The sequence below is a fragment of the Salmo salar genome, chromosome 19 (genome assembly GCF_965601325.2).
Source record: "Salmo salar chromosome 19, fSalSal1, whole genome shotgun sequence".
Taxonomy (NCBI): domain Eukaryota; kingdom Metazoa; phylum Chordata; class Actinopteri; order Salmoniformes; family Salmonidae; genus Salmo; species Salmo salar.
The window spans coordinates 59,397,535-59,460,005 of record NC_138309.1 but is presented as its reverse complement, the minus strand read 5'-3'; the positions used below and the strand labels follow the sequence as shown (position 1 = coordinate 59,460,005).

Genomic DNA, 62,471 nt, shown 5'->3' with positions numbered 1-62,471 from the left:
AAACCACAGGGCATGACTCGAAACTCCCCCGAGCAGCACATAAGAAAAAGAGGCTAGCAGCATAGAATTTTAAATGTGACTTAATTACCGCTTTCAGACATATAGGCCTAATTTATATTGATTGGTTTGTTACTTTTAGAGCTTTATAGCTAGGCTCCTTTGCAATTTTGTGAAAGATTAAATAGTATCTCTGAAACGCAGACTCACAAAGTTATGTAAAACACAGTTGTCACATTCCTCTTCGTCAGAAGATATGTTGAAATCGCTGTCGGAAAAAGTGGACCAATATGCAGCGGCTTGCGTGCTCATCATCATTTATTGTAAATGTAAACACGAGGAAAAAACAATAAACAAAACTCATGACAGGAACAGTGTAGCAGGCTAAACAAAAGCAGTGCTAACATACAACTACCCACAAGTGACAAACAAAAACACACCTACTTATAGGACTCCCAATCAGAGGCAACTAGAAACACCTGCCTCCAATTGAGAGTCCAGCAACCAAAATCTGCACATAGAAAACTTAACCTAGAACCTACTCATACTAAAACATACACCACAAAACCCCGGAACACATAAATAACACACCCCTCCCTCTAAGCTATACACAAAAAAAACACACCATACAAAACAAACATACCTCTGCCACGCCCTGACCAAATAATACAAATAATCCTCTATACTGGTCAGGACGTGACATTTGTATTCAGTGCATGTTGTGCTGCAAACAAAACGAGAATGAACGCTGTGTGCTGCTATTTGACCAATCACAGCACTATTCCGCATAAAACATTAAAATCATCGCAATATTATTGCATAAAACTGATCCATCACCGCAGTATAAAAACAATCAAACAATCACTGCCCAGTAAGCAAAATTATGTTGAAAATATATACACATTTATTTTTTTCCGGACATTTAAATCAGGTGTATTTTACCTGAATTAAAGGTGAAAATACGTTTTTTCCCAGAAAAAAGATTTGGTCCGGTCCACCCCGGACCAAATCTGAGCCAATTATAGATGTCTATGTTTGAGCCAAATTAAGGCCAGTCTGGACTGGACCAAATCCAAACCAATTATAGATGTCTATGTTTGAGCCAAATCAAGGCCAGTCTGGACTGGACCAAATCCAAACCAATTATAGATGTCTATGTTTGAGCCAAATCAAGGCCAGTCTGGACTGGACCAAATCCAAACCAATTATAGACGTCTATGTTCGGGCCAAATATAGCCATTTACCTCACCGGTGCATTTTCTGACAAATTGGACAAAATCATTGCGATGCAAAATGTCAGAATTTGTAAGGGGTGTTTAACCGGCAGCAGAGAAGTCAGACGCAGTTTATTACAAAAAACCCACCGGAAAACATAATAATAAAAATCAATGGGTAAACATAACCCGACGCACACCAGTACAGACGTACACAAACACTTACAATAAACAATCTCCGACAAGGACATGAGGGGAAACAGGTGTGAAGGAAGACAAGACAAAACCAATGGAAAATGAAAAATGGATCAGTGATGGCTAGAAAGTCGGTGACGTCGACCGCCAAACACCGCCAGAACAAGGAAAGGGACCGACTTTGGTGGAAGTCGTGACAGTCCCCCCCCCCCCCACCCCCCCCCCCCCCCCGACGTGCGGCTCCAGCAGTGCGTCGGCACCTACCTCGAGGGCAAGGCGCAGGGCGATCCGGATGGAGACGGTGAAAATCTCGCAGCATAGAAGGATCCAACACGTCCTCCACCGGAACCCAGCATCTCTCCTCCGGACCATACCCCTCCGGACCATACCCCTCCCAGTCCACGAGGTACTGAAGGCCCCTCGCCCAACGTCTCGAATCCAGTATGGAACGAACAGAGTACGCCGGGGCCCCCACGATGTCCAGAGGGGGCGGAGGTACCTCCCGCACCTCAGTCTCCTGGAGTGGGCCAGCCACCACCGGCCTGAGGAGAGACACATGGAACGAGGGGTTAATGCAGTAATCGGGGGGAAGCTGTAACCTGTAACATACCTCGTTCACTCTCCTCAGGACTTTAAATGGCCCCAAAAACCGCGGACCCAGCTTCCGACAGGGCAGGCGGAGGGGCAGGTTTTGGGTCGAGAGCCAGACCCGGTCCTCACTGCGGTGACGGTCTGCGTCAACTTTCTGGCGCAGTACGGTGCGCTGAAGATGAACATGGGCGGCGTCCCATGTCTCCTCCGCTCGCCGGAACCAGTCGTCCACCGCAGGAGCCTCGGTCTGACTCTGATGCCAAGGAGCCAGAACCGGCTGATACCCCAATACACACTGGAAGGGAGAAAGGTTAGTGGAGGAGTGGCGGAGCGAGTTCTGGACCATCTCTGACCAGGGCACGAACTCTGCCCACTCCCCCGGCCGGTCCTGGCAATAAGACCTCAGAAACCTACCCACATCCTGGTTAACTCTCTCCACCTCCCCGTTACTCTCGGGGTGAAAACCTGAGGTAAGGCTGACCGAGACCCCCAGACGTTCCATGAATGCCCTCCAGACCCTCGATGTGAACTGGGGACCCCGATCAGACACTATATCCTCAGGCACCCCGTAATGCCGGAAGACGTGTGTAAATAGAGCCTCCACAGTCTGTAGGGCCGTAGGGAGACCGGGCAAAGGGAGGAGACGACAGGACTTAGAAAAACAATCCACAACGACCAGGATCGTGGTGTTACCCTGTGAAGGAGGAAGATCAGTCAGGAAATCCACCGACAGGTGCGACCATGGCCGTTGTGGAATGGGTAAGGGTTGTAACTTACCTCTGGGCAGGTGTCTAGGAGCCTTGCACTGGGCACACATCGAACAGGAGGTAACATAAACCCTCACGTCCTTAGCTAAAGTGGGCCACGAGTACTTTCCAATAAGAAAGCGCACCGTCCGACCAATACCAGGATGACCAGAGGAGGGTGACGTATGGGCCTAATAGATTAGCCGATCGCGGACAGCAGACGGTACGTACAGACGCTGTGGTGGCTAATTTCTGTATTACCAAATGAGGAGAGACAAACTTCATACACCAGTCAGAGTTATACTTAAACTACATCTTTAATAATAAGAGCTTTGCATTAGCACTTGACTTTCAACCATTCGCCATTTGTAATGAACCGTTGAGAGTGTTAACATAATGGCTACTGAGATCTTTTATTGCAAAGATCCACCCCCCTTTGACATGACAAACCACAGATGTTTAGGAACTGTTCACAAAGAAAGACTTTTACTTTAGAGAGGAGTATCCCATAGCCAGATAGCATTCGCTATAAATTATCATTCAGTTTGGTCCCTATGACGAGGTTCTAATCTCGTTCCTGGTACTTCATAGTACAAAAACACCAACTCATCCAATGGCATATATCAATTGTCAACTCTAGATACTCCCATCTCAAGTAAACCCCCTCTTGAACCCACTCCTGGACAAGCTCACTGAGGGGAGTGAGCCTCTAGGTCATACACTATCCCAGGATAAGTGCAAGATCTGAGAGAGGACATACAATGGTTCCAGACACTGCCATACACCTCCCCCCAATAGAAAAGGAGGGAGTGACTTGCGCACAGACATTGTGGAGACAAGTAATTGGTTCCCCATTAATCACGCCATCCCTTCACATGGTTTAAGAATAGGTAAAGACACATTCACATATGAAGACAATGTTCCATTTTGTCCTCTTCCCTTTCTGATATTCTGCATAGCACCGGGGACATGTGAAAGACAAGCCTGACCTCTCTGGGCCCCAAGTGACTGAGCCCTAGCTAAGGGAAAAGTGCAACTGCCAACACTATAGTCCAAAGGGATACATTCTAATGACAAGTATCTCACGTAAGCATATTATGCAAATAAAACATCTTAATTATCTATGTTACCCAACTAATTCTGATTCATCCGCCACAACACCCAGCCGGACACTGAAGGGGAGCGGGCTCTGTACGCAACGCCTGCTCAATGCCCACGTCCAGCTCCCACATCACCGGTGCCACCAGGCAAGAGGCTGGGAGTATGGGAGTGGGATCCATGGGCTGCTCCTCTGTGTCATACAGCCGGTACAATGCGTCTGCCTTAACGTTCTGAGAGCCTGGTCTGTAGGAAAGGGTAAATATAAAACGGGTGAAAAACATGGCCCACCTTGCCTGGCGAGGGTTCAGTCTCCTCGCCGCCCGGATGGACTCCAGATTGTGGTGGTAAATCCAGATGAGAAAAGGTTGTTTAGCCCCCTCAAGCCAATGTCTCCACGCCTTCAAGGCCTTGATGACAGCCAACAGCTCCCGGTTCCCCACATCATAGTTTCGCTCCGCCGGGCTGAGCTTCTTCGAGAAGAAGGCACAGGGGCGGAGCTTCGGTGGCGTACCTGAGCGCTGAGAGAGCTCCGCTCCTATCCCAGCCTCGGACGCGTCCACCTCCACTATGAACGCCAAAGAGGGATCCGGATGGGCCAACACGGGAGCCGAGGTAAAAAGAGCCCTCAGGTGACTAAAAGCCCTGTCCACCTCAGCTGACCACTGCAAGCGCACTGGGCCCCCCTTCAGCAGTGAGGTAATGGGAGCCACCACCTGACCAAAACCCTGGATAAACCTCCGGTAGTAGTTGGCAAACCCTAAGAACTGCTGCACCTCCTTTACCGTGGTGGGAGTCGGCCAATTACGCACGGCTGCAATGCGGTCACTCTCCATTTCCACGCCTGAAGTGGAAATGCGATACCCTAGGGAGGAGACGGACTGTTGGAAGAACAGGCATTTCTCAGCCTTGACGTACAGGTCATGCTCCAACAGGCGACCAAGCACTCTGCGCACCAGGGACACATGCTCAGCGCGTGTAGCTGAGTATATCAATATGTCATCAATATACACCACTACACCCTGCCCATGCAGGTCCCTGAAAATCTCGTCTACAAAGGCTTGGAAGACTGATGGCACACTCATCAACCCGTACGGCATGACGAGGTACTCATAGTGCCCAGAGGTGGTACTGAAAGCCGTCTTCCACTCGTCTCCCTCTCGGATACGCACCAGGTTGTAAGAGCTCCTGAGATCTAGTTTAGTGAAGAAGCGCGCCCCGTGCATTGACTCTATCGCTGTGGCTATGAGCGGTAGCAGGTAACTATACCTCACGGTGATCTGATTCAGACCCCGATAGTCAACACACGGGCGCAGACCCCCCCTCCTTCTTCTTCACAAAAAAGAAACTCGAGGAGGCGGGTGACGTGGATGACCGAATGTACCCCTGACGCAGGGATTCGGAGACATATGTTTCCATAGCCTCCGTCTCCGCCTGTGAGAGGGGATACACGTGACTCCTGGGAAGTGCAGTGTCTACCAGGTGGTCTATCGCACAATCGCCCCGTCGATGAGGTGATAATTGAGTCGCCTTCTTTTTGGAGAAGGCGAGAGCCAAATCGGCATATTCAGGGGGAATGCGCACGGTGGAGACCTGGTCTGGACTCACCACCGTTGTAGCACCAACGGAAACCCCTAAACACCTACCTGAGCACTCTCGCGACCACTCCATGAGAGCCCTCTGTGGCCAAAAAACAGTGGGGTTAAGACAAGCTAACCAGGGTAGGCCCAGCACCACGGGAAACGCAGGAAAGTCAATGAGGAAGAGACTAATTCTCTCCGTATGACCCCCCTGCGTCACCATGACCATGGTCGACTATGGTCGACTATCTAAGGTGTGAACGGGGAAGGGCACATCCACGGGAACAATGGGGGTCCCTAAACTATGAGCTAACACTCTATCGATGAAATTCCCAGCCGCGCCTGAATCTACGAGTGCCTTATGCTGGGAATGTGGGGAAAACTCAGGAAAAGTCACAGACACAAACATATGTGCAACAGAGGGCTCTGGGTGAGAATGGTGCCGGCTCACCTGGGGTGACGCCAGAGCGCCCTGCCTGCGGCCTCGATTCGCAGAGGAACCAACCCGGCACCGACTGGCAGTGTGACCTCTGCGGCCACAGATGGTGCACGAGCGAGGACCCCCTCCGGTCTCCCTGCGCACCGCCCCTCCCAGCTCTATGGGTATCGGAGAGGGGGTGCGGGAGGATGGAACCACCAGACCCTGATCTGGACGTCCGCGAGTAGCCAGCAGGTTGTCCAGCCGGATGGACAGGTCCACCAGCTGGTTGAACGTGAGGGGGGTGTCTCTGCAGGCCAGCTCCTGACGGACGTCCTCGCGCAGACTGCAACGGTAATGGTCGATCAGGGCCCTGTTGTTCCATCCCACGACAGCAGCCAGGGTCCTAAACTCCAGGGTGAACTCCTGGACGCTCCTCGTCTCCTGCCTCAGATGGTAGAGGCGTTCACCCACCGCTCTACCCTCGGGTGGGTGGTCGAAGACAGCCCGGAAATGGCGGGTGAACTCCTCAAACTGGTCCAACGCCGCAACTCCCTCTCTCCACACGGCGTTGGCCCACTCCAGGGCTTTCCCGGTGAGGCACGAGACGAGGGCGGACACCCTCTCACGACCCGATGGAGCTGGGTGGATGGTGGCCAGGTAGAGGTCTAATTGTAACAGGAACCCCTGGCAGTTCGCAGCCCTCCCGTCGTACTCCTGGGGCAAGGAGAGACGAATCCCACTGGGTTCAGGCGGGAAAGGGGCGCTCAGGGGAGACCCCGGCTGTGCTGGTGGAGGCGCTGGAAGAACTCCCTGTCTCTCCCAGCGGTCCATTGTCTGGACAACGCGGTCCATGGTGGTGCCAAGATGGTGTAATATTGCTGCATGCTCCTGGACGCGCTCCTCCACTCCTATGGCCGGGGTACCGTCTCCTGCTGACTCCATAGTAAGGTTGGAGATTCTGTAAGGGGTGTTTAACTGGCGGCAGAGAAGTCAGACGCAGGAGAGAAATAGCTGTATTTCCAACGGCGCAGTTTATTACAAAAAACACACCGGAAAACATAATAATAAAAATCAATGGGTTAACATAACCCGACGCACACCAGTACAGATGTACTCAAACACTTACAATAAACAATCTCCGACAAGGATATGAGGGGAAACAGAGGGTTAAATACACAACATGTAATTGATGGGATTGGAACCAGGTGTAAAGGAAGACAAGACAAAACCAATGGAAAATGAAAAATGGATCAGTGATGGCTAGAAGGTCGGTGACGTCGACCGCCGAACACCGCCGGAACAAGGAGAGGGACCGACTTCGGAGGAAGTCGTGACAGAATTGCCGCAGCAAAATCAAGCATTTTTACCCTCAAATGTCACAAAAAATGTCCTAGAAATCTTGTTAATTCTCTTAAATTATGACTGTTTTCTCATTAGCTGGGAATGTTGTTTGAAATGTCTGATACAACATTCTTTGGTGAAATCATTATCAACCTACTGCAGTGGTTCCCAACTATGGGTACTAGGACCCCTGGGGGTACTTGGCCTATCCACAGGGGGTACTTGGGAAGACTCATGAGACCATAAGCCTACAGCTACTTCAGGGGTACTCCGGGCAGAGCAACATTCCGTTGGTTGTTCAGTAACCAAAAAAGGTTGGGCACCATTGACCTACTCTCTTAGAAGTAAAGGTGCCTGGAATAACCTTTTGGGTTGCCACACCAGCTGTACATTTCCAGTTCAAAAAAGTTATTTGAGGTTCAAAAAAGTTATTTTTAATAATATATTGTAGAGGTGGCAGCCTTTGAGAAGATTGGAGGCGTGCCTTTAAGAAAGAACCCCTCAACTAACCGAAGGTGCAAATATGAACCATTGACTAGCAATGATTGCTTGTGGAACTCCAGGGGTTCCTTGAGGATCTCCAGGGTTCCTCAAGTCACCACTAATTCTAAGAGTGTACTGCATAGGCCTACCCCTTCAAAAAATACAAATAATTGTGTGCACGGTGTGCTATTAGCGTACTAGCAATCATTAAGACAGACTGGTAAAATAACTAGCATAGCTAGCAATCGCTAGCATTTACGTGTTGAAGTAACTTTTGAGTGTAATGGAGTTGATTGTAGACTCTTCACTCTGGGAGATCATTAGAAATTGGTCTTATTCCGTACCCCGATAACATATTTACCAGCGCTCTGGTTTACCTATTTCTAATACACTTTTACAGTCACCGATGGCAACTCTATACTGCCTTACCAGTCGATACGGGCTATACTATGGTAAAAATAAATGTTTAAATCTAAATTTTTCCAAGTTCACTGATCCCAGATGGCAGTGCACCTTTAGGGAGATATGGTGTGAATTCTGTAAACTCTATAAAAGTTAATATAAACTTTTCTTTTCACACATTGATTAAGTCAATTTAGACTACCGGAAAGCTAGTCCTTGTTTACAATGATCAGAAGTGCAATTCTCACAGGGAGGTTCAAACACATCATTGGACAGGTTTCACAACAACAAAAAACATATTAAATAACTGTACCGACTGGTAAGGCATTCTGGATTAGTTTATAGATTTGCCATCGGTGACGGGAAAAGCTTCTCAGAAATAGGTAAACCAGAGTGCTGATAAATATGTTTTTGGCGTACGGGATGTCGCCTTCAGCGACGGGAGACCATATGTACAGGTCTCCAGCAAAGAGGCTAAGTAACCAGTCAACTATGACATTGATATACACTACATGCAGTGGCGACCCGTCATTCAGGGCACGTGGGGCAGAGCAAAAAGAAAAAGTGTTCTCTAGTTGAGCCGTGAAGGCTCAGTGTTCTGTCACTCATGGGGACACTACGTAACCGCAAAATCTACATGGAGAGCTCGAGAATTTAAGCCCCTTGGGTGCTGCCATAGAGTTACATTAGAAGTGCTCATCCAAGAACGCTCAAGGTCATTGGCCACAGATAAAATTACGTCAAAGCACGTTATATCTACAGTAGCTTTGATTGGACTGATCATGTCAACGTCATACTTTCAAAATCTTAGCTAGCAAGCTAGCAGTCATGTCAATCATCATGAATCAAGTCGACAATCTACTGGAAAATCCTTTTCAATCCTTGTCATATGAAGTGAAATGATAGATAAAACGTATCGGTGCTCATTGGCCATTGGATATAAACATTAGACAACAAGTTGGAAATCGCAAATTCAACAATGAATAGTTTGGAAGGAATCAGTGGATAACTGCAAGCATTGCAAAGCAATCACTAGCCTGCTATTCAGTGGAGTGGGTGTGTGGTCAAAAGTCTGGATTTAAGGGTCTCTTTTCCAAGCTTAAAAGGATAAAGATTCACATGCCATGGGCCAGAAAAGGTTGAATACATTGGCCATGCTGTCAATCCAGCATGACTTCTGCCTCATTTAAAGCAATTGGAAACTCGGAACTGGGAAATGTCAGTTCAAGACAACTGGGAACTAGGGGAAAAAACAAGCTCCAACTGGGAAAATACGTTTTGAACGGTCATCCAACTCGGAATTCCAAGTCTGGAACTCGGGCCTCTTTCTAGAGCTCCGACCTGAAGATTACTGACGTCCTTTTTTTCAGTTGTCTTGAAAGCACCCTAAATCCAGAGAATGCCAGACTTTGAAGACAAAGTTTGATGACAAAATTTGCCCACGAAGGACGGCCACGCCACCTTCCTGTTCACATGAGCACAGCACAACAAGGTGAGTCCAAAAATGTATTGTATGCTGCTGCATAAATTATGTAATATGCCAGGGAGATATGTATACTGTATCTAAGAAAGTAAAACTAAGTGTAAGGTGTGTAGTAAGCTGTTGTTACACGTGGTCTGCCACTGCGAGGACGATCAGCTGTCCGTCCTGTCTCCCTGTAGCGCTGTCTTAGGCATCTCACTGTACGGACATTGCAATTTATTGCCCTGTCCACATCTGCAGTCCTCATGCCTCCTTGCAGCATGCCTAAGGCACATTCACGCAGATAAGCAGGGACCCTTTCTTTTGGTGTTTTTCAGAGTCAGTAGAAAGGCCTCTTTAGTGTCCTAAGTTTTCATAACTGTGACCTTAATTGCCTACTGTCTGTAAGCTGTTAGTGTCTTAACGACCATTCCACAGGTGCATGTTCATTAATTGTTAATGGTTCATTGAACAAGCATGGGAAACAGTGTTTAAACCCTTTACAATGAAGATCTGTGAAGTTATTTGGATTTTTACTAATTATCTTTTAAAGACAGGGACCTGAAAAAGGGACGTTTCTTTTTTTGCTGGGTTTATGTGTCGATCGTTATTGCTTGAAATCAGACAAAAGTAGGCTATCTCAGCCACCCTGGTCATAGACCAGGGGTTCCAAATTATATTTGGAAAAATTATATTCCCTAGTTAACGCTGTTTGATCATATTCACTAAATTTTGAGTCTGGCATGTTCTCCCAAATCATAATAATGACATGGAAGTACATTAAAGGCCCTTAGTTGACACTGAAAGGTTGTATTTTATGCTTCGCACAGGTCTGGAACCAACAGGACCCTGAACAGCTTCTACCCCCAAGCCATGACTGAAAAATAGCTAGTTCAATAGTTAATCAAATAGCTACCCGGAGTATCTGCATTGGCTCTTTTTGGAACATTTTTGTTGTTGTTGACTCATCACATAAGCTGCTGCTACTGTTTATTATCTATCACTTTATTCCTAGTTATTTGTTAAATGTACATATCTACCTCAATACCCCTGCACATCGACTCGGTACTGATACCCTGTGTATATAGCCAAGTTATCTTTACTCATTGTGTATTAATTATTGCGTTTATTATTACGTGTTACACTTTTTTTTATTATGTATCTATTTTCTTTCTCTATTCATTGTTGGGAAGGGCCCGTAAGTAAGCATTTCACCGTTAGTCTACACCTGTTGTTTACAAGCATGTGACGAATAAAATTAAATTTGATACTTTCAATGCTTCCATACTCCGCTCGTTCTCGCTTACGTAAATTTAGTTGATAACGTAACTTTGCCGTGTCTCAAGGCGCGCGCATCAGGTAGACTTGACTATATAAACCATCCGGACTTGGCAGTAATAAAACGCACCACAAGAACATAGTGAAAACCGGTGGAGCAAGCCTGCTGCAGAGTGAGTAATGAGTTACTTTTTGCTCTCTGTGACTAGGTTTTGACTGTTGAAGTAGTTTTAGCAATTGGGTCGATTTTGAAATGCGGTGGCATGCCATTTAGGAAAGAATTAACTACATTTTTCTTTATTTAAATGTAGACTATTTGGGTATCATCCCATTCTAAATCAACTAATTTGGCAGCTTAATGACGACTATCAGTAACATTTCAGCTATCTACTAACCCTAGCCCTAACCCTAAACTTAACCATTATCCTAACCCTAAACTTTATCCTAACCCTAGCCCTAACTCTAACCTTAACCCTTACACTAACCCTTATTCTAAAACTTACCCTATAACCCTAATCTAACTTTAGGAAGCAGTTGCTTATCAACACTTTGTTAATAGTATGACCACCTACAGATGGACAATCCAAATAAAGTGTGACTAATCATTTTTACCATTATGATAACTTTGCGCATACTACAAAGTAGGATCAACGAGTTTCAACTGGTTCATCAAGAAAACTAAACTTGGATATGCGTCTTTGGTTGTTGAGTCAATTACACCATGACCAAAATAAAAATGTAATTCAGAACATTTAGGGAAGCTAGTTGGCTAACTCCTTGATCCTGCATTGTCGTTAGTACACCCTACAGGTGTACTGGTACATGTATGCTTGAGGGTGCTGTACTACGGTCATTTTGCAACCCAATCACTACAAATGTTATTGGGTTGTTGCTGAATGTGTACTCTGCATCATTTGTATCTAATGAAGGAAATGTCATTTCCTCTATTAGATATTCTAAAATACATAAACATATGTTGTTTTAGTAGTTTATAACGTCTCAAACTGGATTCTACTAAACGCTATACGGCACATAAACAGAATAGTATGATTGTGGAAGAAATTAGAAGGAAATAACGAGTAGTAAAGAAAGGAAGGACAATAACATGTAAAAAAGGAAGAATTGAAAATAGGCTCAATTTATGAACGGATTTATGCATTTGTGGAATAAGAGAGCTGTTTCGCGATCAAGTAAAAGTTGTGCAGAGTCCTTTAGTTCGATTTTCACCAAGAGCTTGGAAGGTTCCCAAATATATTTTACAAGGGCATGGAGAGGGTCTGGTATAACGTCATTGACACAATTGTTAAAACAGAGTGTGTTATTTATAAGCCTCTACAATGTCTCTTTGATGATTTCATAGCAAGTGGCAGGTGAAGTGGGACATTCATTTATTTCTAATGATAAAATAGTGCCCCACTTCACCTACTAAATTGCCCCACTGCAACTGAAAGACACGCTTTAGCAAAAGTGAGGGTCTGATGTTGTTTTAGGTATTGTAGCAACCACTGAATAATCAATTATCCACTTGTTTTCGTCATAAACATATATATTAAGACCTTAATTAATGAAAATAAACACTACTTGAGTAGGGTAGGCTGATTTTGATTGTCTACATAGCGATTTACCAAAAGTGTCCGTATAATGCTGACTTCACCCTCGGAGTAGTAACCCCACAGATGCGCAAATCTAATGTCGTTAACCTTTTAACCCTTCATTTACTAAAGTGATATGATTAGTCATTTTGCTCACAATTTAATTTCCCTTCATTTAAATTGAGTAACACCCATGACACTTTGTATTTAGACACACTAAATTACCAATGGAATCGTTAAATGACTAAATAATGTATGACATACTTAAAGGGTGTGATTGTCTAATCGTTAACTTTATGAAAAGACCCATCCCTGGTTAACAGTTTGCCACTGAAGGGAATGCTCAAGGTCCTTGTATTGCTTTGTAATCAGTGATTTTCAAGGCAGTAACACCAATGACATAATGACATCTCTCCAAACGTGCACGCACACACACACACACACACGTGAAAGTGTTATTGGTTGTGATTTCATGATTTTCATCATGTGAAAATGTAGGGGTATATGAAAGACTTGTAACTAAAACACTACTGGGACAAGCCAATTTGCTTGCCCTAGGTACTTTAAATAATGCATAAACATAATGTTTTGCAGTATAAAGGACTAGCAGTATGTTCTATCATTGATAAACACATCAATATAAACAAAAACATGTTTGATGTGTAAGTATTTGTAATTTTAAAGTGTTTTTCATGGTTGCAAAGGCAAAGGACCCAAATGCCACCGCAATTGCAGTAGCAATTAGCAAGAGTAAACAAGCAATTCTTTCATTATCATTACTTAACACATGTTCCAAAGTATTGTAGAATCAATAGGTTGAAGACCAATTGGTTTATTTCATAAGCAACTTTGGCACACATTTCAGCACCATAGACAGTGCAACTGCTAACGTGTCTCTGATAAAGCCTCCTGTCAAAAAGATGAAGACTTACTCATCTGAGTCATCAAAAAGCTTTGCTTAAAACTGATAACTTTGAGATTCTGATGTCAAGAATGCCAAGCTTTTGTTCAGCGTTTCTTTAAATCCAGCAGACGTGAGGGAAATGCTAGCCTACATTCTTTATTTACAGATGGCCAACACACTGAGACCCTGGTTGATCCTTGTAGTCCTCGTCCTGGGCGTGCTGGTTTGTCTGGGCACTTTCACGGATGCCTACTTTACCAAGCCGGTGAGCCCCGATGACAACGCGCCTCCGGAGGAATGGGCCAGATACAACACAGCGCTGCGACACTACATCAACCTCATCAATAGACAGAGGTGAGTGAGTTCAGCACTCTGTAGGCTAACATGTTATCTACACGGGAAAACCTTGTCTTAGATATGGCACGAGAGTCAGAGATAATGCAATGTTTCAGCCTATTGGGGGGGGGGGGGGGGGGGGGGGGGACACGACAATTTCTCAAACCAGTTCTATGGGAATGGAACCTCCCAGCATATTCCTTCACTCAATTTGAATACAAAGGCAACAAAAAAATCCCAATCCCTAAATTCCAATCAAATGTTGCTGATGTTCTTAAGGGGGTCAAATGACCACTATAGCCAAGGTCACAGGAGAAGTTCTGAGGGAACAAGAGATATTTGAACTAAGCCTGGAGGATAATGACATTCTCTTGGCTCTCCAACCAGCCTGTTGTTCTGAACACTGTTATAACATAACTTCATTCCAGTTTTGGCAAGACACATATGCAGCAGCATTACACAGACAGAGAGATGACTATTTAGAGAACAGAGTGTAGTTATTTCAAATAATGATGGTATGGACAGGAAAGAAAAAGGAGCCTGGTTTTGCTCTAGGCATGAAGTTAATTTCCTGTCTCTGTGTTTTGTGGGCAAGAGAAAATCTCAACAGGAATTGCTCAGTGCCTGTGTGTGTGTGGTGTGTATGTGTGTGTGTGTGTGTGTGTGTGTGTGTGTGCCGTGCATGCATGGTGTGTGTGCCTGTGCATATGTTTCTGTGCTTGTATATTTGTGGCTCAGAGAGCTTTCATGTAGGCCGATAGAGTTTGATGGATCCTGAAACCAATCCAGTCTCAGACTGCAGTCTATCATTAAATAGATTCTCCGGTACTTTTGTATACTTTTTAGCCAGTAGTTGTAAAAGTACCACTCATGAGCTAAAAGTGGTCCCCGAAAATTGCCCCCTGAGTGGCGCTGCATCGCAGTGCTAGAGGCGTCACTACAACCAGCCGTGATCGGGAGTCCCAGAGGGCGGTGCACAATTGGCCCAGCATCGTTCGGGTTAGGGGAGGTTTTGGCCAGGGGGGGCTTTACAAGGTGGCCATCAATGTAAATAAGAATTTGCTCTTAACTGACTTGCCTAATTAAAAAAAGGTTAAATAAAATAAAAAAATATATGCAGATATGTGCACTACGTCATTGCTCTTTCTCGCTCTCTCTCTCTCTCTCTCTCTCTCTCTCTCTCTCTCTCTCTCTCTGTCTCTCTCTCTATGCTGTGTCCACCGAGCCGTTGGGCGAGCCCTGCAACCTCATTTGATAACACTGGGCCGGCCTCTTGCTAGCTGTCACTCAAATGTGAGGGGCTGAAGCTCATTGGCTAGAACTCGAATTGCTAGGGGGCAGGCACACGTGGCGGGAAATTTAGGGAAAAAGGCCCAGCACAGTTTCAAGAAAACAGTTGCTTTCAAACTAGGGATTTTGTGGCTAATTAAGGTAAGACAGTAATTCTGCTCATAGATTATGCATTCATCCAGCCCAAAGCGGGAGGTTTAAAAAATACTTTCTTAGTCGCCAAAGTACCGGAGCATGTCTTTAAGTGGGCTGGAGCTGTCAATGCACTACAAGGGCTGTGTGCCATGCAGTTCAGCCCCTCTTGTTCTCACACAAAGGGAGATTCACTCCTCATTGGCAAAGCATTGATTTCAGTGATTTAAAGATTATTTAAAAGCCGTGTCACTCTCTGTGGAACCGAGGATTGCTTGCCTTGCTGAGCATTGGGCATTGGACTTTAAAATCTCTCCTTGTTTAGAGCTAATTGCTTGAGATATGTGTTCTTGCCTCTGGAGATAAAAAGGGTATAGGCGAGTAGTGAGTACACACACTAGGGCAAGGGTCCACATTACATTCAGCTGTGGGCCTATTTTTCCTTGCACACTGCACATGAACAGCGAGAATCCCAAACAGATATAGTTTTTGACAAAAACAAAAATATATGCCTCTCTGTTTATGTGTGGGAATACTTGGGAACATACAGTACCAGTCAAAAGTTTGGACACACCTACTCATTCAGAGGTTTTTCTTTACTTTTACTATTTTCTACATTGTAGAATAATAGTGAAGACTTTACAACTATGAAATAACACATATGGAATCATGTAGTAACCAAAAAAAGTGTTAAACAAATCAAAATATATTTTAGATTTTAGATTCTTCAAAGTATCTACCCTTTGCCTTGATGACATTCTCTCAACCAGCTTCATGAGGAATGCTTTTCCTTTCCAACAGTCTTGAAGGAGTTCCCACATATGTTGAGCACTTGTTAGCATCTTTTCCTTCACTCTGTGGTCCAACTCATCCCAAACCATCTCAATTGGGTTGAGGTCGGGTGATTGTGGAGGCCAGGTCATCTGATGCAGCACTCCATCACTTTCTTTGGTCAAATAGCCCTTACACATCCTGGAGGTGTGTTTTGGGACATTGTCCTGTTAAAAAACAAATGATAGTCCCACTAAGCACAAACCAGATGGGATGGTGTTTAACTGCAGAATGCTGTGGTAGCCATGCTGGTTAAGTGTGCCTTGAACAAGGCAAAGGGTGGCTACTTTGAAGAATCGCAAATCTAAAATATATTTGTTTAACACTTTTTTGGTTACTACATGATTTTTTTTTGCTCAGAAAACTCGTGGGCCAAATAAAATCACCGGGCTGCCTATTGGGGAACCTGGCAGTAGGGTATTCACACCAATAATATATACGTCGTTTCTTGAAACTTTGGCTCTTTCTCAATACATTTTTCTCCGATTCCTGGCATCCTCTTTCTTAAAACGCATTGGAGAAGGAGTTCTGAAGGGAAGGACCTTGGATCTTCTCTTCCAATACTCGGAAAGACTAATTGAGGTAGTGCCTTGTAATTCATGGGTCTGTCAACGATCTGGTGGGCACGCTATTCATTGCCACAAGGGGACATGATATGATCATAAGACCCCTGTTAGCACACACAGGCAAGTAATGTAAATCTCTTGGTGATGTACAGTATGTGATGGTCTCTGTGTCCACTAGGTATGGAAAGAGGTCTGCACCTGAGTCAGCTCTGGGGTGGTTTCTGTTCAGAGATCAGTCGGAAGGCGATTTAACACAACGGTGAGAGGATGAAGAGACTGAGGGAAAGGGTGATTCAAAGTGACTGTCTGCTCTTTGTTACAACAGACTCATACCTTGAGTATATCAACATGACCCATGCGTACACCTGCAGTAGGAATGTGACAGTCCACTCAGAGATTCCTAAAAGTAGTGCCCACACTGGATAGCGATATCTAAGTTTGATCACTTGATATGGAGTTTAGTGAGTTTGAAAGGCCAGCTACTGACTTTCTGTGTCTTTTTCTAACAGTTCGGGTGGCAGTGATCTCGGATAAATCTGGGTCCCGTCCCACTGGCATGCTGTTCCACTCAAATGGTGGGCCTTACAACAACTCAAATAGGCTTCTCAACTGGCAACCTTCACTGGACTGTGAGGCCCACTGTTTATTTTCAACATGCATGCATCTCTCTCTGTTTCTCACTCTCTCATTCCAACACATAATTGTCTATTTTTTGTTGTTGACATAATTTGTAATTAAATTATACAATGAATAATAAATAAATGTGTTATAATACATCTTGTCACAGTGAGCTTTTGTTGAAAGCCTTTCCGTTTCTGTGACTCAACAGATAAGCAAACCAATATTTATATCCAAAAGCCATGATTGGAAATGATCCTAGACCACCCACCACTACAGGCTTATTATTAACCGTGGTTCCAATAGTAATATCATTGTATGTGACATATTCATACCACTAGGTGACAGTATATTACAAGGAAAATGTTCTCTGTACGTTATTTGCCATTGGACCATTAGACCAAATATTCTACTGACCTTGCTGCAGGACATGGCCAGCCTACACATTTATCATAATTCCTCACAACGGTCTCAAAAAGAGTAGGGATGTATTGAAGTATCAGCATTTTAATACAGTTTCCTATGGTGAAGATGAAACTCATCATTTGGAAACTTTTGGACACAGTATAGTGTACTATTTCCTTACTTTGTTTTTGGTACATTGTATATTGCACTGTCTTATCACGTGTGATAGTTTGATCTTTAAGTCGTCTAGACTCAAGACCTGCACGACAAGAAGCATTCAAACCGCAGTTCGGTGGGTTCTGCACTGTGGCACACATACCGTTTTCCCTTTTATCTTCAGCAACGGTGCTCAGGGATTTGACATTTCAGCCGCGCCGTCTTTGCTCTCGTCTCGAATTGGACAGTGGGAGCAACAGAAGCAAGGTAACCTAATATGAGCTCCTAAAGTAGTGATTTGTTGAACAGAAAGAATGGTTATTGATATAGAAGATGATAATTTCTTGTCGCTATCGTTTTCTTTGTGTCCCGGCTATTTAAAATCGATTGTGATTCTGCCGTGATGCGCCCGTGGCACCAGGTGGTTCGTTTTACGCTAGAATCCATCATATTACGAATGAATGAATTGGACATAGTGAATTATTGATAGTGGTGGTATCGCAATATCAATAATGTTGATAGTGCACATGATAGCATATTCCTGGCACTTTACGTCCTCTAGCTTAGGCTACGTCCATAGGCGATGGTTATGGTTATTACGCAGTACTGTATGTACATCTGTGTGCATACAAAGCCCACAGATGGTGAGGAATAGTCCAAGAGAAAAGCATTTAAGCAAAAACAGAAGCTATTTCTGATTTATTTTCTTATCCCACATACGGCACTCAATAGGTGCCAAGTTGTGTGAGGAGATACAATGTAGTCTAACCCGTGTCCGTCTTCCATCCTTTGCGCTTGTGAATTAGAACAATATATCACTGACTTTACAAGTTAATGATGGATTATCAATCATACTCTTGGAAATGTACTTGTGACTGGGAGAGAATGGCTGTTTTACAATAGCAGAATTCCAGACCTTATGTAGCCATAAGGATAGTCGGATCGGACATCATGTGCACCTGTTCCCTGGTGCATGCCCACGTCACTCCCTACGCACCACATTTCACTTTCATTTTTAATGTGAACATATGAATAAACAAACAAATGATAATGTGTCATTTGGTTCTGAGAGTAATAGCCTACAGTAGCTTATTGGGTAATGATATCGTAGAAAATACGAGGGGTAGCCCGACCGGGACTCGAACCGGTGCCCACGACTGTCAGGCAAACACTTTAACCCAGGGATGGGCACCTTATGACAGTGGAGCAAAAAATATACGTTTTAGAGTTTATTTCCTGCAATTCCCTACTTGGCACAGACTTCAGTTCAACATCTAGTTGGTTCAGTTGTCAACTAAGGTAAAATCAACAAAACATTTCACCATCATTGGATTTAGATAAGTGTTTGGTGAAATGTTTTCCCCTTACATTTTTTACATTTTGCAATTCCAATCAGTTTTCCACAAATATATGTTTTGTTGAAATAATGTGGAAACTCAACCGTACCATTCAATCAGAACATTATACCTGGTGGATGGGACCATGATGTGAACACTTGGTAATTCATTTTGACATCTTCTCTAACAAGGTAATTGGGAGAGGGAGTAGTCTAGCCCAGGGTTTCCCAAACTCGGTCCTGGGGCTCCCCCTGGGTGCACGTTTTGTTTTTTGCCCTAGCACTTCACAGCTGCTTCAAAGAACCAACTCATCATCAAGCTTTGATGATTTGAACCAGCTGTGTAGTGCTAGGGCAAAAACCATACCTGCACCCAGGGGGGACCCAGGACCGAGTTTGGGAAACCCTGGTCTCGCCTACTGAATGAGCACTGAGTACACGGCTGGCAGGAAGATAGATCTTTATTACATGTTACACTCAAACTTACAGTGAGATGGTTATGTCTAAAATCATAGATCATATCATATTAGGGGTTTGGGTTGAGATGAGCTTCAGCAGTTATTCAAGTCTTCTAATACAGTTTTTTTTTTAATCCCTCTGGCTGATTTACACATTAAAACTGTGATAGGTCTTATTCTGGAGTGCTTTTAGCTCTGCTTAAAGGAACTTCATCCTTCTTAATAGTCTCCTTTTGAGAACTTGCAGCTGCAACAGGATTTTTGGCGGGTTTGACAGCTGTGTGATGCTGCACGATCAATGAGCTCCACAGAAATGCGACCTAAGCACTTCCTTACACAGCATGAAAACACTGCCAGATTTGGGGTGATTCTCAATTAGTAAAAAGTATGTCCTCTCCTAGACTCCTCTGTCATCCTGGTGTGGTCGCCATATGAAGTGGTCGCCATATGAAGGAGTGTCAGTTTGTTAAGAGGCAAATTGAGGAGTTTGCTCCTCTACTTGTTTGCCTCCTCCGGCGAAGGATGTTCAGGTGTATCCTACTGCGGAAGATTTTGAAATTCGCCACACCCCTTTTGAAACAGCTGTTGTTTTATCGGATGAGAAAATCATGCACACATTTAAAAACAACATGCTACTTATCCTTTTATTAATGCCTTGCACAACTAGCTACATTTCATTTTACCATTTTACAGATGTATTTTGGGGTTCTACATCTGTAAATGTAATTTGCCTGATGACGCACTACAGTAGGATAGCCTCATTTCAAATACAAGCGCATTTGTTTCCACATTTCCTCTCCTCCTCACCTTGATTGCATTTGACCTTTTTCAAAAGGAGGAAAGGAGAGGATAGGACAGAGGAGAGGACGTGAGGAATAGAGGAAATCTAATTGAGATTCTCCCACAGTCTTAAGCCTTCCTTACTTCCTCCTTCTATCCTTACTTCTCTTCTTCCTTGAGGCAATGACTGCAAGGTAACCAGATTATTCATTCACCAATCCAACCGTGTCAGATTAGTGATTAAGGAAGGAAGGAAGGATCTCTAAAATATTTAAACAGGGCCTAGGGCAGCCTCAAATCCCACAATTATAAGGTTATGATGGGGTAACCTAACTTAGCAGGCGTAAAGTAAATGCATGAACCAAGATCCCCTACTGCAGGGATAATCAACTTTTTTTCTTGAGCTGATGGTCAGGGGGCCAGAACATAATTAGAAATAATTTGTATACTGCAAATTGACCGCACGAAGCCCAAACAGATATAATATTTGACTAAAACATAATAATTTCCTACCTTGCTTACATTTGTGTACGATCACATATACAGTATCTCTCTATTATGCATGGGAATACTTTAGAACAGATTTCCAAAATAAATCACTTGGAGCTGATTTGCTGGTGTTTTAATAGTATTTTATGTCCAACAAAAGAAAACCTGGGGGGCCGTGGGCCACCAGTTGAGGAACCCTGCCCTAGTCTAGATACTGTCGACGAGAAGAACAAAACTGTCAGTAGAGGTTTTCTTCTGCACTGTTTAACCAATCCAGTAAATGTGGATGAGGAAGTTGCATCACAGACTCTCTTTCCATTTCCCCTGAAAACCGGAACATCCGGTTGTTGACAACTCGGCAGAGGCTATGATGGGGTAGTGTAATTTGTTTTGGTGAAGCTACTCTGAAAATGTAGTTTACCAAGCTACCACTTACTTCACACTGGAAGAAGTTAAGATACACTAACACTAGCCTTTATATAAAAAACTATACAAATATAGTTTACTTAAATAGATTCTCCGGTACTTTTGTATATTTTTTAGCCAGTAGTTCGGAATGTGGTGCTCACATACCAAAAGTGGTCCCCAAAAATTGCGTATTACATCACATATGTGCACCAGGTCATTGCTCTCACTCTGCTGTGTGTGCATCTTGCTCATTGTCTAGAACTTAGATTGCCAGAGGGTTGGCCCACGTGGGGGAAATTTTGGGGAAAATGGTGCAGCACAGCTTCCAGAAACAGTCGCTTTCAAACTAGGGATTTTGTGGCTAATCGAGGTAAGACATTCATTCTGCTCATAGATTATGCATGTATGAACTACACATTGACACATCCATCCCAAAGCGGGAGGTTTAAAAAAGTTCCAGAGCATGTCTTTAAGTAAAGTACTTTGAAAAAGTCTATGTGAAAAATTTGCATATCTAAATCTGAAATGTTATAGACTAAAAATTGTCTGATGTTAATAACAGAATGTGTAATTTAGCCGATTAAACACAAAAAAACTGTTTCAAGTGACAATTAGGCAGGTCTGCTGTAAAAAAAAAAAGGATATTCTTGCCTACTTTGCAAAAAATTGTGTGTAGTTCCAGTAGTTAGCTACATCTCTACATGGAAACAAAGTAAGTACTGAAAACACTATCAAGATTTGAATTTGGTTCAACTACCACCAAGCTACTGAAAATGTGTAGTTACATTACTAATTGAACTACATATATTTCACTACTCCCCAACACTGGATCCTAGATCATTAGCCCAGAACTAAAATCTCACGTAATTTGTACCTTTTATCTTTATGTAGCCTGTCCACGAAAGGTTTTTGGCAACTTCTATCTTGAATACCAAACCTAATTGTGTCTATATTCATATGAACTATTCTCCTTATGCCGCTCCATAGCGCTGTATCCTTAGCTGTAGACTGTGTTGCTGAGAGACAACCGAGCCTCCCAGGCTTTGATTTCTTCTCTGGCTGAATCAGCTGTCGGCAGAGAAAGTGCAGAGGTAAGGCCAGAGATGGAAGAGGAAGCAAGACACCTCACTCACTGTTTTTTTTTTCTGCTTCAATGAAAGTCAATGAGCTAAGTACACCAGACCCAGCTGCTATTGCATTGGTGTCTATGGGAGACCCACCCCGTTAAGTAGACCGGAACTGCATTTTTTTTCAATGGTAAACGGCCCTTAGTTCACTATCTTAATTTATCCACCAAATTTGGTGGGGCCTCCATTGTAGGCACAGTGAGTCGGCATAGAGATTAACCGGCGACGGTGTAAAGCATCTATTCTTGTGGCACTCCTCCGTTCTTCACCCTTCGCCCCACATTTAAAGCAACTGGAAAACGTCCATGGTAGGCATTGTTATCACTTTAGCTTGCTACATAAGGAATGATAGAAAGCACGAGCACCACCACCAATCAGTTCACACCACCGCGCACACACCAGTCGTTACTATGACAACTAGCGTAATCCGATTTGGTCACTTGTAACTTGCTGTTTGGACAGTCAGTATTCCAAAACGGATTTGAAAAACTGATTTGAGCATTAAGGCCTGCAGTGTGAACAATCCTTATGTCACCCCTGCCACTACCACAACAGATCAGTTCTGGATGAATTTAGGGGTCGTAACCATGGTGACACAGCTACAGTAAAATGGGCTGGGCTACTGCATTCTTTTGTATGGATTGGCTCTATAGGGACAGGAGTTTTACTTGAGGTGAGCTCATGTGCTCTGGAAAAACTCAGGGCCACTAGATCCAAGACAGTATAGTATAAAGATAGGCAGAAGCTGCTTCTCCAATAGTAATCCCCGATCACACTTGTAGGCGACGTCATGGTGACGTTGGCTAGCTGAACTCACATGCAGAAACATGTTGTCTCGCGCTGAACTGCGCATGTGCAGGCTGTCAAATCAAAGGCACTCCTTCGATATAAAGTTGTTTTTGACGGAAATTAAAACGGGTCAGTTTGTCACGTTCATGAGGTTGGAGTAATAACATGTTCAACTAATTAAGACTTTTCTCGAATCTAGGTTGTGCCTTTGGAATTTGAGAAAATTAACAACTAAGGAATCATTTTTCACCTTTCTTACCAGCTATGTTTCCATCCAATTGGCGACAGATTTTAATGCGAATATTCTAAAATCCCCATGAAGAATATATGCCTATATTCCCACCAGTTGTGTTTCCACCAAACGGCATTGTTGCGGATACAAATGAGTGCAGGATGAGGTAGTGCACACAAAATGTACAGTTTTCATGTACCGAATAAAAATCTAACGTTTTTATGTGTTTCCATCACATTTTCAATTCCATCGCAAAAACTGTTACGTTAAATAGTAAATGTACCTCCTCTGGTCTTGGCACCTGCGCTCTAGCCAACAGCTCACAGATACAGTGCGGGTTGGCTGTGCAGGTTGGCTAGTCTACATGAGATTATTATGAATAAGAGCGAGAATATTTGTATTTGTCAAACGGCAGTCAAGCATCGATTATCATGTCACCAGAATAAGACCCTCGATATTTATTGGAAAGGAGCATCAAGCTCATCACCGTGCACTTTCACCACCCTTTGAAAATGCCTCATACTTTATCTAATCTGTAGCCTAATAAATTGCATGCTTTCCCAAATCGTAGTGGGAGGAACACACAATATATCATCGCGTGACTCCAAGTTTACTTTGATATGATGGTTATTATATCAATATTTGTGCGTTAAGGCGTTTCCATTGCCATTTCTCGCATAATTCATTTTACCGATGCAAAAACAGCCCACCACGTCGAACGAACAAATGATCTATCTGCATTTATAACACTGTACCTAGACTTCCTGTTTCCATCACAGCTGTCAGGATTTTTTATAATATGGTATGACTTTACTCGCATAAAAACTGTGGATGGAAATGTGGTTACTGATTTCTCAAACGTCAAATCCCGGTTTGGCTTGCTTGGTCTGTTTCGCAAGCGTTCCCGGAAGTCTAACGATGTTGCACCTCTGGGTTTAGAAACTTTGTGACTAGAGGTTCACATCACAGCATTTCCTTTGAAGCCCTCATATTGTATCTGATCATATTGTATTGTAACATATTGTATTGTATATCGTATATCGTAGGCTAGAACCCTGAATGCTGATTGGCTGACAGCCGTGGTATATCAGACCATATACCACGGGTATGAAAAAAACATTTATTTTTACTAATTACGTGGATAACCAGTTTATAATAGCAATAAGGCAACCTGGAGGTTTGTCTTATATGGCCAATATAATATGGCTAAGGTATATGGCCAATATACCGCAATGTGGTTTAAGTGGTACATATACTGCAATGTGGTATATGGCCAATATACCGCGATGTGTCGTGTCTAAGAACAGCTCTTAGCCGTGCAATATTGGCCATATACCACATCCCCTCGTGCATTATTGCTTAAATATATCGTATAGTATACCATATCATACTGTACCATATCCTATCTGTAACATTTGGTCAGAAACTTTAGTCAAGAGGTATGTTGGTGACGTTGAACCAAGGCCTGTCATTACTCAGACTTATTCAATCAGTACTTCCTTGACTGAATTACCAGCAACAGGGACCTTGACTGAATTACTGGCAGTGGAACCGCTTCACTGCTAAGGCTACTGTGTGTGTGTGTGTGTGGCTAAAATGTTATTTTCCAGTTGAGTTGGGGCTATCACTGTTGATCCCAGGGAAATTTAAGTAGCTAACTATAGTAACACCTTGTGTGCATCAATATACATGAGGTGGTGAGAATGAAAACAGTGTTGAAAATGCAGATCTCAGTTGACCATGTGGCACATACTAGCTTCAAATTACATTTCAATTAGTTTGTTTCTCCTCCCAACAAAATACTCTTTTGTTTTGATGTAGTGAATTCAAGTTATTTTGGGCTCCCGTTGTGTGACACAGATTCACAGAAGTTTGAGTTTGTTTAGAAGGAATTTAGGTCACACCTGATTTCACAGCTCTTAAGTAAATAAGTAAAACCTTTCATCTGTTATTTAAAAGCTCCTTATAAATGTTCTGTAATTCTCTACCTTTAGTTTTTCATGGAGAAATCAGGGCCGGTGTCAGAGCCGGTCTCAGAGTGGGATCAGGTCCCTTCTGTCCATGTAATCACATTCATTATGATCTAATAGGCAAAACTGATCGTAGATCAGCACTCTTACTCTAAGACACTATATGAATACCGCCCCGGCCCCGGCCCCAGACCAAATACACCATATGCTTGCCACTCAAATATTGCACCAGTGAACCTGAATATAAACTATATAAAGTGTACAATCAGACACACACCCCTGAAGTTTATTGAAGCACTTTGGTGAGACAGGATACATATCTGAAATCTGAAATCAAGTTAATCAGTCTTTTGGCAAGTTCACAAAGACATTTCTCATTGAGAGCTTTCATCATAGACCTCTGAGTTGGCCTTTTTAAACTGCCATTTAAGCCTTGTTATCCAGCTTGTGTATCTCACTGTGCTGTGATCGATTCGTTTTGAAGGCAATACTCTGGATTTCAATGGTGCTGTTCACCATCTACAATTTATTCTCAGTATTGTTTTGATATATATAAAAAAAAACTACAATACAATAGCAGAGACACATTAAACTACTACCATTTGCATTTCATTATTCCCCAATTGAGTACAATTGCAATTCCCTCTCCCCTTATTATTATTTTACGCATTTTTCCTTGTTGCCATGGCAAACCAGTGGAAAAAAGGAAAGAGATCCTTGCGGTTGTCTTGGATACGAGCACTTTCCCCCTGTGAAGCAATGAGAGGAGGAGCAGAACCTGTGGGAGTGCGGGCAGGGTTATTTTTAGGCGTGACGCGAGCCACGCGTGGATTAGGATTTGGTTGTGGTGTATGTGTGTGCGCGTTTGTGTGTGTCTGTTCCTGTCAGAGTATGTGTGTGTCAAAGAGTCTGTGTCTGTCAGTAACAGTGTGTGTGGGTGAGAGAAAGTGTTTTTGTGTGCGTGTGTTGGCATCACAGCTTTAAGGTGAAACCTACCTGTTGGGGGTAGATATAACACCTGTGTGCCAGGGCCACACATTAAGAAAGTAGGTGCTGGCTCCTGGCCAAGATGTGGATCCAAGACACCTAGTTTATGTAACAACAAACCTTTCAAAAATATATATCAGAGACCTGTAAATGACCGTATAGAAATAGAAATGCTACCCTCAGTGTTTCTCACTCCTCTCTCTGAGATTGTGTTGGCAAATCCTGTTGTCGTCCATCCCTCTGTTTGTGTGGCCCTGGCCCAGTGTTAGTGTTTCTCTCCACTTCAGCTTTGCTCTTCTCTTAATTGGTTGGCAGGGTGGAGAGATGATGATTGCAGGCCTGCGCTGCGAGCATGATGTCATGGCAGCTGTGGTGTCGATGTAGCCTCGGCTCAGTATGACAGAGAGCATGGGACTTTGGATCACAACAAAAGACAAAGCAGTTCCCACAATATAAAAGACCTAGCAGGAACACACTACAGACCCTGATCTCTGTTGTAGAATCTAATGCAACTATTGTACATTTATATACCCTTATTATTTAGATTGGAAAGTGCTTTATAAAGGCTTAATCGCTTAATTACAATTTCATCCGTTTTTAAAATATGCTAAGAAAATGATATCATTCGGTGTGCAGCGTCATTGGGCTGATTTTGCCCCTGCATAAGAAACGCTCCGAAAAAAAAGAGGGAGAGAGCTGGCGAAATAAAGCAGGAAAATGCTGACCTCTCTCTCTCTCTCTCTTCACCCTCTGTAAACCCAGCTCAAGCATGGCCAAGGCTGCCTGCAAGCTGCCTGCATACTTTTAACAAGCTCTGTCATTTGTGTGTTCGTGTTTGTTGTGCGTCTATGTGTGAGAGAGCAACTGTATGTGTGTGCGTGCGCGTCTGTGTGTGCTTTATCGTGTGTGTGCTTGCCTGTGTGCTCTGTCATTTCCCAGTGTGAACCCCGGAGGGCTGGGGGGGGGGGGGGATAAGCTTGGGGGAAGGACTGGTGTGAACGTTTTAAGAGCCTGATCTGCGTAGATCAGAGTTATACAAAGCCCTGGGCAGTGGTAGAGTACATTTCACACTCTGGCTTTCAGTGTGTTTCAATGGCACAGCAGGAACTACAATTCCAGCTTCTGTCTAAGTGCTGATGTGGTGGTAATATACTCATCTGCATAGACACACACTTTTTAGATGATGATTGTGCTTTGTGCTTTATACTGTAGGAAGTGTGTGTGTGTGTGTGTGTGTGTGTGTGTGTGTGTGTGTGTGTGTGTGTGTGTGTGTGTGTGTGTGTGTGTGTGTGTGTGTGTGTGTGTGTGTGTGTGTGTGTGTGTGTGTGTGTGTGTGTGTGTGATGAGGGGGTTGAATGATAGACTTTCCCTCCTATTTGGCTACCACCCCTTCACCCTGACCACAGTCTGCGGTATATTGTCATGGCAACCAAGAATTAGCATCCTTGGTTGCTGTTCTCCCTCATCGACTTCTCTTTTTCCACCTCTGTTCCATCTCTCTCTCTCTCTCTCTCCAGCTCTCTCTCTCGCTCTCACACACTAACGTCTCACTCAACTCTTCAATCCGTCGCGACTTGTCCTTGATATCTCACGGCTGTAATGTAATGCAATTCTAGGAATCTTCTTCACAAATCCATCGGCAAACAATTTATTTAGAACATGTCTGAAGTTGTTGAGCCTCTCCAGTCAGTTCCTGATGACATTAAGCGTAATGCCAATGGGTTCAATCAGATGCCTTAACAATCCTCTCCAAGCTAATACAACATGTTATCCAGCCCACCCCCTTACTGGAGCCAATCTCTCTAACTAGCTATAGTTGACTTCGTGGAAACTGAGTTGGACAGTGTGGGTGTTACCTATAATTAGACGCTGACAACAGGGGAATGGGCATGTGTGGGCATGGAAACTATACTGGGACTGGGACTGGGTGGGCGTAAATAACACGAGGGAGAACTCCCTCAGTCTCCCTCTACTGCTCTTTGTCTGCTTCTCTTATCGTCCCTCCCTTCCTCCTCTTGGTCCATTTCTCCAGTTTGGTGTTTGAGGGTGGTCGTATTCATAACTGATGAATAATTAATGTTTGTTTACCATGTTCTTCTCCCTACCTCTCTCATTCTCTCTCTCCAGCTGACCTAACACGATTCAAAGAAGAGGATTTGGGAAGACCAGATTTCCAAAATGCCCGTGGCATCATCCAGCTCGGACTCTGGTAAGTGGCTTGGCCTCGCCGTGACAGAGCGATAGAAAGAGATAGAGATAGCGAGAAAGGGGTGAAAAGTGTGTGTCTGTGTGTGTGTGTATGTGAGCGAGAGACAGAGAGACAAAGGGAGAGGGAGAGGATGAGGGAGAGAGAGGGAGAGAGAGGTAGAGGTCCAAGGTTTTAATTGTTGACAGGCTTTAACCTTGGGGGAGGTGAGAGAGAAAGCGAGAGGGTGACAGATAGAGGAAAAATAGGGTGAGAGATAGAGAAAAAGGGAGAGAGGAGGGGTGAGAGAGGGAAAGAGAAAGAGAAGAAGAGATGTTTCAACCTTCTCTGATGAATGAGACTGGATGAATGACCCCCCCCCCCCCCCCCCCACTCCAGCATATTTCCACATAACAGAGAGAAACACAGCTAAAAAGAAACAGAGAAGGAATGAGAGCAAGAGAAATGATGGAGGGATAAAAAGAGATAAAGCGTTAAAGTGGGAGAGAGACAGAGACAGAGAGAGAGATAAAGAGAGAGATGGAGCAGGTAGGGACAGTTTATCACGTGGGGCCCTGCAAGTTATCTGGTCTCCTCTAATGTGAGTTAATGATGTGCCTAATGAAGCAGTGAATTCGGACTCCAACTCAGACTTATCAGTCTGGCTGCCTGGAAGGATCTGTCTGTTATTAGACCTCACTACCCTCCAATGGAGGCACACTGACCTTGGTGCCCCCCCCCCCGACCTTCCCCCGATGAGGCTTCTCTAGTGGGTATTAGTGTTGGGGTGAGATGGGGGTTTGGGAGTTTTGAGATTGGGTGGGCTGATTTCTCTTCAAATAAATCCTTTCAATTCCTGATTGTGGGCTGATTTCTGTGTTTGCTATTGGACAGGGAGAGGGAGTGGGAGAAGGACATTGACAAGGACAGGAACACAGGACAGACACATACACAATGACAAAAACAGAGACAGTTAATTTATCTCACCATTGGGAGATGGAAGAGAGGGGAAATTCTCTCGTTTTAAGTGTTTTCACCAATAGCTGGCTGACTCAATGTATTACCGAAAGTTGTATGGCATCTGATGTGAAATATATGTAGCTCATGAGTTTGAGCAGGCGAGGAGAGGAGGGGAATTTAGATTTATGGCGGTTCAACCCCCTGAGATATTGAATGTGCATTAAATCTGTTTTTAGAAATGGCCCGCACGTCAATCTCTGTTTGTAAACTAGCCAAGGGGGAGATCTCCCTGATGGACATTTTCTGTAACCAAGAATAAATTGTGCCGTGGAACAATTTCTTGTCTCCCAGTTATCAAAAAAGTTAGCATTTTATAGTATAGCTATTTTTTGGTACTGATATGCAGCCGGTTACAATTACATTTTGATTTGAAACGAAGAGGTGGTTCATGCACTCGGTCAATGAAGCCGTAAGGTTTTTATGTGCACTACTTCGTGAGCATAATGCTAATAGCTAGCTACAGCCACCATACTGTGCACAGAGAAGGTGAGGAGGAATAGTTTTTAGAGTTTCATAGCTTTCCCAATCTCTCTTATTACTTGGATTTTGGCAATATCTCTATTCTCCACCCTTTCACGGAAGCGTGCACTTGCACACTCCTGTCTTGAATTTAAAGGTATAGGATTGGTTGGAAGGAGTTTTCATCAGTGTTAAATTCATACGGGAAAGAGTCCAAGTGTAGGGTGGAGAATCAGGACACGGCCAATGTGTGGTGAACCGTGATGATGTCACTAAACAGGAAGGACGTTCTTGATATAAGCACCAATCAGAAGATTCCTCCCTAAGCCCCCGAGCCCTCCCTCCCAACACACACACACACACACACACACACACACACACACACACACACACACACACACACACACACACACACACACACACACACACACACACACACACACACACACACACACACACACACACACACCGGTAGTGGCTAGTAGAAGATCATTGTGCCTTGATTCCCCCTTCCTTTCCAAGCATCACACCTCCCACGTGAGCTGCATCACTCTACCCCTCCTCTTTTCCCCTTTATTTCTCTCTCCCCCTTCCTCTCTCCTCTGAGAAGCTTCCATTCAGGGGGAGAGGCTCAGTCATCCTTGGCAGCTTTCAGGAGCTGCAGGTATTGAGAGGAGGAGGAGGGAGAGGAGCAAGAGGAGAGAGAGAGGCGCTCTGAAGGAGGGGAGGAGAGAGGAGGAGAGGAGCTTCTCTCAGGCTGTCTCAGGTGTGAGTGTGTGAGTCGTCGCTAGGTGTGTGAGTCATCGCTAGGTGTGTGTGTGTGTTTGTGTGTGTGTCATGGAGGTGTGTGTGTGTGTACCACATGGCTGGCAGCCTGTTTGGAAGATTCTCCCTGGAGGACTCTGTCCTGTCCCTGGAGTGCCTGGAGCTCAGTGGGAAAGGTAAGGACAGGTGGGTGGGGTGATGCTCATGGTGATGGGGGTCATAGAAAGGCTGAGGGTTTTAATGGTTTATCTATGGTGAAAGGATTAGGGTTTTAATGGTTTATCTATGGTGAAAGGCTGAGGGTTTTAATGGTTTATCTATGGTGAAAGGATTAGGGTTTTAATGGTTTATCTATGGTGAAAGGATTAGGGTTTTAATGGTTTATCTATGGTGAAAGGATTAGGGTTTTAATGGTTTATCTATGGTGAAAGGATTAGGGTTTTAATGGTTTATCTATGGTGAAAGGCTGAGGGTTTTAATGGTTTATCTATGGTGAAAGGATTAGGGTTTTAATGGTTTATATATGGTGAAAGGATTAGGGTTTTAATGGTTTATCTATGGTGAAAGGCTGAGGGTTTTAATGGTTTATCTATGGTGAAAGGATTAGGGTTTTAATGGTTTATCTATGGTGAAAGGATTAGGGTTTTAATGGTTTATATATGGTGAAAGGATTAGGGTTTTAATGGTTTATATATGGTGAAAGGATTAGGGTTTTAATGGTTTATATATGGTGAAAGGATTAGGGTTTTAATGGTTTATCTATGGTGAAAGGATTAGGGTTTTAATGGTTTATCTATGGTGAAAGGATTAGGGTTTGCACTCTATTGATAGGGGTCATAGAAAGGATGAGGGTTTGGACTATATGGTAATAGGATGAGGGTTTTGACTCTGTGGCTCATCTATGGTGAAGGGATGCAGATTTGGATTCTATGGTTGATCTATGGTGAAGGGATGCGGGTTTGGATTCTATGGTTGATCTATGGTGAAGGGATGCGGGTTTGGATTCTATGGTTGATCTATGGTGAAGGGATGCAGGTTTGGATTCTATGGTTGATCTATGGTGAAGGGATGTGGGTTTGGATTCTATGGTTGATCTATGTTTGGCTGGGCTCCACTTACTCCTTGTATGTATTGGTGTAGAAATAGAAGTGTAGTGCGGTTGTGAGAATTATGAGCTATCTGGGAGATACAAGCGAGACATGAGTACCAAAGGCGATAGGGTGTGGATGTGCGAGACTCATTGCTAAGGTGTGAAACTGTATTCACCCAATGTCAGAAATAACTAACAGCGGAACCTCAAGCATATGGGACTACTTATCATTTTGTATGGTATTCCTGTCCTTTAATTTGACCATTGATCAAGTGGAATTATTACATACTAGCTAAACTATTGTATATATAGATTCATTGTCCCTTATGACTGAAGGAAAATGAGTGCATAGAGAGAAAACATGTACTACTTTACGCAGAGCCCTCAGATAGCCATAGAAATATAATCAATCTATTTCATTCGATTTCTATGACAATAACCATTTTACTCTTCATGACAAATATGGCTGCCCGTAACAGTAAATGGCCGTGCGTTACAATAACCAGGAGATAGATAGTGACAGCCTCCCATAGAACAAAACTGAATGATAGTACATTGAATATACTGTATGTGCTCTCAGTGTGTGGGGGAAGTGCTCTTATAGATTCTATCCATAATTGATGGTATTAATTCATGTTGCATTTATTGCGTACTATACTGCATCCGTGTCCATGCTGTTCACTAAGGAAATGTGTCACTGTACAAATGGATAGTGGTGGAAATGGAACGTAATGTCACGTCCTGGCCAGTATAAGGGTTAATTGTCATTTTAGTTTGGTCAGGACGTGGCAGAGGGTATTTGTTTTATGTGGTTCAGGGTGGTGTGTTAGTTAGGAGGGCGTTTGATTTATTATTTCCCGGGTTTTGAGTTATGGTCTATGTTGATGTATTTCTATGTGTAGTCTGGTTGATCTATTTCTATGTTGAGTTAATTGGGGTGGACTTCCAATTGAAGGCAGCTGTGTGGTGTTGCCTTTGATTGGAAGTCCTATATTAGTTGGGTGTGTTTGTCTGTGTATTTGTGGGAGATTGTTTTGTGTTTAGCCTTGTGCCTTGCCAGATTGACTGTTGATCGTTCGTTCTCTTTGTTATTTTTGTACGTTCATTCTGAGTTAATAAACGTCAAGATGAGCTTACACATACCTGCTGCGTTTTGGTCCTCCATTACCAACGACAAGCGTGACAGAATCTCCCACCACCAAAGGACCAAGCAGCAGAGGAAGGAGCAGAGGGAATTTGGATTGGATAAACGGGAGAAATGGAGCAAAGACCGGGAATGCTACCGAGGAACACGACTGGTGATTAAACCCGAGAGGCAACCCCAAGATATATTTTTTTGGGGGGGCATATGGGTAGTTTGGCGGGGCAAGTTTGGAGCCCCAGGCCAAATCCCCGGACTGTTTCTCGGAGGCCAGTTAATGGACAGGTCTTATGCTTCGGGGTAATGGGTGTTATGGCGAGGCCAAGTGTTTTTAGACCAGTACGCGCTATACCAGCGCCCCGCATTTACCAGGGGGTAGTAGGCATTCTGCCAGAAAGGGCGATGCCAGGTTTAAGCTCGAGACCGCCAGTAAGCCTCCATGGTCCTATATATCCTGTTCCCGCTCCACGCACTAGCCTAGAGGTGCGTGTTCCCAAGCTGGCATTTCCAGTACCAGCACCACGCACCAGGATTATAGTGCGTCAGCCCAGTCCAGTACGTCCTGTTCCCGCTCCACGCACTAGCCCTAAGGTGTGTGTTTCAAAGCTGACATATCCAGTACCAGCACCACGCATCAGGCATCTAGTGCGTAAACCCAGCCTCGCCAGTCTAAAGTCGCCAGAGCTGCCCGCCAGTCTAAAGTCGCCAGAGCTGCCCGCCAGTCTAAAGTCGCCAGAGCTGCCCGCCAGTCTAAAGTCGCCAGAGCTGCCCGCCAGTCTAAAGTCGCCAGAGCTGCCCGCCAGTCTAAAGTCGCCAGAGCTGCCCGCCAGTCAACAGTCGCCAGAGCTGCCCGCCAGTCAACAGTCGCCAGAGCTGCCCGCCAGTCAACAGTCGCCAGAGCTGCCCGCCAGTCAACAGTCGCCAGAGCTGCCCGCCAGTCAACAGTCACCAGAGCTGCCCGCCAGTCAACAGTCGCCAGAGCTGCCCGCCAGTCAACAGTCGCCAGAGCCGCCCGCCAGTCAACAGTCGCCAGAGCAGCCCACCAGTCAATAGTCGCCAGAGCCGCCCGCCAGTCAATAGTCGCCAGAGCCGCCCGCCAGTCAATAGTCGCCAGAGCCGCCCGCCAGTCAATAGTCGCCAGAGCCGCCCGCCAGTCAACAGTCGCCAGAGCAGACTGCCCGGAACTGCCGGAGTGGCCGGACTGCCCGCCAGTCAGGGGTCGCCAGAGCAGACTGCCCGGAACTGCCGGAGTGGCCGGACTGCCCGCCAGTCAGGAGTCGCCAGAGCAGACTGCCCGGAACTGCCGGAGTGGCCGGACTGCCCGGAACTGCCGGACTGCCCGGAACTGCCGGGGTGGCCGGACTGCCCGGAACTGCCCCGAGCTGCCCGACTGCCCCCCGGCGATGCCAGAGTGGCCCGACGGCCTGGAACGGCCAGAACCGGAGCCACCTCCAGATATAGGTGGGTTGGGGAGGGGGGGTGTAGCACAGTGCCGTCGTTGACGGCAGCCACCCTCCCTTCCCTCTCTTTAGTAGGGGGGGATTTTTGTTTTGTTGTTGTTTGGGGTTGTTTTTCTTAAGGTGCTTCCGGGGTTAGCACCTTTAAGGGGGGGGGGGTACTGTCACGTCCTGGCCAGTATACGGGTTAATTGTCATTTTAGTTTGGTCAGGACGTGGCAGAGGGTATTTGTTTTATGTGGTTCAGGGTGGTGTGTTAGTTAGGAGGGCGTTTGATTTATTATTTCCGGGTTTTGAGTTATGGTCTATGTTGATGTATTTCTATGTGTAGTCTGGTTGATCTATTTCTATGTTGAGTTAATTGGGATGGACTTCCAATTGAAGGCAGCTGTGTGGTGTTGCCTTTGATTGGAAGTCCTATATTAGTTGGGTGTGTTTGTCTGTGTATTTGTGGGAGATTGTTCTGTGTTTAGCCTTGTGCGTTGCCAGACTGTCTGTTGATCGTTCGTTCTCTTGTTTGTTATTTTTGTACGTTCATTCTGAGTTAATAAACGTCAAGATGAGCTTACACATACCTGCTGCGTTTTGGTCCTCCATTACCAACGACAAGCGTGACACGTAAAGGGATATTGGATACCTGGTCAGTTGCACAACTGAATGCGTTGAAGCTTTCACAGGACGTACTGGATTTATATGCCTTTGTTAGACAAAATGTTGCGTTGACGATCATAAGTAATTATAATACACATTCAATAAACAGCTAGATAGAGAGGTGAATGTGGAGTGAATAAGATAACGCTTGTGGTTTGTACTACTGTACAACACAGTGAGGTTGAGATGTGCAGTTGAAGTCGGACGTTTACGTACACTTAGGTTGGAGTCATTAAAACTCGTTTTTCAACCCCTCCACAAATGTCTTGTTAACAAACTATAGTTTTGGCAAGTCGGTTAGGACATCTACTTTGTGCATGACACAAGTAATTTTTCAGACAGATTATTTCACTTATAATTAATTCACTCTATCACAATTCCAGTGGGTCAGAAGTTGATTGTGCTTTTAAACAGCTTGGAAAGTTCCAGAAAATTATGTCATGGCTTTAGAAGCTTCTGATAGGCTAACTGACATCATTTGAGTCAATTGAAGGTGTACCTGTGGATGTATTTCAAGGCCTACCTTCAAACTCAGTTCCTCTTTGCTTGACATCATAAGAAAATCAAAAGAAATCAGCCAAGACCCCAGAAAGAAAATTGTAGCCCTCCACAAGTCTGGTTCATCCTTGGGAGCAATTTCCAAATGCCTGAAGGTACCACATTCATCTGTACAAACAATAGTACGTAAGTATAAACACCATTGGACCACGCAGCCATCATACCGCTCAGGAAGGAGACGCGTTCTGTCTCCTAGAGATGAACGTACTTTGGTGCGAAAAGTGCAAATCAGTCACAGAACAACAGCAAAGGACCTTGTGAAGATGCTGGAGGAAGCAGGTACAAAAGATTCTATATCCACAGTAAAAGGAGTCCTATATCGACATAACCTGAAAGGCCACGCAGCAAGGAAGAAGCCACTGCTCCAAAACCGCCATAAAAAAATCCAGACTACTGTTTGCAACTGCACATGGGGACAAAGATCGTACTTTTTGGAGAAATGTCCTCTGGTCTGATGAAACAAAAATAGAACTGCTTGGCCATAATGGCCATTGTTATGTTTGGAGGAAAAAGGGGGAGGCTTGCAAGCCGAAGAACACCATCCCATCAGTGAATCACGGGGGTGGCAGCATCATGTTGTGGGGGTGCTTTGCTGCAGGAGGATCTGGTGCACTTCACAAAATAGATGGCATCATGAGGTAGGAAAATTATGTGGATATATTGAAGCAACATCTCAAGACATCAGTCAGGAAGTTAAAGCTTGGTCGCAAATGGGTCTTCCAAATGGACAATGACCCCAAGCATACTTCCAAAGTTGTGGCAAAATGGCTTAAGGACAACAAAGTCAAGGTATTGGAGTGGCCATCAAAGCCCTGACCTCAATCCTATAGACATGTTTTGGGCAGAACTGAAAAAGGCGTGTGCGAGCAAGGAGGCCTGCAAACCTGACTCAGTTACACCAGCTCTGTCAGGGGGAATGGGACAAAATTAACCCACCTTATTGTGGAAGCTTGTGGAAGGCTACCCAACACGTTTGACCTAAGTTAAACAATTTAAAGGCAATGCTACCAAATACTAATTGAGTGTATGTAAACTTCTGAGCCACTGGGAATGTGATTAAAGAAATAAAAGCTGAAATAAATTAATCTCTCTACTATTATTCTGACATTTCACATTCTTAAAATAAAGTGGTGATCCTAACTGACCTAAGACAGGGAATTTTTACTAGGATTAAATGTCAGGAATTGTGAAAGACCTTAGCCAAATACAATTAAACTCAGTTTATGAAAACTTCTGACTTCAACTGTATTTCCTAATAGTAGTTGACGTGACAGGCAAGACAGTCTGTCAGTTTATTCACATTAGTCCTTCATTGAGGAGCTCCCTCCTACCTGCTGTTTTGTGTATTCGCTGTTATTCGGTTAATCGGATGCAACAGTGCGCTTCTCAGAGCGGTCACATTCGGGAGTGTCACCGACAGAGACACAACCTTCAAATAACATCCGTCTCTCTCTGCCCTCTCTGGACCAGGACCTGTCAGACGAATACTCAATCACATGTCCCAAATGGCAACCTATTCCCTATGTAGTGCACTACTAACCATAGGACTCTGGTCAAAAGTTGTGTACCATAAAGGAAATAGGGCGCCATTTATGACTCACAAATCATCAACACCGTTGATGATGAGTAAAGGGAGTTTTCATGTATGATGATGCTGTCAGTAATAAAAGTGTGGGGCCATAGACAGCACTGTTGAGTGTATTATTTCTGAGTGATCTGGATTTGATAATGTTGTTTGGTTATCCTAACAATAAAACCTGGGTTTTACGTAGCCATTTTCAAAGACCCAAAGATGGATGGTTTGGTGACACAATGGTGTCATGTTGCTATTGAAATGTTATTATAAACTGGGTGGTTCGAGCCCTGAATGCTGATTGGCTGACAGCTGTGGTATATCAGACTGTGTACCACGTTTATGAAAAAACATTTAATTTTACTTCTCTAATTATGTTGGTAACCAGTTTATAATAGCAATAAGGCACCTCGGGGTTTGTGGTATATGCCCAATATACCACTGCTAAGGACTGTGTCCAGGCACTCTGCGTTGCGTCATAAGAACAGCCCTTAGCCGTGGTATATTGGCCATATACCGCACATTCCTCGGGCCTTATTGCGCAATTCTAGATTATAATTGTCATTATAAAAACAAAAGTGTGTCTACGCCACAGATTTGTCTGTTACCTTCCTGACAGCCATCATATAATAGAGCTGTTGTTCAACCCTGTCATCTTTCTGGACATCCTACCATTCAATATAATGGGTGGTGCAAGAGTGAAATGTCACTAAATATCACTGGTTGTTGTCTGGACTGATGACCTTCAGTTGGTAATGAGGTCTGAGCCCTTCTGAGGCACGCAGACTGGGCACAATGACCATCACCATGGAGATGTAGTTGTGGTTTCAGTGGCTGTTATACTGCAGGCCCTTCAGAGGGTTTGTTGTGTTCTCAACAGGGAAGGGGGGGGGGGTTGGGAATATCTGACTGTCAGGAGGTGTTACACACATATATTGTACACTTGCATTAGACGCAGGCACATGCATGCACACATTAACACACAAATGTACGCAGATACACACACACACACACATACACTGCATGCTCGCATACTTTACACAAACATCAGTCCAAATCAATTGTCTTAACAGTAAACTTACTGTGTCACTGTGGGAATGTTGACTTCAACTCTGAGATCTACATACTAGAACTCTCTCACACTCTAGGCTAGCTCAATTTATAATACAATACCTTGTGTTGGATGGCATTTTGGATTCTTTTTGATGTAGCCTAGATCTCAATTGACATAGAAATGACTAAAACCAAATCGAAACTGTGTAGAAATGATAATGAACCTACGTTTAGTCTCTTCACTCTGTCCAGCTTGCTAACAGTCATGGAAACGAGAGCTAGACAGTCAGGGACCATCAACAATGGAAAAAGTGATTGTTAGAGGACAATTTTGAGCAATTTTTTTACGGCAAGGAAATATAATACATTTTAAATGTTGCCCTCCAGCCCTCGGTGAATACTGAATTCGGCCCGTGGGGAATCTGAGTGTGACACCGCTGATCTAAACCATCTAAACTGGAACTATGCTGGTCTATGCTGTTGTTTTCAGCAGGGAGGACAAGCTATTGATTAAAAGTGCGTGTTCCATCATAAGTTGTTCAACAGGGACAGACCACTCAGGAATAAGTTCCACTCCAAGACGTTTACTGAATATTGTCCACCGATGCTCATCTTTACCTGAGGCCTTAGTTTAATTACACAACTGTAGGAAAGCAGGGGATATTATTATATTACCGTTTTTATCTCTGTCAAATGGAATGTTTTAAAAGGCTTACTCCCAATAGGTGATCTAGGCGATTTTGTCGGTCATTGTCAGTGTGGAAAGTAGTTGATTTATAAATCACTCCACAGCAGTGCACTCACTTCAAAAATGTAACAGCAATTACTTACAGTCATATCAAACACCCCATTGATTTATTCAGAGGGAGCAAAGTTGAAGAGGATTTCAGGGAAACTACCCAAATAGCTTACAGAATTACCGAGTAGTCCTTCAGCAAATTCAAATCCGACATTTTGGCTGTCCTGGAACGCTTTGTCTCTAGACATCATTAGTCTGTATTTCCTACATCCTTCAAACCTCTACAAAACCAATATCCACAGTACATCCTGTTGTTATTGTCAGGCGGTCCATAGAGGCGTGTGTATTTGTGTGTGTGTGTGTGTGTGTGTGCATGCACTGGGAAATGACTGTCTATCTGCTAAAACCACTGTCTGCTCCTCTGTGACCCAATCCCCATATCACCTGACACCAGATCTGTATGTACTTTAGCCAACCCCTCTGACGTACAGTACCAGTCAAAAGTTTGGACACACCTACTCATTCAAGGGTTTTTCTTTATTTTTACTATTTTCTACATTGTAGAATAATAGTGAAGACATCACAACTATTAAATAACACGTTTGGAATCATGTAGTAACCCCAAAAAATATTGAATATTTGAGATTCTTCAAAGTAGCCACCCTTTGCCTTGATGACAACTTTGCACACTCTTGGCATACCAGCTTCACCTGGAATGCTTTTTCAACAGTTCCCACATAGGCTGAGCACTTGTTGGCTGCTTTTCCTTCACTCTGTGGTCCAACTCATCTCAAACCATCTCAATTGGGTTGAGGTCTGGTGATTGTGGAGGACAGGTAATCTGATGCAGCACTCCATCACTCTCTTTCTTGGTCAAATATCCCTTACACAGCCTGGAAAGCCAGTGGAATGTGGTAATCTTGCTGATTGCTCTACACTCTTATACAGGGCCGCAACTTTGGTTTTGGAAGTGGGGGGGGGGGGGGGCGTCATTATAATCCAGTCGGATAAACACTCCAAACAGCCTACCCGACACTCAGAGGCGTTCGTATGGTCCTAAAGCACACCGTTGTCTCGTTTTGTATTACGTTCCAATGATAAAATTGGGGGGGACAAAAATGCAATTTCAGAATGTGGGGACCCCGTCCCCAGTGAAGGTTGCGCCCCTGCTCTTGTAAAAAAGGGTTCTTTGGCTGTCCCTATAGGATAACCCTTTTTGATTCCAGGAAGAACCCTTTTGGTTTCCATTCAGTAACCTCTGTGGAAAGGGTTCTACGTGGAACCCAAAAGGGTCCTATCTGGAAACCTGTTGTTGAGCCTCGCACTTCAACGCTCTTAGTTGTTGCGGAAATTGACCCACTATACTGTTATATTTCTGCATCTATGTCATATCTCTGAGTCTGTCTTCAAACGTAATTAAACTATAGTTGATTAGTTGATTACTGTACAAATGATTGCGTTTTTACTGTTTTTACTGTGTATATCAACTGTGGCATAGAGATAGATGAGTACTTCTTTAGCGTGGTTGAAACTATTAAATCTTGACAATGGTAGCTGGACACAGTTCAGAGGGGAGGATTTCACAGTAATCGGTCCCCTACTAATTTAATACTCTGCGTAAAGATGAAACTGCATTTTAATCTGAAACACAATAGCATGCATTACACAGATTCCGCAGGTCATACACTATGGGAAAGGGATCACCTGAACTAATACTGACATCTAAACCTACATCTGTGAACTTCTGACCTGTACTCTTCTTACTCTTAATTCTACAACTCTTTTATTGTAGTGTAGGTTGGGGAAAGTGAGCGAGGCAACCCAATCTGGCAACTGACACAGAGCAGCAAGGCATTGAGACACAAGGAGGCCACGTTGGATTTGTGATAATCCTTCTGAATAATACAACAATGGCAGCAGTAACCAACCGCTGTTGAATAGGGCCATTATTCTCTTGTCGCTTTCACAACTTCGCTCATAATCTGCCTAGATGGCAAACCTATTCCAAAAGCATGGCTAGGCTACTTATTTCCCCCCTCTGTTATTTAGCTCTCCTTCATGGCTTATTCAAGCCATGTAAAGAGCCTACTGTGAGGCCTACATGATGTCAGCATTGTAGGAATGATGGGAATAAGAACAGGGGGGAATGCGAGGAGAGAGAAAGAGAGAAAGAGAGAGAGAGAGAGACACTAGATTCTCCAAAGTATTCTCCAATTACATTGAATGAACTACAGGACAAAATACAAACCCTCCAACCCATAAAAGGCCTGTGGGGTTGATGGTATCCTAAATGAAATGATAAAATATACATACCACAAATTCCAATTGGCTATACTTAAACTCTTTAACATCGTCCTCAGCTCTGGCAAATTCCCCAATATTTGGAACCAAGGACTGATCACCCCAATCCACAAAAATGGAAACAAATTTGACCCCAATAACTACCGTGGGATATGCGTCAACAGAGAACTGCTTCATCATTAACAGCAGACTTGTACATTTCCTCAGCGAAAACAATGTACTGAGCAAATGTCAAATTGTCTTTTTATCAAATTACCGTACGACAGACCACGTATTCACACTGCACACCTTAATTGACAAACAAACAAACCAAAACAAAGGCAAAGTCTTCTCATGCTTTGTTGATTTCAAAAAAGCTTTCGACTCAATTTGGCATTAGGGCCTGCTATACAAATTGATTGAAAGTGGTGTTGGGGGAAAACTATACGATATATAAAATCCATGTACACAAACAACAAGTGTGCGGTTAAAATTGGCAAAAAAACACATTTCTTTCCACAGGGCCGGGGGGTGAGACAGGGATGCAGCTTAAGCCTCACCCTCTTCTACATATATATCAACAAATTGGCGAGGGCACTAGAACGGTCTCCAGCACCCGGCCTCACCCTACTAGAATCCGAAGTCAAATATCTACTGTTTGCTGATGATCTGGTGCTTCTCTCTCTAACCAAGGTGGGCCTACAGCAGCACCTAGATCTTCTGCACAGATTCTGTCAGACCTGGGCCCTGACAGTAAATCTCTCCATAGCAAAGCCATCATCTACAGAGAAATTAACCTGGAGAAGAGCCCCCTAAGCAAGCTGGTCCTGGGGCTCTGTTCACAAACACAAACAGACCCCACAGAGCCCCAGGACAGCAACACAATTAGACCCAACCAAATCATGAGAAAACAATAAGATAATTACTTGACACATTGGAAAGAATTTACTAAAAAACAGAGCAAACTAGAATGTTATTTGTCCCTAAACAGAGAGTACACAGTGGAAGAATACCTGACCACCGTGACGGGCCCAAAATTAAGGAAATCTTTGACTATGTACAGACATCGGTGAGCATAGCCTTGCTATTGAGAAAGGCAGCCTAACGCAAACCTGGCTCTCAAGAGAAGACAGGCTATGTGCACACTGCCCACAAAATGAGGTGGAAACTGAGCTGCGCTTCCTTACCTCCTGCCAAATGTATGACCATATTAGAGACACATATTTCCCTCAGATTACACAGACCCACAAAGAATTTGAAAACAAATCCAATTTTGATAAACTCCCATATCTATTGGGTGAAATACCACAGTGTGCAATCACAGCAGCAAGATTTGTGACCTGTTGCCACAAGAAAAGGGCAACCAGTGAAGAACAAACACCATTGTAAATACAACCCATATTTATGTTTATTTTTTTTCTCCCTTTTGTACTTGAACTATTTGCACATCATTACAACACTCTATATAGACATAATATGACATTTGAAATGTCTTTCTTCTTTTGGAACGTGGTTTACTGTACATTTTTTATTGTTTATTTCACTTTTGTTTATTATCTATTTAACTTGCTTTGGCAATGTAAACATATGTTTCCCATGCCAATAAATCCACTTAAATTGAAATTGAGAGAAGACGAGAGAGAGAGAGAGAGAGAGAGAGAGAGGAAGAGAGGAGGAGAGAGAGAGGAGAGAGAGAGAGAGAGAGAGAGAGAGAGAGTGCCGCAAAGAACGGCCCTGTAAACTAAAGTAAACAAACCCTGTGGCACACTGTGGTGAGTGTTGGTGATTAAAGAGAATTATGCAGGCCTGAAAAAGCTTGGTCGGCATTTTGATCTGTTCTCTGCAACTTCCGCTCCAGATTTTGATCTGCAACCTCTGCTCCAGATCTCCAGGGGAAGAGGGGGAAGAGGAGAAGAGAGGATGAGGGGAGGAGGGGAGAAGGGAGGGGATAACAAGGTTATACCACTGCACACTACATCTAATTATTTGTTTAGGGAGGCAGAGGGAGGCTGGGTTTTGTAATCATGGAGGGCCTTCCTTCCTCTTTATTTCTTCCTTCCTTCCGTCCTTCCTTCCTGTCCCGGTGGAAGCCAAACCAAGACCAGGGCTGCATCTTTATGTTTTGCTATTGACAGCTGGGGTGGATGTGTTGAAACGGCAGAAGTTGTCTATGATGAGTATAACTACAGTAATGTCTCTATTATTGGGGAGAGGTCTGCAATGATAGGACAGATGTAAAACAAAATGACAGGGAGCGCAAACAAACCATTCATCAGTAACCTCTTGAAAATGAACAGTATCATTACGACCATCAGAGATTTTTGTGGTAACATACCGTTTGTGTGTTTGTATGTGTGTGATTCATCATAGATTCATAGTGTGTTTCTCTTCAAATAGGACATACTTGAGGATTTGGAGTGGACTAGAGTGTGTGACTTCCATTTATTTTGACACAAGTCAAGGCTGTGTCTGATGTACAATGCATGACTGACCTCAGAGTTCCTTATAGCCTTACTGTGTTTGTGAAGTGTCTCTATAGTGATGTGAGAACAGAACTACCTGTCACTCTTGGCCATGATTCATTGCAGACCCTCATGTTGGAAAAGATGCACAACTTCTCTACTGTCTTCTCTCTATATTTTATGTCATCTTACCCATCTGTGCCACCAGAACTATAGTATTATGGAGTGGGGTGGAATTCGTAGAAGTTTCTCCCAGACACTATTAGAGGGTCACATGTTCTCTTTCTTTTTTGTTAAAAATTATATTTAAAAAAAAAAGAAGGATTTTTTTATTTTTATTTAACAAACATAATAGATTAATTCATATAAATACAAATCTGTTTTCACATCAATACATGGGTTCGTTATTAGACTACTTAACATCATTTACATATTTCATAGTGTCCAGCTTTCTTCTTCTTTTTAATTACGTTTTGATTTGTTTCAAAATTAAGTTATATTATAGTCGTCATACGTCATCATGCATCTTGTCCTCCAAATCTTATTGTTCACAATGCATATTATTATCCACCTTAGATATTCAGTATTGTCGTCCATGTTAGTATCAAAAACACAAGCCTCCCCCTTTGCTTGAGGAACGATAGAGGAGCAATAGAGAACAGAAGAGGAAGGCCCACCCCCACACTTGTGCTATTTCATGAATTACCTGGACCACCTATTGAGATGCGACTTTTGTTAACCAAATCAGGTGAAACATGAGCTGAAAACTGGACTAGGACTTTATGGTTTGGATCTGTTTTATAGTTTTTTTATGGTCTCTGGTAGGGTAGGGTAATCATACCCTTGATCTATGGTTATGAGAAAACAATATTATAGTGGGAGGCAGTAAATGATGCAGGGTCGTTGTGTCTCCAAATTAACAGTCACTCCTAATGGAGCTGATTAAATTGATGAACTGCACTCTAATTGGACAGATCATCTCTGCGGTACATATCACGCCCTCATTAGGGAATGATGCCTCGTTAGCAAGTGATGACATGGGGAAAAAGAACTCTAGCGTAGGGGTTCTCAAACCTTTTGGGGTCGGGGACCCCTTTTATGATAGCAAATTTAACAGGGACCCCCTCATAATTAGAATACAACTCGAGTCAGGGGCGCAACTTTGGTTTTAGAAGTGGGGGGGACATAATTATTATTATTATATATATTTTTTTTTTATCCAGTTGGATAAACACTTCAAACAGCCTACCTGACCGCTCGAAGGCGTCCACATGGTCCTGAAGCACACTGCTGCCTTGTTTTGTATCACATTCCAGAAATAGCAAACAAGGAGTTTCAATATGACTTTGACAGTGCATGGCAGGACGAACCAAGTCTCAGGCCCTGAGGAGGAACATTTTAAAGGCCCGTCTCTTGGCATCGGAGAAAAAATGTTGCGGTTTTCAAGCTAATTTCCTGCAATTCTACACATTTTGTCATGGGGCAGAGAGTTTTTTTGTTGTTGCAGCTTTAAAGCTAATATCCTGCAATTCTACATATTTTGCCTTGAGGCAGACAAAACTTTACAGTTTTAAAATTTAAATTACAATGCATTTATGTTTGATGGAAAAATACACATTTGGGAATACAATAAGTATTGAGTTGAAACATTTGATAATTGGTGGAGTACTGCAGTGGATACCAATATCCCTGTGAGCCTCCCAGGCCCATGTTGCCCTTGGTTAAGAACCTAAATTGTAGATGAACGATATATAATGATATTACATTGTATTATTGTATTACACCCTTTAAACTTATTTCACGGATCCCTTGGCCAAAATACGTTTAATCTGTTGTTGTTAGTAATATTCAGTAAAAAGATGTAGTGCATACAGTATATCATTTTTGGGATATGACCTTGGACCCCCAGTCCACGGAGGTACTGCATGGGGGACCACGGCAAGATAAAAGTATATATATATATAATATATATATATATATATTATATGTGCATTACGACTTGGAGAACCCATGTTCTAGTGGACTCCCACTGTGACTTCTCTGACAATTTACAAGTCTGATGCATTGTGACAGGTTGGGGATGGGACAAGCCAGTGAGATGAACGAAAAGCTATCCAACATAATGAGGGAAGGATAATGTTCTGAGAAGAAATGCCACTGTCTCCATCAGTCTGTCAGTCAGGTCGTTAGTGTAAAAGAAAACGTGTTCTCAATGACATATCTGGTTAAATAAAAGCCACTCAGTCAGTCAGTTAGTGACAGTCCGTCAGCCAGTCAACTACTATGTGTCCCTTTTGTTATATAAAATCAGTGGACAAACTGCACTGCCAACCTTCCTAGTTATACAAGTGGAGTTGCTTTGAAGGGTTGTTGACGTGACTTCCTCAGATCGTACAGTTCCTGCTGTCCCCCCCCCCCCCATGACTCTACCCCAGCGAGATAAGAGGGAGAGAGAGACGAAGGGGAGGTGAGATGCTGTCTCCACTGTCAGAAAGGAAATTGACAGGGAATTCACTGACAGTGGTGAGATTGCTTTGGAAAGGATGTGAGGCATTTCATCTCTCTCTGTATTGCTTTCCTCTAGACTACTTTTCTCTAGGTTCTTTTGCTCATGCTTCCGGTGAACATTTCTATTCTCTCACACTCTCTCTCTCTTTATGTGTTTGTTTTCCTTATGAGCTGACCAATGGTGACTAATCAAATGAAAACCACTGCATTCTCCCAAAGGGTTAGTATGCGTGTACAACCAGCGAGTATAGATCTACAAACGATATAGTAGTTCCGCACTCAGAAAGTTGCTGCAAAGACCTTACTTAATTATTCATTTTTGTAAACTGATTTTCACTGCACAGGGGGGGAAAAGTGAAACGGTGAGTAACCTGTAGTCCTAACTGTCCTCTTCTCTCCTGTGTCTGTTTCCAGCTATGCAGCAGGTTCTGGACACTTTGAGTGACAGCACCAGCTCCACCATGGCCAATGACCTGGACCTCATCTTCCTCAAGGGCATCATGGAGAGCCCTGTGGTGAGAATATACCTTTCCCTACAGTCTACCTACTTTTCTATGGATCTGTTCCACTATGTCGGGCTTGTCGTTATAAGGCTATAGCTTTCTTGTTGAGTTCTAGTTGTCTTCATATGACTGTATTCTTTGCTTTACGTAGATGGAATTGCAATTCCTGAATCGTTTGTTTAGTCAACTTATCAGTCTGTTCTTGTCAAAAACTGTATGCACTGGACTCAAATTATGAGGCACAATGTTCACCAAAAAGCACAAAGAAGCTACTTTGTTGTGAGAGAAGAGATACCAAAACAAAAACTTGCCTTATCGACTTTTCTTTTTTAAATGACGACTGCTACTAGTTTTCCAACATATAATGGATCCATGTTCTTCGTTTGAGTTACATTTTGAGCTTTTCGGCTTCTGAAGAGACTGAGGTTGGAGGGAAGGAGGAGGGGAGGGATAAAGGGAGTTTGGAGTAGCAGACTGGCGATTTAGAGCAGCGCCCCACTGAGCTCCTGGTTCGGTCTTTTTTATTCCAAATTCAGCGCCCTTAAAAACATTTGAATTTTCCAAAAGCTACTCGAATGAAAAATCCACAATCAATAAACAAAATAATAAAACCTCAATTTAAGTTTAGAACCTTGAGAAGGAAATTAACAAATCAACATTGACATTAACATTGTAATTATTAAAATGACAGTATAGTCGTGATTGTTGCGTTATCTATTCAAATGCAGTTGAGGCCTAGGAACTGTCAGAAGCGCTGAGATTTTACAATCGTGGGGGATACTCTGTTCTTTGCCATGCTCTCAAAGAAAGAACAGACTCACAGGCTCACTAATGCTGTGTGTGTGGTCTTTCTCTCTCTCCGATTCAGAGCATTCAGACAGACAGAGTTTTCTGGAAGCGAGGAGATTAGAGCTCTTTGGGGAGCACTGCATCAAATGCATCCAGTTGCATCTCTCTCTCGCTCTCTCTCTCTGCTCTCCACTCCGCTTCTCTCAAGGCTGATTTATTTATTTTCTGGGGGAGATTTATTATCTGTGCGTGTGTGTCCCCCTTTTGTCTATCTATATATGGGAAGCTCCTAAAGGATTCATTCACAGATGCAAGCTGTACGAACACTGTCCTATGTTCAAGGACTTGAAACAGGCGTTTTGAACAGAGTGTACTGTTGCTTGCCATTGACCTCCACGCAGGTCTATTGTATTATTCTTCATGGTATAGAATATATGGAGCAGCTATGCCAAAAGCCATTCACAAAGCTACAGTGCATCATGATCAATTATCAACATGGCAGCTACTGCTTGGCTCCTTATGCTGGAGTCATCAGAACTATTGAAGCATTGAAATAGCTCATAAGATCACAAGCGCGCAATTGCTCTTGCTCTCGCTCACGTCTTGAGGTGGCCTATGTCTTTTGAACGAGACGACACAGACCTGGTCTGCTACACTATTAGAAAAAAAAGGGTGCTATCTAGAACCTAGAAAGGTTCCGCGGCTGTCCCCAATAGGAGAATCGTTTGAAGAACCCTTTTTGGTTTAAGGTAGAACACTTTTGGTTCGGTTCCATGTAGAACCCTTTCAACAGAGGGTTGTACATGGAACCCAAAGGGGTTCTACCTGGAACTTAAAAGGATTATCCTATGGGGACAACCGAAGAACCATTTTGGAAGAGTGTATGTATTCAGTACAGTCCTCTCGGTGTTTGTTTTGCCAATGCTCCCATATAATATTTCAAACGTGCATATCAAGTAGCTTACAAAGCCAGACAACAACAACAGAGACTAAAGGTAGCTACAGTATTCTCGTCAATTTAGGTGGTCTACAGAATTTATTTTAAACGGGACAAAGACTTAATATGCACATGCAGTCCTTTCGCTCTATTTGGATTCTTCAGCCTCCCATATTTTCAATGTGCCTGTGAAGTAGCTAACAATGCCAGACAACAGCAGAGACTAAAGGTAGCTATTCCAAGAGGGCTGAACCTTCTGGCTGTCTGTCTGTTTCCCCACCCCCTGATCTAAGCAGCAGTATTTGTGTTGTTCTGCTGTCCAAGGACCACTTTCTGACAGCTTGCTCCACCAGGTTGCCAGACCTTTGCCAAAGCACATTGAGTAAACCCAGTCTTCCTGCAGAAGAGTCCTACACAGTGTGTGTGTGAGTGGGAGGGTTTGTGTGGGTGTGTGTGTGTGTCTCTTTGAGTGTGTGTCTGTTTTTCTGTCTGTTTTTCTGTCTGTCTGTCTGTCTGTGTGTTTCTGCGTCCGAGCAAGTGTTTGTGTGTACTCATATCCTGTTCAACAGCAGGGGCGCGTTCCCTTCCGTCACGTAAACAAACAGCCATAGCTGCCAGACCAGACAACAGGCCCATGGGAGCATGTCTCTGTGGGATTGACTGTCTCTGTAAATCTACCCACAAAACAACATGGCTATTTGTGTCTGTTTGGGAGTAACGTAGCAGTGCGGTGGGATGTTAAATGATATCTGATATATCTTTATTGTCTATGCAGCAGCAGATCAACTGCTTTGTATTGATATCCTTATTTGAGTTGTTTTCTCAGTGTTCTTATTCATTTCTCCGGTGCTAATTTGGATCAGCATTGTAATTACGCTGTACTTGCCTCAACACTGTAACACTGCCTCAACACTGTAACACCGCCTCAACACTGTATCACCGCCTCAACACTGTAACACCGCCTCAACACTGTAACACCGCCTCAACACTGTATCACTGCCTCAACACTGTATCACTGCCTCAACACTGTAACACTGCCTCAACACTGTATCACCGCCTCAACACTGTAACACCGCCTCAACACTGTAACACCGCCTCAACACTGTAACACCGCCTCAACACTGTAACACTGCCTCAACACTGTAACACTGCCTCAACACTGTATCACTGCCTCAACACTGTATCACCGCCTCAACACTGTAACACTGCCTCAACACTGTAACACTGCCTCAACACTGTATCACTGCCTCAACACTGTATCACCGCCTCAACACTGTATCACCGCCTCAACACTGTAACACCGCCTCAACACTGTAACACCGCCTCAACACTGTATCACCGCCTCAACACTGTAACACTGCCTCAACACTGTAACACTGCCTCAACACTGTAACACCGCCTCAACACTGTAACACCGCCTCAACACTGTAACACCGCCTCAACACTGTAACACTGCCTCAACACTGTAACACCGCCTCAACACTGTAACACCGCCTCAACACTGTAACACTGCCTCAACACTGTAACACTGCCTCAACACTGTATCACTGCCTCAACACTGTATCACCGCCTCAACACTGTATCACCGCCTCAACACTGTAACACCGCCTCAACACTGTAACACCGCCTCAACACTGTATCACCGCCTCAACACTGTATCACTGCCTCAACACTGTTTCACTGCCTCAGCACTGTAACACCGCCTCAACACTGTAACACTGCCTCAACACTGTATCACTGCCTCAACACTGTTTCACTGCCTCAGCACTGTAACACCGCCTCAACACTGTAACACTGCCTCAACACTGTATCACTGCCTCAACACTGTATCACCGCCTCAACACTGTAACACCGCCTCAACACTGTAACACCGCCTCAACACTGTATCACCGCCTCAACACTGTATCACTGCCTCAACACTGTTTCACTGCCTCAGCACTGTAACACCGCCTCAACACTGTAACACTGCCTCAACACTGTATCACTGCCTCAACACTGTATCACCGCCTCAACACTGTAACACCGCCTCAACACTGTAACACCGCCTCAACACTGTATCACCGCCTCAACACTGTTTCACTGCCTCAGCACTGTAACACTGTAACACTGCCTCAACACTGTAACACTGCCTCAACACTGTAACACTGCCTCAACATTGTAACACTGCCTCAACATTGTAATTACACTGTATCTACTGTATAATGGTTGAAGCCAACATTAGTTTATATAAAGTGAAACCATTTAATTAAGCATTTCAAACTTCTAAATGAATTAGAGGGTTTTCTGTTAATGGGATTAATGGGAAATAAACACTTGGAGATTGAGGGGCAGGAGCACATTATGATTTAGTTCCTCTGGTGGGCCAGAGGCCAGTCGTGTTAAAAGGTGAAGACATGTCCAGTAAAGTAGGCCCAGTGCCCTCAGTGCGAAAGACGAAGTGAAATATTAATATAAACTAAAATATTGATGCTCCACAGCACAGGGAGAAAACCTACAGTGTATCTGACTGTTTTAAGGCAGACGCATATTTTTTTGGTGACGTCGTGACTCAAAGCGGTTTGTTGCTGCATGGGAGTTACACTGTGTTTCTTTAGAAGTTTTCTGTATTTTTACAGGACAGTGACTTTAGTGCTACAAAAGAACTGAGTCAATAGTAAATACTCTGTGACTATTTGTACGGCCTAAGTACGTCGTGAGATTTGCCATATATTTGCTCTAATTTGGTATTATTGGTCCTGTGTGGCTCAGTTGGTAGGAGCATGGCGCTAGGAATGCCACGGTCCTGGGTTTGAATACTAAAATGTATGCACTCACTGCACTGAAAGTTGCTTTGGATAAACATGTCTGCTAAATAGTACATATAAATAATTACTGCAATGGGCTAAAATGACCAACAAAGATGGCTAGTTATTAACAATAACTTTTTGACCTTCAGTTCCCGTCTCCCTGCTACCCGCAGGCCCATGAGAACCTGGAGGAGTCCAGGCTGGAGGCGGTGAGTGACAACAACATGGAGCTGGTGCAGGACATCCTGAAGGAGCTCACTCCCCTCACGCACAGGAGCAAGGCCGCAGACGAACTGGCATGCATACTGAAGGAGCCACACTTCCAGGTCTACACACTCAACGTTTTCGTTTATGCCTGCTATCATAGCTGATCTAGGATCATGCAATCTGTCCATGCAATCTTATTCATCATGATCTAAAAGGCTAAACTGATCCAAGATCAGCCCTCCAACTCTACGACTTCTACTCCATTCTCAAAGAAATCCCTTACTGAAGGGAAACCTAACTGATGTTGCTACCATGGATGCCATGCTACTTTGTTTAATGTATCCAATGCAGTCTTCTTAAGATCAGTTGTGAATATTACTGTCTTACTAGAGCAATTCTATCCTACAGTATGTGCCATGCAATCATCCACATCTTCATCCTCTGTCCCTATTGGTCCACAGTCTCTCATGGAAACCCATGATTCGGTGGCCTCCAAGACCTTTGAGACTCCTCCTCCCAGCCCCTGTTCCTTCATGGACGCTGCCTTCAACAACCAGCCTGTGCCTCCAGATGCAGTCAGGATGGTGGGCATCCGCAAGGTGTCTGGAGAGCACCTGGTAAGACTAAGTGAGGGACAAGAAATGCTGGACACCATGGCAGCCATTTTGAAATGGCTTTGGTTTACATGTGCAACTGTGTGTTGATTTGTGGTTCTTTATGAAACTGAAAAACAAAATGGTGGTCCTTGTTAAACCTTTGTCAGTACTTCTAGTCATGGTCATGGATGTTTTCCTCTTCTTTGACTCGGCTCAGGTAGATAAAAACCAATGGTAAAATGAAGTGCTACATCTTTGTCTTTGTAGGGTGTGACATTTCGGGTGGAGAGTGGAGAGCTGGTGATCGCCCGCATCCTTCATGGCGGGATGATCGACCAGCAGGGCCTCCTCTACGTGGGTGACATTATCAAGGAGGTGAATGCAAAAGAGGTGGGCAATGACCCCAAGGTGCTCCAGCAGATGCTGAAGGAGGCCAGTGGCAGTGTGGTGCTCAAGATCCTCCCCAGCTACCAGGAGCCTCATAACCCACGCCAGGTGAGTAGGGCCCTGACCCTTGATCCCTCGGTGACCCCATACATTGACCCATATGACCTCAGCAACAGCTGCCGAAATTCCTAGGGTCCTATGATTCATTCTAATTGGAACCCTAGCCCATATCCGTTTTTGGACTTCATTACATCTGAAAGCATTGGATAGGTGTATCCAATATGCCCCCAAAAAATCCACTTAGTCTGTCAGAGTACAGTTAGAGCTATTACCATATTTCTTATACCTATCAAATCTTTTCAGATCTATATGCAATTCAATAGGATTCGTTGCTGGGAAAGTTTAACAGAAAAGATTTTTGCATTCGTTTTCAAATATTTTTTTTATCATTTGTCATAGCGTTTTGCTCTCGCTTTAAAATTATTTGCTTACAAGTTTTGGGGTTTTGCTTTTGATGTCTTATTTTTGTTTACAATTCTATATATTATGCTTTCAATTATTTGGTTTTTGATTTCAACATCCATTATTTCACCCGTTCTGGAAAATATAATGTTTACGTTCTCAACTTTATTTTTCATGTTCACTATTTATTTTATTTTGAATTCAATACATATGGCGTGAAATTGACCCCATATAATCCTACTAAACTATTTTCTCTCATGAATAATGAATTAGCTACTGGAGTGAGTAGGATTTAGAGCAAACCAAAAACAACCTGGGGAAAAAAACTGATCTGTACAAGTAGATCTGTTCCAACTAGAAAGAAAATGTTTGGATGTATGATTTCCAGCCACATCCTCAGTATTTCAGCTGACAAAAATGCTGTATATAAGAGTGTTTAAGAGTTGCACACCATTTGCAAGAGTTTTAACTTTTGCAGTAAGTTATTCAAAATAGTGCATTGTTCCCCTTAGTATGCACCCTCAATGAATACACCCAAAACACATGACTGGTTACTATTAGTCCTTTTAAACAATCCCTTTCCAGTTAGAGGCACAGCCTTTGAATTTGTTGTTGGTATAGTGTCCTTAGCTCTGTGAGTGTTTAACCCTGGAGTCTAGCTAATGGTCACAGGGTCTCAAAGGAGCCAAAGAGTGTGATAGACTGAGTGTACTCAGCGACAGCATGGCCCAAATGAAAGCGAACAAGGAAAAGCTCGCAGGACTGGACACCTGTCTCAAATAACAGTAATTCATGTCATGCCAATAACCCACAGCTCTGTACTGTCTATCCCATTCCACTGACCAGCCAAGGCCCAATATGAGCTGGACAGAGGCCCTGGGCCAGACGCCCATTTGAAAGAGTGCCTTTGAATCGGCCCCTCATGGCTGACTGGATAACATCAGGTCTGGGCTATTCTTTTGAAATATTTTGGGGCGCATTTCAAAAGGTTTGGACAACAAATTTAATTTCTTCCTGACGACCAACGAGGGTTCATTTTGAAGTATTTTGATTGCCGGAGGCGACTTCAAGCTGTCCAAACAGAGAGCTGCTGCAGAATGTTATCTCTGAAAGGGAGAGAGATGACAGATTAGACGCTGTTGTCTGTATAGACATTTCCCTTGCATCGGAAAACTGCTCCATCATCACAGCACATTGCCAATAATGAGAAAAACTGTTTGTCAAAACACAATTCCATTCCATATAAGGATCTACGTGCAGGTGGGTGCTACAGTACATGTTGATAGTAGATGATAAATTCCCCTTAAGTGCAAAATAAATCCAGTCCATTAAAGAGATGTTCGACTCTGTGTTTTTCACAGTATCAACAATAACCACCTCTCTGTACTGTGTGCGGGTGTATGCTGAGGTGACCGAGCTAAGTAGACAACATATTTTACCCAGTGCCCTCTCTGACTCCTAGTGGCAGCATTGGAAATCACCGTAGATCATATCGTATGGTTGTCATGGCTACCCGTTATGGCTCTTCCTCCTTTCGGCTTTTCCATTTTTAGGCGAAGGTATTACAAGGGGTGGTGCTCTAGCTTTGTAATGTCTGGGAAAGTAAGAGGCGGATGAGCAAGGCCGTCTGATTTATATGGTCCTGACCAGATACTGTAGCTATTCAATAGGGACCATTGAGACCACACGCTGGTTGACCAGATTGTGTTTACATTAGAAAGGCATGTAAACTACAGTAGTTTAGCTATAATGTACTAAAGTGTTCAACTTTGCATTTTTTAATAAGCAGTATATTATATATTATGACACACATGATAAGAAGACACGCATTCTACACACTCGTACGCATGGATGTTGTATTGTAAATATGTGATAGTGGAGTAGTGGCCTGAGGGAACACACTAAATGTATTGGGTAGAGTGTCATGAAATGTAATGCCATGTCATATTTAGAACTGTATAGAACTGTCATAATGTTGCCGGACCCCAGGAAGAGTAGCTGCTGCCTTGGAAGCAGCGAATGGGGACCCTTAATAATTACAAACACCTCTAGTCAAGTGGCTGACCTGTTCACCGAGCTCCCTCTCCATCTTCCTCAGGCCTATGTGAAGTGTCACTTTGACTACGACCCGTCCCATGACAACCTGATCCCCTGTAAGGAGGCAGGCCTGGGCTTCAGCAGTGGAGACATCCTGCAGATCTTCAACCAGGAGGACCTCAACTGGTGGCAGGTCAGTCCCTTCTAATGGACAACCACTCTTAATTCGTTCACTTTATCCCGTTTATCCCGAATAGTTTTCAATGTGTTGTTGTTTAATGTGGTGATAGGACAGCTTTATGTATTTCTTTCCATCACAGGCATGTCACCTGGAGGGGGGCAGTGCAGGTCTCATCCCCAGCCAGCTCCTGGAGGAGAAGAGGAAGGCTTTTGTCAAGAGAGATCTGGAGCTGGTTACAACAGGTGCTGTATATTATATATGCATCCTTCCTTATACCGTATTATAACCCATAAGGGCTGGAGGACACAAAGTAGCTCGACATATTCTACACGCTAAAGATAACGCTGTGAATTCACAAGTTGAACACGTTTTTCTCCTCGACATTTGTCATGGAAATTACACAAGACAATTAAAAACTCAAACGGGATAGGGTGTGGTGATGCTTTATTATTGTCTGAATGCGCAACAATATGGTCCACAACAACAACAAAAACACAAAGCATAAATGGAGACAAAATAAAGATTTGTTGCTCTGGGTGTCTTGTGTGTGCACTGTGCGCGTGTACGCTTTAGCCGCCTGCTTGTCCCCCAGTCAACCTTCAAGACGGTTGTTTCATCAGTGAAGAGGGACTAGCAATAAGCAGCAGGCTTAGAGAAGAATGACTCAGACAGGCGGGCTGATTCAATCTGTTCCTCGTTAAGCTCATTCTAAACAGAGGGGTCAGGTCACAGTCATACTGTAGTGTCCTCTGTCTGTCTGTAGCACACTAGTACATGTGGTGGGTGGTGAGTCAGCCTGCAGCCTTGCCTGCAGCTGCTTCCCTTCACTTCATGTGTGGCTCAGTTGGTAGCGTGTGGTGCTTGCAACGCCAGGTTTGTGGGTTCAATTCCCACGGGGGACCAGTATAAAAAAGTATGCAAATGTATGCAAGGCACTGTGGATAAGAGAATCTACTTAAATGTAACTTCAGTTGGAGGAAGTGCCAGTCTGCTAAGACTGCTCTTGGGCCTGATGTAGACACATATGGGACACTTGTGGGGGGTATTCATGCGGAAAATAATTATATAGAAAATGCCCATCCCAAGCTACTTGTATTGAATGTATGAATCAAACACACAACAGTGGCGTTGCCATGGTGCTACCGACTGAGCCATTGGAACCAGCATGCAGTATATGATTATGATTTGAATGTGATCTAGACATATTTAAAACGCAGAAGTGATCATTGTCAAAGGGCCAGTTTTTGTAATGCATCATCAACATATTGATCCACTGTGTTGATGTCAAAGTCGTATTTCTTTTCATAAAACAAAGAGACACACATCAAAAGGTTATGTCACGCCCATTGTTGTCCCTGCTTCAAACATACGTCCTCAAAGCCCACCTGCCGGCCATACAGAGACGACTGGGCAGTAACAGTGATTCCCAGTTGTACTGTTGTAATAAAATGGAGTGCCATCCTTACTGTAATGCAGAGGCATACTACCCTCTGGTGGTACATGCTACCTATTCCACCCTCAGCAGACTTGATTTACGATTCAGAACAGCAACACTTGTAAAAGGCAACAGACCCTGACTGGCAGGCGCTCTTCATTAAATTGATAAAGATTCAACTGAAGTGGGTTGAGAAGTACTGAATGAAGATCGAACATTTTGTGTGTTGCTTTTCACAGGTCCTCTTTGTTCTGGAATGGGCGGGAAGAAGAAAAAAAAGATGATGTATCTAACGACCAAAAATGCAGGTACGTTTTTTGTACCAACATGACCATTTGTAAACGTAACAATGTTTGAAACTGCTGCGAATGTAGTCTTTACTTGTTGTAAACATTATTAGACAAAAGTGTAAACTGTTGTCAATGCAGTATGCTAGATTGTGTAGGTGCAGCATTCATTGGATTAGGTAAAGTAATACCGTTAGTAAAGCACATATCTGATATGAATATGCTGACTGTTCAGAGTTTGATCGGCACGAGTTGAGGATCTACGAGGAGGTGGCCAAGGTTTCCCCGTTCCGTCGGAAGACGTTGGTTCTGATTGGAGCACAGGGAGTGGGCCGCCGTAGTCTGAAGAACAAACTGTTGGTGTCAGACCCCCTGCGCTATGGGACCACCATCCCCTGTGAGTAGTATTAACATTCAACACTGACAGAGCTACTGACACTTTGATGTACTCTGGTATTTTGTAATCAATGCCATATTAGAAAAGTATACAAAAAACATAAACAATTTACAAATACAAATACGGTATACACATTTGTATGAGTTACAAAGACTACATTTTGTGATTCCGTGTGCGTTGTTCAGCACTGTATTTGTCAGTTGCTATACCTTAATGTACATAACCAAACAACAACCATCAATCTGTATTTATCACCAGCAGTGGTGTAAAGTACTTAAGTAAAAATACTTTAAAGTACTACTTAAGTATTTTTGGGGGTTATCTGTACTTTACTTTACTATTTATATTTTTGACAACTTTTACTTTTACTTCACTACATTCCTAAAGAAAAGAATGTACTTTTTACTCCATACATTTTCCCTGACACCCAAAAGTACTCTTAACATTTTGAATGCTTAGCAGGACAGAAAATTGTCAAGAGAACATTCCTGGTCATCCCTACAGCCTCTGATCTGTCAGACTCACTAAACACAAATGCTTTTTTTGTAAATTATGTCTGTGTGTTGTAAACAATAGTGTACCCCTGGCTATCTGTCAATTTGCTTAATATAAGGATTTTTTTTGTTATTCGTACTTTTACTTTGGTAATTAAGTATATTTTGGCAATTACATTTACTTTTGATACTTAAGTATATGTAAACCAAATACTTCAAGGCTTTAACTCAAGTAGAATTGTACTGGGTGACTCACTTTAACTTTTTCTATTAAGGTATCTTTACTTTTACTCAAGTATGAAAATTGGGTATTTTTTCCACCACTGATCAACAGTTACCTCGAGGAAACCCAAGGTGGATGAGAAGGATGGACAGATGTACTCGTTCATGACTCGCAGTGAGATGGATTCGGACATTAAGAACGGGCGCTTCCTGGAGCATGGCGAGTACGACGGGAACCTCTATGGCACCAAGATCAACTCCATCCACGAGGTGGTGGACTCTGGCAAGATCTGCATCCTGGATGTCAACCCACAGGTAGACTATAGCATCTGGGCATCTTTATTCATTCAGATATTATCCTCTATACATTTTTGGGGGTATCAAGGTCCAGGGAAGAGGTTGATCTTGACCTTTTTTTCATTTAAAGGAGAACTGAATTCTGTCCCCCATTCATATTGTATTGTTTTATTTTTAGATTGTTGGCTACATTACCACTATGCCAAACTTCGGCACATAGTAAAGCAATAGGGTTATCATATAATGTTGTTATTGTTTAACCAAAGAAGGAGTTTGAATTACAGAGATGAAACAGAAGGAGTGGATTCCTTTAATGAGACACATTTTCAAGTGATTCATGGCCAATTTGATTAGCTCGTTACGTCATTAGCGGCTAATAATAATATATTGTTACAGCTACTTTTATTCCACGCTACAGGCACTTAAGGTACTGCGGACGTCAGAGTTCCTTCCCTACGTGGTGTTTATTGAGGCTCCAGATTACGAGGTCCTCAAAGCCATGAATAAGTCTGCCAAAGAAGCCGGAGTCATGACCAAACAGTTAACGGTGAGTCCCAGACAGACTGGATAGTTGTATCACAGCTACATCATTGGTCCTGTTACTGTTAGCAGACATTGTTGTTAGACACATGGTAAAATGTAGGACTGGTATGTTCAAAATGCATTAACCCTAGCAATTCATCGTCTTTAATATGCCCATTCACGGAAATTCATTTCTGACCGTGTACAACAAATCTCAGTGTTTACGTCATCCCTTATTACCTTCTCGGTCATGCCATGGGATCAGTTTGACCTTTTAGACCACAATGAATAAGATTGTAATGGACAGGGAGGATCTGATCCTAGATCCGCACGTCTACTCTGAGATGCTTTTTGAATGGGCCCAATTGTTCATACACAAACAGGTCATAGTTGTCCATGATAACCACTATCATCACCCTGTTGTTCCTCCCATGCAGGACTCAGAGCTGAAGAGGACAGTGGATGAGAGCGAAAGGATCCAGCGGGCCTACGGGCATTACTTTGACCTGAACATCATCAACGACAGCCTGGAGGGGGCCTTCTGCGGCCTGAAGATGGCGCTGGAGAGACTAGGCGCAGAGCAGCAGTGGGTTCCTGTCAGCTGGGTCTTCTAAAGGCCGGTCAGAGGTCAGAGCTAGAGGTCAGGATGTCATCATGAGGAGGTCAGAAGAGGCGTCAAAGGCCTGAGGAGTTGGTACAGGCCGCAGGTAGAGAGGGACCAATCAGGAGAGAGTAAATTGTAAAGGGATGGAGCTTCCCTCCACAGCTTGTGACGCTATTGGTTGGAGGTCTGTTGTAAGGGGCCAATCCCGATGTTCCAGTGCAAGGGGTCTGCCTCGTGGTAGACTTTTGCACAAATTATATACTCCGCAGACATGATGTCAAACTGCAATTTTTGTAAAAAAAATATGTAAAAAATAAACAAATAACCAAATATATATTGGTATTTGTTGAGGAGGCTTTAGAGGGGATTTGAGCTACAGTGCGTAGCGTGTGAGTGATACGAGTGACAGTATATTATATATGTTGAAGTAGGCTTATATATTTTGCAAATACTGTGCTGGCGGTCTTGGAGTATAATGGATATTGTTATACTACCAGGAGTTCCCTGAAAATGTTTAGCCTTCCCAAATCTTACAAAAACTATGTAGTGCAATGTTTACATTGAATGTTTCGTTTCGTGGCCGATTTAGAATACAAAGGTACCAACTGTCACACTATTCTTTATATAAACTTCGGTGTATTTTGTCATATGAGTGTACGATTGTAAATATTTGACAGTTGTCCTGATGTTACTGTACTTATTCTTATTTATGTTTTCTTTGTTGAAAAAAAATATAGCACAGCAATACATGATCTGAGACGAATACACAAATTCACGCATGAAGCATACGAACTCACACAAAGACATACACACAGCAATCAACAATGCATACACGTCAATACGCTCTATTTTCTCACTCTGAGAATTTAATATTTTAATGTCATCTTAAATTTCTTTGTTCTTTGTTACCATGTTTTAAAAAAAATCAAATGTGTGTTTTTTTTAATTAGTTTAATGTGCGAGATGTTGGAAATATTCAGTTGGTGATCTTTTTAGCACAGCTGTGACCACAATCGCTAAGTGTGAATTTAGGCCCCTAAGAAATGTTTTAGATGATTGAAACTATGTTTAATTGAAACTGTGTAATTGTTTGATTGCTCTGCACACTTGTTCGTTTTACTTCATGTGGACTATAGTGTCTGTCACTTATAGTGTCTGACTCTCTGAGTAGAACATTTGTTTTGATGGACATATATAGTTTATTTTCAATGTTGATTATATATATATATATATATATATATATATATATATAGTTTATTTTCAATGTTGATTTTATATATATATATATATATATATATATATATATATATACACCAGTCAAAAGTTTGGACACACCTACTCATTCCAAGGTTTTCCTTTATTTTTACTATTTTCTACATTGTATAATTATTTTCTACATCAAAATTATGAAATAGTTTATTCAAAGTGGCTACTTTGAAGAACCTAAAATATATTTGGATTTGTTTAACGCTTTTTTGGTTACTATATGTTTCCATATGTGTTATTTTATAGTTTTGTTGTCTTCACTATTATTCTACAATGTAGAAAATAGTATGAATAAAGAAAAACCCTTGAATGAGTAGGTGTCCAAACTTTTGACTGGAACTGTATATATAAAAAATAAGTGGCTTCCAACATGCTTACTTTGCCTTAACATGGTACAGAGGCCAAGGATATACTGTACACTAGTTATAGGTTGAAATGTTATCTATTTTTCACATGCTACAGCATGATTACTGTATGTTATCCCTTTCCCTATGATTAAAAAAAAAGTATGTATAATTCCAGTGATTTTATCTCAGAATTTCGTAAATATTGTACTGTAACCAAGGTTATATATAAAGAAAGCTTTAGTGCTCTGGGTTACTATACTACTGTGCTGAGGTAGTGGGGCAGCTACACAAGATTGTAATTCTGATGTTCATAGAAAAATATTAAAGATGAAATATCTTGTAGAACATTGCCTCGTCCTCATGGCTTAAGGTAGATTTTATTCTAAATGTACTTCCTTGTGTTACGAATAGAGGTTAGTTAAGGTTAGTTAGTAGTTAGGTGCACAGGTAGGCTGAATCCCAAATCAGCCCCTCGGCTCTTCATTTGGGCATTCACGCACACCTCTGCCATATACACAAGTGTCCCAAAGCTGAGGGTGTCGGTGCTAATTAGAACCTCCGATAGCCACTTTGACCGAGCCAGCAAGGCTGGAGGCTCCAGGCGAAGTGCTATCCCAACATGCACTGCAGTATGTTTGGAATTTGCGCAATTTCATGCAAAATAATTATATGTCACGTGCATTTGTTTGTGTCTGATTTCGAGGCTTGACAAATGAAATTCCACCCAAATTAAATGTTTAACTGTTACTGAGGTTCACATCTTGTGAAAGGACAAGTGGGATATGTTCGTTTGAATTTCATGCTTGTTTTATTATTTAAATATGGAACATGAATTGCATCATTCAAGTCACCAGTGTGTCCTAAAGTTGATGGCTTCATTTGATCCGCTTGCCACTCTGGAAGTCACCCTTTGAGTTTCTTCAGTGAAGAAGGTACAAGGGAGGGCCCACCAAGCGAGTAGGTAGGGGCGAGGGGCTGGTTTGGGACACCACACATCCACACTCCATCTCAAGGTGGCATAAGTAATCAAATCAAATGTTATTTGTCACATGCACCGAATACAACAGGTGTAGACCTTACAGTGAAATGCTTACTTACAAGCCCTAAACCAACAATGCTTTAAGAAGTTTTAAGAAAAAAATAAATGAAAGTGTAAAGTAAAAAATAGATAAGTAAAATTTTAAAGTAATGAATAATTAAACAGCAGCAGTAAAATAACAAGCGAGGATATATACAGGGGGTACCGGTACAGAGTCAATGTGTGGGGGGCCACCAGTTAGTCGAGGTAATTGAGGTAATATGTACTTGTAGGTAGAGTTAAAGTGACTATGCATAGATTATAAACAGAGTAGCAACAGCGTAAAAGAAGGGTCTGGGTAGTCCTTTGATTCAGGAGTCTTAAGGCTTGGGGGTAGAAGCTGTTAAGAAGCCTTTTGGACCTAGACTTGGCGCTCCGGTACCGCTTGCCATGCGGTAGCAGAGAGAACAGTCTATGACTAGGGTTGCTGGAGTCTTTGAACATTTTTAGGGCCTTCCTCTGACACCGCCTGGTATAGAGGT

General features: G+C 43.2%; 2 protein-coding genes and 1 long non-coding RNA gene across 6 annotated transcripts; 2 read left to right on the top strand and 1 right to left on the bottom strand.

Annotated features, from left to right (window-relative positions):
• Positions 1-10,884: 10,884 nt before the first annotated feature.
• LOC106579383 (peptide Y) lies at positions 10,885-17,233 on the top strand. Its single transcript, XM_014159227.2, has 4 exons — positions 10,885-10,981; positions 13,471-13,658; positions 16,638-16,718; positions 16,969-17,233. The coding sequence occupies exons 2-4, from the start codon at positions 13,471-13,473 to the stop codon at positions 16,991-16,993; spliced, it is 294 nt and encodes a 97-aa protein (XP_014014702.1). The 5' UTR covers positions 10,885-10,981; the 3' UTR covers positions 16,994-17,233.
• A 280-nt stretch (positions 17,234-17,513) lies between these two features.
• mpp2b (MAGUK p55 scaffold protein 2b) lies at positions 17,514-61,080 on the top strand. 4 transcript variants are annotated; one of them, XM_045702509.2, is made up of 13 exons: positions 17,514-17,905; positions 28,342-28,423; positions 46,570-46,670; positions 51,344-51,496; positions 51,839-51,994; positions 52,241-52,468; positions 54,921-55,052; positions 55,180-55,282; positions 56,715-56,783; positions 56,998-57,159; positions 57,988-58,190; positions 58,591-58,719; positions 59,132-61,080. In XM_045702509.2, the coding sequence occupies exons 2-13, from the start codon at positions 28,393-28,395 to the stop codon at positions 59,306-59,308; spliced, it is 1,644 nt and encodes a 547-aa protein (XP_045558465.1). In that variant the 5' UTR covers positions 17,514-17,905; positions 28,342-28,392; the 3' UTR covers positions 59,309-61,080. The 4 variants fall into 4 exon arrangements, with proteins under 4 accessions (XP_045558465.1, XP_014014486.1, XP_045558467.1 ...); XM_014159011.3 differs by having other exon boundaries at positions 51,320-51,496; XM_045702511.2 differs by lacking the exons at positions 17,514-17,905; positions 28,342-28,423 and adding an exon at positions 46,153-46,375.
• Positions 53,371-55,136, bottom strand: LOC145862310 (uncharacterized). Its single transcript, XR_014381651.1, has 2 exons — positions 54,888-55,136; positions 53,371-53,928 (listed from the first exon to the last, which is right to left on the bottom strand). It is a non-coding gene; the product is annotated as an uncharacterized LOC145862310 (long non-coding RNA).
• Positions 61,081-62,471: the final 1,391 nt, after the last annotated feature.

Coding starts and splice junctions, on each gene's coding strand:
- LOC106579383 (XM_014159227.2), top strand. CDS start 13,471: ATGGCCAACACACTGAGACCCTGGTTGATCCTTGTAGTCCTCGTCCTG. Junction 13,659..16,637: donor AACCTCATCAATAGACAGAG/GTGAGTGAGTTC, acceptor TGTGTCCACTAG/GTATGGAAAGAGGTCTGCAC. Junction 16,719..16,968: donor GAAGGCGATTTAACACAACG/GTGAGAGGATGA, acceptor TTTTTCTAACAG/TTCGGGTGGCAGTGATCTCG.
- mpp2b (XM_014159011.3), top strand. CDS start 28,393: ATGCCCGTGGCATCATCCAGCTCGGACTCTG. Junction 51,497..51,838: donor TGAAGGAGCCACACTTCCAG/GTCTACACACTC, acceptor ATTGGTCCACAG/TCTCTCATGGAAACCCATGA. Junction 56,784..56,997: donor TCTAACGACCAAAAATGCAG/GTACGTTTTTTG, acceptor CTGACTGTTCAG/AGTTTGATCGGCACGAGTTG.